General features: G+C 36.0%; 1 protein-coding gene across 1 annotated transcript; it reads left to right on the top strand.

The window, feature by feature from the left end:
- The first annotated feature begins 15,491 nt into the window (after positions 1-15,491).
- Positions 15,492-52,251, top strand: LOC140151156 (uncharacterized). Its single transcript, XM_072173380.1, has 17 exons — positions 15,492-15,607; positions 21,848-22,204; positions 22,820-22,933; positions 23,602-23,961; positions 28,313-28,429; positions 29,667-30,020; positions 30,735-30,857; positions 34,021-34,386; positions 36,292-36,405; positions 37,529-37,660; positions 38,034-38,157; positions 41,854-41,925; positions 46,256-46,327; positions 46,660-46,731; positions 47,308-47,379; positions 48,034-48,117; positions 50,149-52,251. The coding sequence occupies exons 2-17, from the start codon at positions 21,889-21,891 to the stop codon at positions 51,284-51,286; spliced, it is 3,630 nt and encodes a 1,209-aa protein (XP_072029481.1). The 5' UTR covers positions 15,492-15,607; positions 21,848-21,888; the 3' UTR covers positions 51,287-52,251.
- Positions 52,252-52,701: the final 450 nt, after the last annotated feature.

The raw sequence follows: 52,701 nt of genomic DNA, 5'->3' as shown, positions 1-52,701 counted from the left end.
AATACTTTTGCGATTTTTCAAAAGGTAAAATGAAAGTTACAAATGCTTCGGGAAAGTTGTGAGGGAGTAAAATCGAATGTAACAAATACTTGGGGCAAATCAAAGCCAAAAAGATGCCAGTCTGTGACGCCTTCAAATTATGAAGGCTATTCTTTTTAAAATGTACCATACCCGTGTGGAAGGTTTAAATGTCTTCTACAGACCCCTGATATGATCCCCTATATATATGGCTGCACATATATCTTACACAACTGGAGTGAGTATTTATTATTGAAGTTACGCAATTGCCTATTCTATTTAAACCCGTCCCATACTCCCGCCCATACTCCATCATCAGTGGAAGTTAGCTCAATCTTCCACAGGGGGACTGTGGAATTTAAATGGAATAGCCCGTTATATACTGGATGAAATGGGGGCAAAGTATAACCTGCACATTTGATATCTAAACGGCGACGTTTGCCTGGGGCGTCTGCAATAATTTGCAACATTGTAACATATAACTGAATAAAACGAATCACACAAAGCTTTCATGCACGTATAATATTGAGCGAATTGCTCTCAGAAACCAATACATGTATGTCTGCTCTCTAAGCAATCTTTATTGACCTAAGTTGTCCAATATTTGACTTCAATGTGATTGTGCATAGACCTGTTTATACAACTACAGATAATTGTCCAAGTTCAAGGCATATCTTGCAACGGTTGAAATCTAACATGTTTTTCAAATGCCAAACTCCAATCTTACTAAGAATTGAAGGTTAAACTTTAATAATTGAAGTAAACATGGTAAAGAAATAAACATGATTAAGGATATTCTGAAATATAATATTGTCGCGTAAAGGAATTAAGCCTAGATTATGATAAAAAATCATGGTCATCACGTTAGGTGAAAGAATAGCAATAATATCATGATATCTTGACATGGTTAAAACTCGCACAGACGCACCATATGCAACGGTGGCGCAGTTGATTAACGTGTCTGGATATATTGGTCATGGGTTCGAGTTCCATTCACAGCAAATTCTTTATTGTATTATCAATGCTACGCCCGATTTGTTATTTTTTTATTAAATTGCCAAAAACAAAACTAGATAAGGAATAGAGCCCGGAATGTAAGACAGATCTCTAATATCAGTAATATTAGGAAAATGCGTTACAGCCTTGTATTAACTAATAGGAATTAAAAATTACATCGGGATTGCTTAAATATTCATTCTTCCTCCTTTTTTCAAAATATGTTTGTTTAATTTTCAATGTTCAGATGTTGTGTCCCCTTTCATCTGAAGAAAAATCACATTTCTACACCGGCAATTTTGCCATTCCGCCTTGGCATAGAATTCTGCCATCCATTCCGTCTTGGCCTCAAAACCTTACATTCCAAAATATATATGTAGCGACTACTGATGATCATAATTATTATTATTATTATTATTATTATTATTATTATTATTATTATTATTATTATTATTATTATTATTATTATTATTATTATTATTGAATTAAACATAAAACTGATCAACTGGACTCACATTTATTTGAGAGGCTACAGTATCGCACCTAATCCAAGGTGCATCATCAGGCCGTCTGATGATCTGGCGGCAAAAGGTCGTTGACCTGTGACAAGGTGGTGTTGCCAGAGGTCGTGGATCTTGAGTCGAACTTCTTAGGAATGTTCTTGATGACAGAATTGTAAGCCCCCGTCAAGTTATGGCGAAGACCGCCTCCCCTGTTCAGTGAAGGTTGTTCTTTCTTGACGTAAATTGCTTCTTTGACGCCCCTTTAAAACCACCTGTGTTCTCTGTCTAAAATCACAACATCTTGGTTGTCAAAAGTGTGATGTGTACTGTCCAAATGCGTGAACACGGCTGAATCCCCGCAACCAGTACTAGCACGTCTATGCTGGTACATGCGTTTGGATAATGTCTGTTTGGTTTCCCCTATGTACAAGTCCTGGCAATCAGCGTCCTTGCATTGTATTGCATAAACTAAATTGCTTTGTTTGTCCTTGGGCGGCTTGTCTTTGGGGTGAACCAAATTCTGTCTCAGACGTGCTAGTACTGGTTTCGGGGATTCAGCCGTGATCAGTTTTATGTTTAATTCAATATTTATTAAACCTGGATGAATGACAACCTTCACAAACGTATTATTATTATTATTACTAACAGTTTCGGGCAAGGAAGACTACTACATGACTATTGGTGACAACCTGACCCTGTCGTCGCCTGGCTATCCCGCCTTCTACCCAGACAACTTAGATTACAGTTGGATCATCACTGCACCAGATAACGCCACATTCCTCCTAGAATTCCGTGAACTTCTTCTTGTGACAAAGCGACCGAATCTATACGTAGATAAATTAACTATTGGTATTGGAGAGGATGTTTCTGATGACGATTTTGTGTTGGAAGAAACGAACTTTTTCCCGGCTGGAACTACTATTATGATATATGCAAACAGCTTATGGCTGCGACTTCAATCGGATTATAAGAAGTATCGGCAGAGAGGATTTCTTGTGGAGATTCAACGACTTGATGTAACGAGTAAGTAAATCAGAAAGAAATAGTTGTTTGATGTGATTATTTATTATGTTTTAGCAATAAATAATATCACATAATTTGCAGTTCTAGACTTGGATAATACCAACAGCTAATATGCACACATTTTAAGCTAACTTTTAAAATTTTCCTTTCTTTTTCAAAATTAATTTTTTTCTCTTTTTTTTTTGTAATTTCTATTCTAAATTTATAAACTGTATAATTGTGTGCAAATTGAGGGCGCTGTTTATATATATAAAATACATGCATATTTTTGTTAAATAATATAAGCAATTAATTTTTCTGATATTTTAATGCCAGTATACAAATGTCTACCCCTTACAAATATACAAACAAAATTTAAGGTAAATACCTGATGACTGACGTCACCTATCAATCAGAATCGGTTTGTTCACGATTTGTCGTGATTTTTCTGAACGCAGCAGAAAGACCGCATGCCCTATGGTTAATTGTGCCCCTTCAGACTTACAAACCATCTGAAGAGTTAGGTCTTAATAGTAATAAAAAATTCAAAATGTCAACAATGCACAGAAAATTGTTTTTGCCTTTTAAAATACCTACATCGTCCTCCATTTTCTGCGATTCCGTTTTGTGCGATGAAGGAATCGATGAATCTGCCTCCCTTTTATGCGCTACTTACCAATCACGGGCCGTGGGAGTTTGATAGACAGGATCGTCAGACGCGAAATAGTTTCTTTATTTCTGACGTGTATTATAGTCATGATCGAAGCCGTTGCGGTAGAGTTTAGACAAATGGAGAGTTTGCGACATCAATGATTCATTGATTATATAAAAATTCTTAATATATTCTAGCTAGATAATCCAGAAATTTAATCTCGTAGTGCATGAGAGAATGTACAGTAGTTTGGTCTTAAAAATGCTCTTCAAGTGGGCTAAATTCTAGTGGTTGCGTATCATATGGCGTATTTTTAGAGGATTCAAAGCCCTGCAATTTCGCTATCACCGTTAAATCATCAGATCGCATCAACTATAGGCCGGTTGCAGCCGAACCCGGCGCAAACCTATCCGCACTACACTATGAGAACCACTTTACAACCTGAATTTGGATGGCCAATGGTTTTTTTTTGGGTTGTAGTGCAATTCTATTTTTAAACTCTGTGTATATTTACATTTTTATTTGCTTATTATGTGCTTATTGATATTATGAAATATGTTCTAAAGTCATTCTCCTCGTCGCTTCATATGTGCCTTTTGTCGCGCCTCCTTGCTTTTTTTTTTTTTTTTGGCTCATGGGAAGCGGCGTGGATTATGACTTTTCTTTTGTTTATATTGTTGTGTTTAAAATTTTGTTTATTATTTAAAATGAAAAAAAATTGTATTTGTTAGGCCCTTAAATTTTCTTTGTTTGTAGCTTAAGATATTTTAATATGTTTCTGGTTGTGTAAAGCGCCTAGAGGCATTTGCATTAGGCGCTATATTAAATCTGTCTTTATTATTATTATTATTATTATAAAATGGCTACAGAAAAGTAGACAATGGAATTGAATAATAAGTTTCTAGCATCGTGGGAATGAATTTTCGAAGTTTCAGTATCCAGAGAAAGGTTTATCGAGTGATTCTAGTAGTGTTGATACAACTTACGGATTACCGCGCAAGCATTTTGTATAGAAAATGAATGAAATTGACGTAATAGTCCAACTAAATGTCATTAACTCAACTTTCCAATTTCCATATAATGGTATCTTTCCACAACATTTCTATTTCATCAGCTATATGAGTTTTCTGCCTTATAAAGCAATAATTAGATGTTGAGTGCACTAACAGATCAACATTTATAGCAATTAGCTTCCGGTGAGATCACAAATCCTTTTACATTACAACCTTGATATTATTTGACTACCACTCAACAATTATTAATTTTGTTTATTCAAATCATTATAGTTCATTATACGAGGGGTATCAAAAAGTTTTAGAAATCGCCCAGAAGTAAAAGAGCTATATCAATGAAATTTTGTCAGTGCAATCACTGGTCCTTATGTACACTATGGTGCAAAAATGGTCTCATAAGTATGTTTACTTTTTTTTACAGGAGCTAGATGTCACTACCTGCCTATGTAACCGCATAACCAGCAAAATGGAGAAAATTGAGGCATGCAACATGATTAAGTTCCATTTTAAGGGTTACAGTGCCACGAAAATCTGTGATGAAATAAAAATTCCTTTTCCAAAAAGCGACAGTGACATATCACAATCGCCACCAAAGATAACTTTCATTTCATCATCAATTTTCTAGGCACTGCAACCCTTCAAAAGCAGGATCTTATTAATGCTGCTTGCCTCAATTTTCTCAATCTTGCAGTTTATGCGCAGTAACTGGGGCAGCAGGTTATTGGCACCTAGTGCCACCTGTAAAAAAAGTAAACATACCTATGAGACCATTTTTGAACCACAATGTACATAAGGACCAGTGATTGCACTGACAAAATTTCATTGATATAGCTCTTTCACTTCTGGGCGATTTCTAAAACTTTTTGATACCCCCTCGTATTTCTGAATATTCTCAGTCATCCAAGTATGCAGAATATCAAGTTGCAAATTGAAAGTTAAAATATATTCAACTGGATTTACTATTTTTGAACTGGAGATCCGGTCCTGAATGTTTTTTCAGGCCGTCTGATTTTTCGGCGGTACTTGGTTCGTGCCCCGTGACGGGGTCGAAGAACTAAATCGACGAGGAATCTTCTTATTAGTAGAACTATAGAATTTTTCTGCGCCACAACTTCGAGGGGCCTATAGTTCTGGTATTAAGAAGATTCTTTGCAGATTCAGTTCTTCGACCCCGTCACGGGCAGGGTTCGGTTTTTGTCGGCAAAAACCTGTTTTTGCCGACAAAGTGGCAATAATGGCAAAAACCTGTTTTTGCCAGTTTTTGCCTGGTTTAAACCGGTAAAAATGGCAAAAAATGGCAAAAACTCATTTATAGTCACTCAAATGTTAACAAGTGCACAGAAAGCTCATAAACAGTAAACATATATGTTTTAATGAATCATTCAACTTATTTTTTGTCTTATCAAGTCCTTATATGTCCTTAAACATATATGTTTTAATGAATCATTCAACTTATTTTTTGTCTTATCAAGTCCTTAAAATGAAAATGTTTTGAATTTGATATACCACATTTCAGTAAATGGAAATTAATTTTTTTTTAATGTTATAATTCGTTTTGAGATCAAAAATCGGAACTTTAAATCACTTTTTTAGTTTTTGCCATTTTTGCCGGCAAAAACTGTTTTTGCCAAGCGGTTAAAACCGCGGTTAAAACCATGGTTTTTTCCACCTGCGGCAAAAACCTGCGAACCCTGGTCACGGGTCACTAACCAATCACCGCCGAAAAATCAGACGGCCTGAGGAAACATCCAGTATAGAATGTGAACTTTCAATTTGATGTAATATTGATTATGTTCAAATTTGAACCTGCTGAAGAAATATTTCTTTTTCATTTCATCCATGTCAGATATAGATGTTGTGTTCGTCGACGATTTTGCTGCTGCTGTTGTTGTTAGAAAAAAAGGAAGGTTTTATTTCAAACTCTAATGGTGACCCGCAGGTCAAATTGCTAGAATTGTACATTAAACACACCTAAACAGACACAATGCAATTTGCAGGCAGCAGCTTAATCAGCGCCAATATTGCAATATTGAAACAAACAACTATACAAACATCTAATTCAACCCAACCCCATCCCCCAGTAGGCAATGAGGATAAAGTGCCTTGCCCAAGGACACAACACGTTGGCACGAGTGGGGCTCGAACTCGCAACCTATGGATTATGAGTCTGGCGCCTTATCCACTCGGCCACGTGCTTGTTGTTGTTATTGTCGTTGTTGTTGATGTTGTTGGTGATGGTGGTGGTTGTAGTTGTGGTGGTGGTGGTGGTGGGTGTGGTGGTGGTTTTGGTGGGTGGTGGTGGTGGGTGGTGGTGGTTTTCGAAAATGTTTTTAAACGTTTTATACCCTTTATATAACCCGACATTTAAACGTTTTATGTAAAACGTTTTGTGTTTGCTGGGATGGTGGTGGTGGTGGTGGTGATTGTAGTTTTTTCTTAAATTCTTAAATTGTTGTGGTTAACAAGGTCAGAAACCAAATCTCCAAAACGTAACATGAAGTTAAAAATCAAGATTGGGTTATATAAAGGTATAAAAAATAATAATAGAACTTTGAAGGCACAACAACCAAATTTGTTTGATCTTTGGATCAGGGGAGAGCGTGGCGCAATGGTTAGGGTACTTGCCTTTAGTGCATGAGGTCCCGGGTTCGATTCCCGGCGGTGGCGATTTGCTGGGATATTGACTTGGAAAAGAAAAAGTCTGAAATTAATTGGCAACTTCTGTAGATTAAATTCAGACTTCCGCTCTCCCCATGGTTCATTTAGAATTGAATACATGAATACAAAAGCCACCTAAGTCCATGGGAAGTGATTTTGAGAGAAAAACATGTGTATCATTTTAATTCCTTCAGTTAGATTTACCTGGTCAATATGGTAAGTTTTACGTGCAAATGAGTGGATTAACCTGTATTAGGTATGAAGATTAGCATTTCAGGGACTTCGTGGGGTTCATTTTAAATTTTGGACTTAGGTGGTTTTTTGAATCATATACAAAGACAACAATGTTAGAATGAGATTACCACTAGTAAGATAATACAAAATAAAGCGCACAGGTATGTATATGATAAGCATTCTGCCATGTAATATAAACCACACACTTTCCTTTATTAAACCCATTTTTTTTCAAAAGTCACTCTCTAGCAATGAATTTGTTACAAGTGGACTTTTATACATACTGGATTTTAATCAATGTGTTACAAGACTCAAATCATGGAATTGGGTGATTCTTTCATACATGCTATTTTTCACATGCCCAATAGACACAGAGGATGAATTTGAGTTGTTCTTTCATACATATGACAGGCCTATGTAAAGGAACACTTTCCCATGCTTAACTCAATTTGGTTTAAGTATGGACTTAGGTGGCTTTTGTATTCATATATTCAATTGGGTAAATGAATCATGAAAGTACTCCGTCCTTCGGAGGGGACGTTAAGCCGTCGGTCCCGTGTACAGAGAGTCATACCTGTACATGTATCTCGCAGCCAGTTTCGAAAAGAGTAGGGTGTTAACCCCTGACTGTTCCCAACCCGTCCCGGTGTTCAAATGGACCCCAATGGAAATAAGCTTCAATAGAGGCTTTCTTGGGTTATCCAGGGCTGTCAAAACCCGAACAATCAAATCAAAATCAAAAATATTAAAGCCACGAGTTTGCCGTGTCGGTATGATCAAGTATAAACCATTTCTTTTGGTCTTTTGGATAAGGTTCATTATACGGTATCAATCGCTTTTATTGTTTTATCTTTCCATACTACGTACCTTTAAGCCAACAGTTTTAATGATGATACATATGATAATGTAAATGCACTTTTCAATGGAGAGACCAATGTTGCGTCCTATTATAACTGACAACAAACGTGTTCTACTACCCCTACACATCGAATATTAAAAAGCAATTCTATAGATTTTATTTTAAATTGATACTTAAAAGCCAGACATTGTCTCAATTAATTATTTAACCAAACCATCATATTCCCTTTCGTCTTTCCGCGCGTGATTATTGTTTCATTTTGTCTCAATATTCTAGCATCACTTGTGTTGTAAAATGTTATGCGATCAAGCAAAATCAGTCGGAACTCGGAGATATTAAATTTTCAATTTCTTACAGGATAGTAAAAAACATTTAAATAGCTGCATTTTCCAGAAAACGGCATTGAAATTGAACAACCTGTTCCAAGGATATGATCAATTGAAGAGTTTCTAAAACAAGGGGAAACAAAAAAGAAATATTTCCTTTGTTTGGAGGCATTTTGGTGAGGCTGAGAGCAAATCTGACACACCAAATTGCATTCTGAATACGAGGAATGTCCGTCTGATATCAAATAATTTTAATTGGCTATATCTCAAAATCAATATTTCCGAGTTCCAGCTGATTTTGCTTGATCGCATCACAAACGTGTACCTCGGTTTATGATATGCTTCTTGTTATGATAATAGATATGAGATATGTAAGAATTGTAGTTCTGATGAAGGATATTATGAACTGCATTCTATCACCCGTGTAACACGTAGACAAAATAATGATGACTGTTTACAACATAAAAGAATCTAACATCGAATTTTAAGCGGGTTTAATCCACCCAATTGGGTACTCAGAACACCTGTTTGGTGCATGCGGGTACCCAAATATGGCCTACCAAATCCTGACCATGACTTGGCTCGTTGGATTCGTCTATATTCGCCGTAGAAGTGACGTAGTTAATCGGATTAATTACCATATCAATAGAGGAATACAATTTTGAATTATCGTCATGCACTACAAAGTTCACGCGGTACCAATGCATTGAACCAAGTCAAAGAAAATGCTAATCATTTGTACCTGTAAGATTAGTATCTTTGAAAAGAGCGGTATGGTATTCAATCAATGATTGCACACATACAGAGGTGATGAGTGCATCCTGCCTGTAGCGCAGGGCGATGTATTCAAAAATTGTATTCCTCTATTGCTATGGTAGTTAATCCGATTATGGCGTCACTTGTACAGCGAATAATATGCAAGCTTAAGTTTCATTCTTGTTCGACGACAAATTCATTTAAAACTATTTGAATCATCACGAATGTGCGGCGTAAAAACTGTTCGATTCTCATTCGTATCTGTTTAAAATACAAACACTGCTTGTTTATCTTTGTGACGGTCGAAGAAAACTCATAAGGAGATAATAGAATTGGCCCCAATTTAATCCATGTTCAATCAAATTAAAATGAAGTTAACACTAGAGCTTGATGCATGGTTTAAAGATAACAAAATACACACAGTATAGAAATAAAAAATGATTAGCGATGCACAATCATTGAGCAGGAAATTAAAATAAAGTTAACGCTAGAATTTGATGTATGGTTTAAAGATAAAAATACACACAGTATACCAACATAAAAATTATTAGCGATGCACAATCATTGTGCAGGTATGCTGAAGCTCTTCTTACATAACCACAGTCAAACAACCTTTTTCAACCTCCTGGTTAAGGGTTCGGATAGCGACGTTTGTACCGAGCATTTTGGTGAGGCTGAGAGCAAATCTGACACACCAAATTGCATTCTGAATACGAGGAATGTCCTTCTGATATCAAATAATTTTAATTGTTTAAAATAAGCGATACAATTCAAATTACAATACAATTATTATAAATTGATATTTTGTGATATCAGAAGGATATTCCTCGTATTCAGAATGCAATTTGGTGTATCTGATGTTCTCTCAGGTCCCACAAAAATACTTAACAAAGATGGGTGACCGACCCCTTAAGTCCAGATAATTAAGTTCAATATTTACGCCAGAGGGAATGTGATATTGGGGGGGGGGGTCCGAAAACTTAAATTTCAAATAGAGAAAATTGGAAAAACAAGGGGGACGGGCTCATATGTCATTAGAAAGCAGAAAACTACTCAAGACAATGGAATTTTCCCATCTACAATCCAAAGATGATGATCACGACAAATCGTGAACAAAGAAATTCTCGTTATCCTTTTTCGGCTGGTCGAATAAAATATTTTAAATTGTAACGTTTTTTGAGATGCACTCTGTATAAAGACATCAGTTTGAAAAGGAAAATGACGTGTTTATTCAAGCACACAACTCTCCTTGTTGCTAATTTATCGTTTTTGTGACACGAAAGAAGAATAAAGTCGCAAGTTGGTAGTTTCGAGACATCAGTGCTGCTGAGTTGATGTTTTTGGTTTGCCGCCCACCTGTACAACTCAGCAGTATGTCTTTCGTGAATGGCCTATTGTGCCTCATTCACCATGAACATACAGACATTATACTATTGACATGAACAGGTGCGTGTCAAACATAGAACACCAATGCAGCATCTCGAAACTACCAACTTGCGACTTTACGCTCATTTCGTTGCCACATTAAAAAACAAAAGCCCAGGTTAAACCAAGCTTGGCCAAATTAACTTAGAGATATTAAGTCTAGGATATTGACAGCTACTCGTTAATTCTGTCTTTCTTTTTCACAACCTTGATATATTTTTGATATATTTATATCTATGATAGATCCGTGCATTGGGACGGACAAGTTATGCAACACAGGTCAGTGGTGTCATGATGGAATCCTAATATGCAATAATAAGGAACAATGCCTGGCTTCAGTCGATGATAGTCTGTCAACCTGTGGCAAGTATAATGAAAATTACCATATGTTTTAATATATGTTGTAGGATATGCATGTATTCTTTATCGAGTTATTAAAACTAAAAGCCATAATATGTGAGTTGCTGCGACACCCTCAATTTTTCTCAAATTTTTATTTTTGCATGATTGTAATGGCCAATGGTATACTAAAATACCACTTGAAAAACTAAGCCTGAAGTGCTTTAAATTCAGTGAAATTTAAGTTTTTATATTAAATCCGGAGATCGCTGGTTATGTTCCGAGTTCACCGATCGAGTGATGATTAACATGTCTCGTGCATGTGAGCTCATGTGTATCATTGAATCAAAGACGTATAAATTGTGTGCATATCGCTATTCGTCTTACGTCTTATTTATGCGTCCCAGCTGCGTGAAGCTCCGCTCAATAATAATACCATCTTTGAGCTAATTCACGCATTGCAAGCGCTAGAATGAAATAGCAATTTTCTTTGTTTTTCTGATTTAAAATGATAAAAGGGGATAATGTGATCAATGAAAAGTAACATTTAAATAGCTATCCATTCTTTATGCAAATCGCATATTATTGCATCAGTGGAGAATACGGGGTCGGTTAATGATTCGGTTTTCAGATTCTTTTTTTCTCGTTGCAACTTTATTTCATAAAACGATACAAAGACGTTATAAAGAAATAAGCGAATGAATAGATTTCTTTCAAGCACAAGATTTATGATTCAAACTTAAAATTTAATCCGAGAAAAGAGAGTTTATTCCTATCTCTGAATTTTCAGATGGAAATTTATTCTTTATCTTCGATATACGCTGGCGAAATGACGTAATTCATCTAACATAGCAATAGGTGAATACAATCTTGGAATATTTCAAGCAGGTTGCACGCATCACCTGTGTATATTGTGTATATTTGCAATCATAGATTGAATATAATACCGGTCTTTTCAAAGATACTTATCTTACAGGTGCGAGTGATCACCATGATATGGTTCAATGCTTAGGTACCGCGTGAACGTACCAGTGCAGCGCGGTATATTCAAAAATCGTTTTCACCTATTGCTATGGTAACTAATCCGATTGTTACATCACTTCGCCAACGTATTGAGACTGTGAACTATATATCATCAGGTCATGACCTTTATGACCTTAGACTTATTGATTATAGTCTCGTAAATTCGTGGTACTTTAAATCGGTCGTCCATGTTGCACGATGTCTAATTATAATATAACCTAAATATTGATTTAAGAGTCTACGAGTCGAAACTGCGATCAACTCTAAGAGCAAAAAGGTCAATACCTCGTGATATACTTCACAGTCTTGCTCTCGATAATGAAGAATTCCATCTGAATATCCCAAGTAGGAATAAAATCTCTTTGTTCGGATCAATTGTTTTATGAAATGGACATTACAAAAAGAACAGAAAAAAAGATACCGAATCATGTTTGGAACAAAAGGTTTAAACCTCAGTCATTAATTATAGGTTAATACATAATTTCACTCCCAACACTTGTTGGGAGTGAAATTGTACAAAATAATGCACGCGTACTGAGATGTTGATGCGTCTATGCACGAGCCCCGAAGGGGGGGGGGAGATTGCATTAGACGCATCAACATCTCAGTACAAGTGCATTATTTTGTACAATTTCTCGAGCAACAAGTGATACGCATTTATTAACCTATTTCATACACGACTAAAAAATCCCGTGATTTTTGCATTTTTATAACAAAATTGTCACTAAAAATCTGGAAAATGCAGGCAAATATAAATGCAACAACCCACAAGTAAAATGAACGCGTCCGAAAGCACTGCGCGTACTACGCGGAGCGCGCGCCCGTGCAATTGTACAACATTTATGCACGGCTAGTAATTTACTAACGGAGGCTCTAATTGGTTCGCACTATCCAGGAGTGTATGAATGTATAACAGATTCATTTCCTACAATCACATGATTTGCTGTCTGATTTAGCTACCCCCCCTATTTTCCTCAATGCCAAAAACCCATTCCTCTTCATCCACAAATCGACGCCACTGATTACACACACAGTCAACCATGCAGCAATATAGAAATATACTCGTATTATAAGTAAACGCGAAAGTCCATTGAGCGCTGATTCCTCGACTGGTCCAATCTGTTTGAGATCTCCCTTCCAAATAATCGTTCAACGAAGCACGGTTGATTTTTAATGCTATGTAATCTACATTACCAGTCGTTCTCCATGGACCCGAGGGAGGGTCTAGTCAAGTAATGTAAAAAAAAGTGGATTTGAAGGGGAAGAATACCCTGTAATCTACATGGAGTAAAATGAACGAAATCCCTAGACTCTTGTGGATTAGATGATATCTAGCATGTATGGCAATTGGAGGGATGGGATGATGCCTATAGCATGTATGGCATACAAGTTAATTTTGTCTAATATCTTTCAATGTAATGATTTCATACATTTTCAAGGTTCAATGTTGTGTTCTCTTATTCATATTGTAAGTGCTTATAGTGAATGTTGAAATCTATTCTTTATTTATCACATAGTGCAGTGTCCAATATAGGTGAATATATAACAATAGTCTATTGTTGTTATACAGTGTGGGATTTCAAAATCAATGTTAATGTGATTAAATAGCTTCATCCTAATTAAAATGGTTTTTCAACCCATTTTCTGCACCCGAAAAGCATTATTCTATAGACAGAATTTGTAATCGTACAGTCATTTATATGCTTGATGGGAAAGGTGGCTCAATGTACTCATGTAAAAACGACACCCATAGTTCTCGGCCGTTTTATCTTTTTGGTATTGCATATACCTTCAGTTCCAATGTCCTAATCTCCTATTGTAACCTCCCATGTTTCGTCGGCTATATTATTGACTTTAATAGAAACCAATACAATGGCTCACCGACGCAAATAAACTCCTCAACAAAAGTTTGGAAAGTTTTTTCAAGCATCTGTATCTCCAATTATTTGTAACATATTCATATCGTGTTGCATATCACTGGATAGCTACAATACTCTCGCTTTACAGTGACACCCCATTTGAAACAATAACATTTTTCACGGCTGAGTACGCACCTTGTGAATGTAGTGGGGTCTCAAACAGAATTTGCCAAATCGACCATTATTCTGTGCTCAAACAACGCTAGCCACTAACCTCAATAGCGGGTGGAAAAACCACAGGCAGCCACAATAGTCAGCACCTTCTCCTCATGCTGCTCACCGACCTGGTTACACGTTACTGTTGGATGGAATTCCATTCTTCAACAAGGATTCGTCGCAGGTCATTCAATTTGGTTGCATATGGGCTTCTCACGACGCACAGCACGATGAAGCTGGTCCCACAAGTGTTCAATCGGATTGAGGTCTGGCCCTCGGGTCTGGCCTGATGGCAGGCCATTCTGACTCTACTCCCATATTCTGAAGGTTGTCGTTGACTAGTGTGGCTATGTGGGGCGAGCGGTGTCATCTTGGAGGATTGCATTAGGTCCCAGATTGTGAAGTTATGGGATTGCAGCTTGCTGCACAGAATAATGGTCAATTTGGCCAATTCTTTTTGAGACCCCACTACATTCACAAGGCGTGTACTCATCCGTGAAAAATGTCATTGTTTCAAATGGGGTGTCATTGTAAAGGGGAGTTTTGTTGAGGAGTTTAATAAAGGAGACAATCATAAAAAGTGGTCCCGCCCAGGAATTGAACCCATGACCTCAGGTTTACAAGACCCGTGCCTTAACCACTTGGCTAAGTGGTTAAGGCACCTGAACCACATGGCTAAGTGGTCCTGAACCATTTGGCTACGTGGTTAAGGCACAGGTCTTGTAAATCTGAGGTCCTGGCTTCGTTTCCCGGGCGGGATCACTTTTTCGACTTGTCTCCTTTATTATTTGCGACGGTGAACCTGGTAAAAAAATATGTTTATTTATATAATGTCCGTCGATCATGCCACTGTATTTCCATGCGGTGGCTCAGTTCAAATTAGTTGCAATTGCTGATCCGAAAATGGTCTTAAATGCCTATAATTGTCCAGCATTGATTGGCAGCGATTGTTAAGTTACCAGGTTTGATTTATTTTGGTTTTGTGTCGTATCTTTATATGTTTGAGTTACTAAAAGTAAGCAGATACTTATTAGATACATAAAAACCCAGAGGGATACAACAAAGAATTCCGATGCCTATTTCTCAACCTTATGTCCAAATTCATTCACCCGGTATTTTTGTCTGGGACACCCTGTACAATTGAGCTTGAGGACAAAAGATTTTAATGAGTGATTAGATACAAAAAGAGCAAACGAACCAATCTCTTGATGAAGGAAATTGAACAATTACTCAAAGCGGAATTTGCTCACCTAAGAGCTTGCAGAATGTAGCACTATTTCTTGTTCACTCGGTTGATAGACTGGTGAAAGATGCTTGTTACTAACCCAATCTCTTGTCTCGACTTCTCGATGCATGGTTAAAGGGTGCCATCGTCAATATCCCGGCCAGAAACACCCGTGGAAAGACACAAAGTATCAAAACTGCAGATCAAACATGTCAAAGGAAAATCACCTTAACATGTTTTAACATAGGGTCAATGTTAAAACTTTGACACTATGATTAAGGAGCGTGAAGGCATTACATGCTGTGTGTTTTGCAGTATTATTGGGAATCTTAAGTTTTCTTTTTCTTTGTTTTTTGTCCAATGTGATAAATGTCCATTTTGTTTTTCAGTTCAATGTCGCCATGAAGATTTCTGGTGTCATGCAGGCATAGGGTGTGTCAACCCAACATTTGTATGTGATCACACTATTCACTGCCTGGATGCATCCGATGAATTCAACTGTCGTGAGTTTGACTGCTTTATTGATTGGTGTATTATGTCCATTTAAGGGGGTACTACACCCTTGGTCAATTGTGTGCCTATTTTTGCATTTTTCTCAAAAATTATAGCTCATTGGTGACAGGTAAAATATGTATATTATAGGGGCAAAGTCTACAACTACTGCGCTGAAAATTCAGCAACTCAAGGCAAGTAGTTATTGATTTATTGATCAAATATTGGTTTTCCCTTATTTTTGATTGTAACTCCACAACTGTTGTCTGTGCTGAAATAATATTTCCAGTGCAGTAGTTGTAGTCCTTGCCCCTATAATATACATATCTTACTTGTCACCAATGCGCTATAATTTTGAGAAAAAAAAAATAGGCACAAAATTGGGCAGGGTGTAATACCCCTTAAAGAAGGTGACCTGATATATTTGGGAAATTATTTAATACTTATGTATAACATAAACTGTTGTCCCTTTCAAGCATTGATGCAAAAAGATCATGTTAATGTTCATTGTAACTGCGACTAATTCTTCATGGAATTACTGACATTTAATACAGCGTAAATCTGGAAGTCTACAGTATTTTTATTAATGATAATCATCATGATCATGTAATAAATTGATATCAAATGAAAGATCCTATTTTTCTCATTAACATACTGAAATTAGGAGTTCCAAATCGGTGTATTTCCGAAGATATCATCAAAAAACTGTTGAATTAGTCAAAAATGTGGTATACCACATTTGAGACTAATTTTGACTATTTCTTCGTTAATATACCGATTTGGAACGCCTAATTTCAATATGTTAATGAGCAAAATATGAGCTTTCTCCTGCATTTTGATAGGGTAGAGTTGGGGATGAGGCTGTCAATCAGGTCACCCACCTTTAAATGTTGTACTGCTGCATTTGTTTTTACATGGTAGGTGTGGTATAGTATTTGTTATATTGATTTGATAGAATATAGATAAAAACTTAAGAATCCCTATGCACAATTCATTATTTTCATCGAAAAGTGTATACCTATTATGGTCATAAAATATCAATGAGCATAATGTCGCAACGCCTAATCATTTTTTCATTGATTTTGGCCGTTATTGGGGGCATTTTTTGTTTTCCTGGAATTTTAAAAGGTCATAGGGTAACACCATAATGTCACAGAAATTAATGCAAACTTCACATGACTATACAAAATGCATTTTGTCAACAGATTATCAAAATTGCTCAAATTATAATATAGTCATGTTAATCTTTTCACGCCACTGGTAACAGCATTGTTTCTACAGTTATTATGCATCTGTGATATAATCTAGCTGTTTTTTATATCTTACATTAGCCTAGACTATGCCATAGTCGATTTTTGATTAATAAAAATGTTATTAATCATGATGAACGCATTCAGTTGAACTCGAAATTATACTGATATTTAGTACATCAAAATACTAGTATAAAATGGTTATGAAAAAGTTTAGGCTATATAATTATATTTGTGACAGTAAAAGTAAAGTATAGGCCCTACGTATGCTTATATTATTGAATGCAACATATCATAATGGCATAATTATAATGACACTTCAATACTGAACAATTCTAATTTTAGAATCTGCCAGTTTATTATCCGAAAAACCGACTATGGACTTTCACTTTTAAGCAGAACTTTACCCCAGGACTCACACACTGTCAATCATACTTGTTTATCAATAAAATCTAACCACAAGACTAAGCATGGTGGTACAATACGCGCTAGATGCATACGTTCATCCACCAGCACAAAAGCGCCGCATTCCCTAGATAGTTGTGTACCATGTATAGTTATAATGGTACCAGTACGCGTCGGGAGGATTTAAACAATAACGAGATCTGGGCGACCAATCACAAGCCAGATTCATTTTTAAAGATGCATTACATCATGCCCAATTTTAGTTAGGCCAGAAATTGGCCTAACTCTCAATCCAAAGTCAGTAGTCTACTTGGGAAGCTAACAAACAGAGGGCGTACGGTGACTGAAAAGATCAGTTGTGAAAATCTATCAATTGTGCGCTCATTAATTAAATCAGAGTTTTAAGCTTAAATGTAATAGCCAGAGTATGCACAATTGGCAAGTGGACTACGGAGAAGTCTAACATTAGCCCTATTCAACAATTCAAGTTTGCATGTTTGAATAAAAATTAGCAGCTACACTACTTTAATTAATTTGTTTAATTTCAGGCCTGTCCTTGTAAGGGTTGTGGGGAACAGAGTGTCCATGAAAGAACTGTGTCGTCGGGAACTGATTTTTGGGGTAATTTTAGGCATAAACAAAACATAACTAAATAACCGATGTGGTTGAGGAATATATCAGCTCTCACACATTTTTTTAATTTTGACAGTTGACAGCTCCGTTTTTAAAATAAAACGAAGTTTACGAAACTGCCTCACATTCAATCCGTTCCAGGGAGACAAATATCTAACAATGAAAATAGACGCCTCATGCGATGACGATGCGCAGTGATTAGCACTCCAAATACAGATCATTGATTGATATTTGAATCCGTGGAAAGGTTTGAAAATGAGAGAGTTTCGTAAAATTCTTATATTTCAGGAACTGTGTAGTCAATTGTCAAAATGCAAAAAGTATATGATAGCTGATTTGTTTCCTCAACCACGCCAGTTATTTAGTTATGATTAGCTGTGGCGTTAAAATGCCCAACGATACAGTTCTTTCAGGGTGTCTCTGTAATATGTGACCAGCTTCAACAAAACCCGGAGAGTTACAGGCATTTTAAGATGACATTCCCATTAAAAAAAATAGGAATTCTTAATTTCATGGTATTTGACAGTGGGACTAAGTGGACTTTCAAATCCTTGTACTTATTAAAAAGAGGTTTATTTGATCAATAATTAACAGTTGACAATTCCAATGCAATCCTGTGCAAAGCAGGAAACTAATTGGCCCATTACTCATTTACTGAAAAGTGTTGATGCTATTTATATAATTTTGGTATCATTTTAAAGCTTAATTTCTAGTTCTTACATTTTTATTGAAAATCATGAAATGTCAAAAATGCGACATGTTCCTGGTTTTGTCAGAACGGGTCACATATACAGCTTGGCATACAACATATGCAAATTCATCATCCTCAAGTTAACTAAAGTAAAGTAACTAAAGTAGTTGTCAGATTTGGCTCCGATCGGTATTTACTCAATAACGCTTAACGCCTCATAAATATCCGTTTTTAAACTAAGAGTAGTCTATTAAACACTTTTTCCACATGTTTTCATACATTTATTCCGCTACTTTTCAGCGCAAGAATAAATCAATTATAGCTTGAGTAGAATGCTACAAAATACTCCGGCTTCCTGATTTTTATCTTTAACTTGCTTTTAACTAATTACATTTCCTTCATGTTCAGGATGTAATAACATGTTTTAACATTTTCTGCTTTATTTGCTGAGATCTCTTTTCCTGTAGCGTAAAAACTATATATTGTTCGATACACTGCATTCGCTGACATTTATTAATGAAATATTTTACATTTCCGTCTGGCTCCCGTTAGTTATTATCAATATGGACAACAAATGTTTAAATCTTATCTCTTCCACATTTTATTGGATGCAAATATGAATGTAATTGTCAGTCACGTTCCGATCCGATATCTAAATGAATTATATGCGTTTGACAGGAAGAGAAACTAAGTGGCTTGTATTATTTATTCTTATCGTGTTTACAAAGTAACTTTCCATTCAAAGGCATATTAATAGCAAAATCATTGCATAATGGAAATATTTTCAACAAGAAACTCAGCGTCTTTACCTGTCTTTCCGTTTACTGTTCACTTAAAAAAATAGTTTGCTTTACCGTTTAATGATGTTGTTAATAGCTATGTGCATTTGATGGTTATATTGCATATTCGTAATGGCAGTGGTTTAATAAAAGTAGTACAGGGCGTCTAGAAGATAATGTAACATAAAAACTGTGAAACTCTCTCAGCTAGGAGAAAACAACACTCGCTTAGGTTCACACATACGCTTGCAAAATCAGAGCGTACCAAAATGTTGCTCCCTCCTAGTAAAAGTGAAGTCCATGGAAGACAGCTGAGAAATACAGCCCATATATCTAATTTACGTGCTCGCACAAGCAGATTTGCCGAAAGCCCCATTCTTTATTACGTTAATCTGCTGAATAAGCAGTAGTTGCTTGTGTGTTGGTGGCTTCCCTGTGTGCCCTTTTGCACCTCTCCGTTGTCTTCCATGCCAAGTTGTCTTGTTTCATATTTTCTTGCTGTTTTCATGTCTTCGAGCAGCCATCTCTAACACACAGACACTTTATGTGACCTGCTACCACGAAGTGAAAACAAAGTCGCAAGTTGATAGTTTCGAGACATACTGGCTGCTGAGTTGATGTTCTTTGTTTGCCGCGCACCTGTAGAAACCAGCAGTATGTCCTTCGTGAATGGCCTATTGTGCCCCCATTCACAAAGGACATACACACTACTGGCTTGAACAAGGGTGGTGGGGTGTTAAACAAAGAACACCAACGGAGCCAGGACGTCTGAAAACTACCAACTTGCGACTTTACGCTCATTTCGTGGTAGCAGGTCACATTATAAAGAGCCTGCATAGAGAGTATCCTCTTATATGGAAGTGAGACCTGGACAATGAAGAAAGATCTTCAGGACCGTCTTGATGGTACCTACACCCGGCTGTTGATGAGGGTTCGAAATATATCCTGGCGTGAACATAAAACCAAAGCAGAGATCTATGATGGTGTTCCACAGGTGTCCTCCATCGTTGCTCAACGGCGAGCCAGATTTGCAGGCCACTGCTACCGTGCAAAAGACCAAATAATTTCAGATGTCATCTGTATGAGGCTTCCACGAACATGTAGAGGAAGAAGACCATTCAACTACATCGACTGTGTGGCAAGGGACGTCAATCAAGAAATTAATGACCTCCCAAATCTGATGGCTGATAGAGATTCCTGGAAAAGAATTGTAAACTCTTTCTCGGATGCGTCCGCAAGATAGATAGATAGATAAAGAAGGCCGTATTACATGATTCGATTCAATTAATAATTTTAATAGATGTTAACAGAAATTAAATAGTAGTTTTTGATGGATTTTTTTTGTTAAATTTATGTTACTTTTTAGACAACCTGTAGTAGTAGTGGAAGGAGTAGTATTTATATGTAGTAGTTGTAACGAGTCGTGACATGAGACTCGACTTTTCAAAAAATGAAATGACTCAGATTTTCAAATTTTCCCTATTGAGATTGTATAGTGTCTCGAGTCATTTGACACGACTGGACTCAGGATATTGCTCGGAATGACTCAACTCAACCATGAAATGACTCGACTCTAAATACAACTCTGGGTACCATAGTTACGTCTTCGTTAATTGCTGTTTATGACTTTAAGTGACTTACAAAAGCGACTTTATTAATGTCAAATTTAGACAAGCAGACGATTGAGGTTTATGTACAAAACCAAATCCTACTCCCTATTCCAGAAAAATACAGAACTAATATTTTTGGATTAAAAAAATATTATCCTGTTTTGCCAAATGAAACATAGCTAAATCCTAATCCTTTAGTTAGTCCTAACTAGCAATAAAAGTCGAATCATAATATTTGGCCAATTTTTGGAAATAAGGGCCAAAAACATGCGTTTTTATGGTGTTTTTCGTATGCTATGACAATCAAGCCTAAGACTTGTACAAAGACTAATTTCAGTTTATGCATTTTAATTTTTGGAAAAGACATGTTTCATTCTTAAAACAAACAATTTAATTAAAGTAGCACAAAAAAGTGAAAATTAGAGCAAAATTGCGGCATATACTCAAGATTTTGAATGCTTAGACTTGTTCCAAGTCTTTGATTTTTGTGACTCGATTGTCAGAAAACATGCCGAAAATGCATGTTTTTGGCTCTAAAACAGCTCTAAAATAGTGAACTTTTTCTTTAATCTCCAGTTAGGACTAAATGAATGATTAGGATTGAGCTATGTTTCATTTGGCAGAACTTGATAATATTTGTTTACCCAAAAAATTAGTTCTGTATTTTTCTGGAATAGGGAGTAGTAACACACAACGTCATATAAAGTTGTAAAATGTTTTACAACTTTGTTGTGTTACCAGGAAAAACCAGGAGCGTTCTTCATTCATTCTCTTTACTGCCGTTTCTTTTTCTCTAATTAATAAAGAGAACAATTTTGTCTTTCATTGTCACAGCCCAATATTATATCGACAGTCATATCTTTAATTTGATTCCTTTTCTTAGATTCCTGTGAAAAAGAATGGATAGAAATTGCGAGAGATGATATGACTCATCTTCACTCGCCATTATACCCAGACTTTTACTCATCTAAAATTACGTGCACCTGGTTCATATCAGCCAATGAAAACGGGTATTTCATAGTGAGGATACTGGAAATTGACATTTGGACGCAGGATTATCTGGCAATTGGGTTTAGTCATAATATAACAGCTGCAACCACAACTAACATACTAGATTGGGTATATCCACCAAGTACCATATCTATTGATAATAGGAAAATGTGGATTCAATTTCGTGCGAACGAAGATACTTTCGCAAGATCCGGATTTTTCCTGGAAGTTGCAAGAACGTCAAATCCAGGTAATGCTTGCATAATTCAAGGAGTTTGATTGTTTTTGGGTGTTTTTTTGGGGGGGGTTGTTTGTTTTTGTTTTGTTTTTTGGTTTTTTGGTTTTTTTGGTTTTTTCCTCAACATGAAGCCCCAATTGAAGCCAATCATGTTCACCATTTGTACCAGGAAAATGTGGGTATTACCTTCATGTAAATACACGCAAAGTTAGTTATATGCAGCTCTATTCACTGTTGCAGCAATTGTATTCCCTGCGGTATTTTTATTGGTTTAAATAGGTAAACTATGTCCTTGAAGCCAATTCAATTTGTCTGTTAATCCAATGCATTCCGGTTTAAGATAGCTTCTTTGAAATGTTCGTGGCTTTTATGTTTCGCCTGTACTTATCTAATAATAATGTCCTACCGGTTCGGAACAAAATACGTATTTGCTGTGACGCCAGTCGTATTTTATATAAAAGCTTTCCCATGAATCAAAGATCCAAAGTCAACATAATCTGGCCATTCCTATCTGCGTCTCAGTGTTTTATGCTATATGTTGCCCGTATTTCAGTAATGAAGTATGGGATACATGAAAAAAGGTCATTTACTTCTCTAATATTTTAACCTTATCTGTTCTTTTTTCAGCAATTTGTGATGAGACAGAATTCCAATGTGCATCAGGGTATGGGTGTCTGGATCAGAGTCTGACATGTAATGCTTACACACAATGCGCTGATGAATCAGATGAGAACAATTGTGGTAAGAGATGAGATCAAAACTCGACCGACGGTTGACCGACGGTTAGTGGTGGTTGAACCGCGTTCCATTGTTTAAAATAATGGAAACCGGCTCCAACCATCCGGAACCACCCAGAACCGGCGGGCCACCGGTCGAGTTTTGATTTCATCCCTAAGTCAAAATAGTTAAATCGAGTCGGAGAGCTTTGCACTACAATATTGCTGAGACAAATAAAGTTTACACAAAAGAAGAATGGTATGGGTTCTATAAAGGATCTTATAAGAGGTGTTAGTGAAATATTGCGAAAACTCATATTGCTCCTCATATCCCACTCGTTTTAAAGGAATGTTAAAAGGTAGTGAAAATGTCGTAGTGTGTAGCAAGGTACAATGGTAATATTTTCGTTCTAAATGTTATATGAAATACCTTGCTCTCTCAATTTTTCAACTATTGTTGCTGCTGTTGATGATGATGATGTTCTTAGTTGTTGTTGTTAGTTGTTGTTGTTGTTGTTGTTGTTGGTGGTGGTGGTGGTGGTGGTGGTGGTGGTGGTGGTGGTGTTGTTATTGTGATGATGATAAATGGATTATATTATAATTTAATTATCATATTATGATAATGATATGGTATCATAAAATAAGCAAGAGATTTTCAAACAGAATAAAATGCGTGTCTCTTTTTATCACAAGATTTCTGTGGACCTTCTTCAATATCTCTTGAGACTACCAAGAATGCAACAATACGCTCTAAGCCAGATTACCCATATCACTACCCCAGCAATCTAGAGTGCGCTTGGTATGTCCAGGCAACCACCAATGGTTATATAGTTATAACATTCATCAGCTTCCATCTTGAAACCAATCGTGACTTTTTCTCCGTCGGATATGGGCACATTATATCGCATGACACAATGGTTTTGAAACTAAGCGGCGTTGCGGCTCCTAAAACAATAACTCTTAATACGACGGAAATATGGATGCAGTGGATTACTGATGAGATTCCTCTATGGCGAGGGTTTGTTATACAACTAAATCTGCGGGAACAATTTGGTAAGATATGCCACTAGCTTATTATTATAAATATAGTCCGGGAATATAGTGTAGGTACTTTTTCAGCTGCTTCTAGCTCAATGTCAGTGATTCACATAATTAGAAAATCCATGGAATCATGTAATTCTTAGCAGGTGTACTAACATAGTTTGAAAGTGATAAGACTACAAGCGACCAAAAAAGAAAAAAATGCATTGATATAGTGCGCTACGCAAAGGCACAACAGCTACACTGACATAGAACCTTGATCCACAAGCGTCACCACACTGTACAGGTTGTCATTGACCACTACGGCCCACATGATTTCATAAGCCATTAAACAACAATACATGCACTTGCAGCTAAGAAGCGCACACCCTAGACATTCCACAATATACCTTCGCAGCCAGGATCAGCTTCCCAAGTTTCGTACGAGTTACAACGAGACAATTAGTAGTGCGTTCCTTGTCCAGGGAAATTTCAAGCTAACTCAATTTTTTACACGAGAGCGTACTAACCACCGACGGGGTTCGAACCCGCAACCTCTCGCACCATAGTCGAACGCCTTATCGATTTGACCAATAAAGATATAATTAGATATTTCAGTCCATGTTGGAGACTTCTGTCCCTACAGACAAGAAAGCCATAATGTACAATTTCAAATTTTAATTTTGTTATTCTTTACTCACAATGTTGAAATAATGGTAGTAATAACTGCTATTAAAGTTCCCTGTCCACTTTAAGCCGAACTATTCAGATGAAGTGAAAAAAACTCAAGTGGCTGTTTTGTCTGTTTAACAACATTATGTCAAAATTGCTCTGTTGACCTGATAAACAAAATAAATTTTCATGATTCCATAATAATTGGGACATGTGTAATGATTACAAATTAGGCCAAAAGTCAAGTTAAAAAAATTAACCAATTTCAACACACAATATTGAATGAAGCTTTTCAATTTTACAGCACACTGTTTTCTTTCTATAAATGTGTTATATGACAAAAATAACTGATGTAATTTTACAGACGTGTTACCAGCACGTTTTCACAAATGAACTACATAATTCCTTGTCGTACGTGTTTGCTTGATGGTTGACGGCGGCTGGTTCGATTTTTTATGTTTTATACTTTATATGGAGTATTACAAAACAAGGTGATTGTTAGTTTTGAGGTCAATTGCTCCAGTGGATTGAACATTAGAAGCAACAAAAAAGTGTATAAAATGCCCATACAATAGTACATATATTATTCTGGTAATATTGTTTGGCGGTACACTATACGTGGGAAATAGAGGCTAATAGCCTTAATATATAATGTTAATGGTGACTATGATTAACATTATTCAGGGGAGCGAATGGAGATACGGCAGCATTGCACTAAGGCCTCGATAGCTACGTAATGGAGAAGATTAAAATTGACTGTACACCTTTGTTTCCAATGGACATTTTATTGTGAAATGTCAATGTACAAGGAATACATTTAAAAAAAATCCACATAGCCCCCGAATGAAAAGTATTTAATTATCTTTGTAATCACTCAAAAAGCATTTGGTGTGAATTTTACATCCGAACTAGAGGCTATTAAATTTTTACGAGCCTTTTTATTTTACATGTAAAGCCTATGGGGGTGACGATTAGAAATGGACGGCAATATTGAAAACCCTCATTTTGGGCCATTTTAGACACTAAAATGCCCATAAAAAATAATAGCCTCTAGTTCGGATGTAAAATTCACACACAATGCTACCTGAGTGAGTACAAACATAATTAAATACATTTCATTCGGGGGCTATATCAAAAACAAAAAATGTCCTGTACCCTAATGGTTATGAAACAAAGGTATCGATGTGTAAGGCTTTACTCCCCATTCCAGAAAAAACAGCACTAATTTTTTGGGATTAAAATAATGCGGAAATAATGCTATCTAGTTCTGCCAAATGAAACATAGCTCAATCCTAATCATCCATTTTGTTTTAACTGGAGATAAAAAAAAAAGTTCACTATTTTACTAATTTCTTGAAAAAAAAGCCAAAAACATGCATTTTCGGCATATTTTCTGACAATCCAGTCGCAAAAGTCAAAGACTTGGAACAAGTCTAAAGCATTCAAAATCGTGAGTATCGAGTATCTATAGACGGCACTTTTGCTGTAATTTTCACTTTTTCGTGTTACTATAATTACATGATTGGTTATAAGAATGAAACATGTCTTTTCCAAAAAAATAGAATGCATAAATTGAAATTAGACTTGTACAAGTCTTTAGACTTGATTGTTACAGCATGTGAAAAACACCCTAAAAATGCATGTTTTTGGCCCTTAATTCATACATTTGGTAAAAAAAGTGAGAATTAATTTTTACTGCCAGTTAGAATTAAACGAATAATTAGGATTGAGCTGTTTTTCATTTGGCATATTTATTTAATCTAAGAGAATTAGTGCTGTATTTTTCTGGAATGGGGAATACATTTTACTGGTTTATAAGAAATATATGTTTTCAAGTGCTAAATATAATTTTGATGGGGTAACGAGCTGGATAAGACGGTCAATCGGGTCGCCTTACTCGCGTACCTGTAAGTGCAGAATATAGAATAAGCCCAATCGCCATTCTAACTTCCGGTTTTTGAGAGCAGTTTTGGGACACTTGACCTCTGACATATCGGGAAAAATTGCTGTAATTAGTATTAATGAATTCATTATTGTCATAATGTTATCATTAAAGATATTTAAATAATTAAGTCATTCAATAATAATGTTTTTTGGGTTTGTTTTCATTCTTGTAAAACATTTTAGATTATATTTAGAACGCACAATTTTTCTGAATTTTCCCAATAGGTCAAAGGACAAAGTGTCCCAAAACTGCAAAAACTGTCCCACAATGCATTGCAAACATCCAATGCCGATTTGGCTTATTGATTTTTGCGTTCAGAATATTATATACCCGTGTTTTAAGATTCACTTATTTCATCTTGTGCTGTTCGAAGATGTCGGTAGCGAACTAGGGACGAACAACGTAAATAGAGTTTATATAAGCATCGGAATGAAAATGTTATCATATTCACAATTGGTATGTCGTAAAAGCTATTCTCTATCTGATAAATCATGAGTAAACATTCTGTGATGTTGAGATATTACATTATAAGATTCTAATTTAATAATTTTGTATCTATAAGATAATATTTGCTGAAGGCATATGGAGGAGAAGCGGCTGCACTTTTGAGATAATTTGCATTTGGAGATAATTTGTATTTTACGTAAAAGGTTCCAGTTTTCAGGGACATGGCTTTCATATATCTGTGCACCATAGCATCCGAAAATAAAATCAGTGACTTAAAGTGGTACTACACCCCCTGATAAATTCTGTGACTAATTTTACATTTTTCTCAAAAAAAATAACTACACACTGGTAACAAAAGTTATGTATATTATAGGGGCAAGGAATCCAATTACTTCACTAAAATTCCAGTGATTCAAGACAAGTGGTTCATTTCATATATGTTAAGAAATGAGGTACATTCTAGCGGTACCACTTTTCTTATCATAAATGTGACCGTACAGCACGAATGAGCCGTAAATGTCCTCAATTGTATTCTGAGTTACAGTGTAAAATGGGCATGAAGGTCATATTCATAGGTATTTCAATTTGGTGCTACGTGTATCTCATTAAATGAGGTACACGTAGCACCAAATTGAGGTACCTATGAATACGACCTTCATGCCCATTTTACACTGTAACTCAGAATACAATTGAGGACATTTACGGCTCATTCGTGCTGTACGGTCACAAATAACGTACCGCTTGTCTTGAGTCACTGAAATTCCAGTGTAGTAACTGGATTCCTTACCCCTATAATATACATAACTTTTGTTACCAGTGTGTTTTTGAGAAAAATGCAAGAAAAATAGTCACAAATTTATCAAGGGGTGTAGTACCACCTTAAAAACATTAGTTAACATTTAATTGAATTGAATATCATGCAATGAATTTTGTAACGATTGGTAACTTTTATATTTCAGCGCAGTAATGAAATGCATATCTCGTTACTTTATTGCCATTTATAGAATTGTCGGCACAGCAAAATATTTGATTGATGTGCGGTATTGTGTGGTGTTTTTTTTGGAAAATTATGTAACTGCTCAGTAAAATTCGCAGACGTTTAATTCAATGAAAAACATAAAAACAATACTTTCTTATTTATTATGTAAATATGTCTCTACTTAGTTAATTTATATTGATTACAATCAAATAGTTTCAACTTATTTTATTTATATTATACCAATATCACAAAGGCATTATGACTCTGTACATTTTAATATTTTCAATATTTGCTGACATTTCTTCAATTTCTATTTATGTCTATAATTATTTTCTTGCCAGTTCCGTGCATTACAGATGATGAATATCAGTGTCACTCGGGATATGGGTGCTTAGATAAGGCTTTAGTGTGTGACAATCATCCCCAGTGTCTCGATGAATCTGATGAATTTGGTTGTAGTAAGTTCTGTTTTTCAATTTCAATCAGAATAGCCTACTCTATAGATTATACTAGTCTGATTGATAGCCTTACTCTTGCCAATTATATTTTTAATGGTTGCTGATTCAAAGGAATTATAATGACTGATGTAATATAACGAATAAATAGTTACTATAAAAGAAGCAATTCTTGTTTCAAATAAATTGATTTTAACCCAAACACATTTTATTAGTGGCAGAGCATTTTGATCAACAATAACAACACTGATGACGTAATCCCGATGTATACCGAAACCTCCATGCGCTGCTATTCTTATATGTTTAAAAATAAATGTATCAATACCTCTATAAAATAATTAGAAAATTTTAAAAGTTCATAAGTAAATTAAATTGCATTGCAAGAAGGTAGGTTCTTTTGTTATTATGATTTTTCAGACAATTCGAAAATAGGAGAAAAAGGTTATTGTGATTTTGCAGGCAAAAAGGTAACCTAATATATCTTGCATTTAATAGTATGTGGCGGTAGCGGAGTGCATTTTTTTAAAGATCAAAACAACATCAATGTATATTGTAGGGCAATTAAAGATAGCCCCACAGCTGGGGCGCCTAAGAATAGCCACATTGCTGGGGCGCTTCAGAATAGCCACATAGCTGGGCGCCTCAAAATAGCCACACAGTTGGGGCTCCTAATGACAGTTACATAGCTGGGGCGCCTAATAATAGCCACAGAGCTGGGCAAAATCGATGTCTTGATTACAGTTTATTAACAGTCTCACATGTTTCTCTTTTTTCTCCCAAACGACATATTCCAGTTGAAATCCAAACCATTAGGAAATGAATTTGGAGAAAACCTTCTGTTAACACTCGTTGAGCAGCAAGACCTTCCCTTTAAGCTTTTAATCCGATAAGCTGATTATCTATTTGTTTTCATGAATTGGAAGACATTCTTTGATGTATTACTGAGCTCAATCATCTGAAATTACTGGAGCGTGAGTCACCCAGGCTGGTGGCTCAGCATAGTATTTTATTAACAGAAGGTTTTCTCCAAATTCATTTCCAAATGATCCCCAGTGGAAGACATGCCCTTATAATCCCACACAGGGAGTGTAGATTTCAATTTAAATCAAATGTAGTCACCCATTCAGGTAATCCCATTTGAAATGTATACTCCCTGTTTGGAAGATTAAGGTAATGTCTTCCATAGGAGGCGTGTGGGTTTTAACATGAATATCCCCGATATTTTAACTATATGAAATAGATATATGTGGCGATGAACGGTTTGCATTAACAAATGACGTCATAGACAATTTGACATCACCAAATTACCCGAAATCATTTCCGGTAAATACTGAATGTGTATGGACCGTGACTGCTGAATTCGGCATACCAACCATCACATTTGTGGATGTGAGTTTACAAGAACGCTACGACTTTGTCAAAGTTGGAAATCTCGATAAAACTATAATTGAAGTTACTGGTGATAACCTTTATAGCGGACCACATTCAATAACTGTTAATGGCACAACAGCTAAAATAACATTTCTGTCGTGGCAGTACACGTATGAAAGATATAGAGGCTTCTGGTTGTATCTGACATGGAGTCCACATAACTGTAAGTCTATTATCGGAGACTGAATTAAAAATACTAGTTTGCGTCTGACGTCACCTGTCAATCATACTCAGAAATGATATGTTTACGATTTATTGTGACGATTGAAATTTCTGAACGCAGCGCTAAAACAGCGTGTCCTGTGGTTAATTTTGCACCTTCAAACAAACAAATCGTCTCAAAAGTTGGGTCTTAGTAATTAATTTCTTTCCTGAAGGCACCATGTCAACGATGCCTAGAAAGGTTGTTTTTCACCTTGTAAAGGTACCGTCATATTTTGCCATTTTCTGGTATTCCTTTTCTCCGATGAAGGCACAAGATTAATCAACTTTCCCTTTACGCGCTACTAACCAATCACGGACTGTGGGGAGTTGATCGTCAGACGCTAACTAGTCTTTTTAGTTCAGTCTCCGATTATGGTTTATGTGTTTTCTTATCAATCCATCAGTTGTGAGCAATCATGAATAATCATATATAATATGCAATACAATAACCTGCAGGTAAACAAGTGCAACTAATAGTAAACCGAAGTTCTTGTCTACGAGATTTTTCCCCGCGGTTACAGAATAACTCAGGGAAGGCTACGTATAATTCACGCATTGGAGCCTAGCGTCTTACTGAGTGCATTGCGATATTAACTAACATAGTGCAGTTGGTTTTGTAGTTTTTCGCTTTGTTTAATCTTTTTAAAAGAAAATGAATATCTCTTGTCTCCAGATACATGCGATACGGATGATTTTCGTTGTGATCATAACGAGTTGGCGACTGTTTGCTTGCACAGTTATCAGCGATGTGATGGTGTAATTCTTTGCCCTGACAAATCTGACGAGGAAGCGTGTGGTACGTAACAGAAAATATATATAATTAATGCGATTTAACAATTGAATACATGAATACAAAACCCACCCAGGTCCATGGGAAGTGATTTTGAGAAAACTATAAAAAAATGTGTGTCATTTTAATTCCTTCAGTTAAATTTACCTGGTCAATATGGTAAGTTTTGCGTGCAAATGAGTGCGTTAAACTGTATTAGGTATGACGATTAGCATTTCAGGGACTTCGTGGGGGTTTATTTCAAATGCTGGACTTGGGTGGTTTTTTGAATCATATACAAAGACGATGTTGGAATGAGATTACCACTATTAAGATAATACAAAGTTAAGCACACAGGCATGTATGTTGAAAAGAACACTGCCATGGAATATAAACCGCACACTTTTCTTAATTAAACCCATTTTTTCCTAAAGTCACTCTCCAGCAATGAATGTGTTACAAATGGACTTGTGTTGTTCTTTTATACATACTGGATTTCAATCAATGTGTTACAAGTCTCAAATCCTGGACTTGGGTGGTTCTTCCATACATGCTATTTTGCACATGCTCAATAGACACAAGTAGAGGGTGAATTTGAGTTATTCTTTCATACATAATTATGACAGGCCTATTTATAAGCAACAATTTCCCATGCTTAACTCAATTTGGCCAAAGTATGGACTTGGGTGGGTTTTGTATTCATGTATTCAATTGCAATGTTTAAGCAGGTCAACATGTGCTTGGAAACTTATAAAAAGTCCAACTGTCCTCTAAGATGGATTGCAAAAATGCAAACAAGAAATCGGCGTTTTTATTTGGTAATGCATAAATAATGTACTACTGTTGCAACCTTGTGTTTTTTGAACAGCTGTCAGGCATTCAATGCGGTAAGCACACGGGGATAGTCTTGCAAAATCTTAAGTAAATTCCTTCATGTGGGGTTATTGTAGAAGTGACATTGAATAGAATAACAAAATACGAAATGAAAACTAAATAAAACACTTGAACCGACTCGATTTGATATATTCAAAAATTGTATTCATCTATTGCTATGGTAGTTAATCTTCTTATTACGTCACTTCTACGACGAATGCATTAGATATGATATTTTTAGTCATTCTGAAATGATAATATTGGATTTATTTCTTCTTTGACACACATGAAAACAATAAATGAATCAGCGCTTCTTTCACTCCAACCTATGATTTAAAATATATTTGAAATAGTTTTGCTTCGTCTTTGGTATGAAAAAATACATTCGGTCGTTTCAAATATTGAGTTTCAGTATTGGTTTTGGTCACGTGGTTTACTATTATCCTGCCTAAGCTCTTGACTGACGTCATTATCGATGTCTTTGGTTGTACCCTAGAAACTTAAAACTTGTAGCAAGCAGTTTTGGTTTTCATTTCAGTTTGTTACATATTCGCGTGAACGCATAATCGCTTGGTTTGAAGTTATCTGATCTAAGTATACAAAAGAAATTTTTTAATTTCGCAGTGCAATATTCACGAGCAGAGAAATCGAACGTGTGAATCTACATTTAAAACCGTGGTTCAGAAAATCCAATAAGCCTAGGCTAGTTTCTCTGTGAAAAAGTATAGACCATTGAAATATTTTGCTCTTGAGATTACAAAAGAATAGACACACAAGTAATATAAACAACATTATCGCATGTAGGAGGATCGATAGAAAGCTATATGACTTCCAATATAGGCTATTTGACTTTTATTCAAGTTATTTATTACTCGAAAGAAATGAGAAGAAAGAGGGGAAAGAGTGTGTGGGGGTAAGCATACGCGTATTTGGGAGGGGCTTTGGGGCGCCAGCCCCCCGGGGTAAAAGCAGGGGGCGGCCAAAATGAAGGGGCGGCAAGAACAGGGGCGGCCAAAATGAAGGGGGCGGCAAAAAGAATTAGTCAATAAAAAAGAGCGGAAAAATTTGATAAAGCATAAAAAAAATTTAAAAAATGGTACTATACAGCAAAAATTTGGGTCAACCTTTTCGGGCTGTTGAGGAAGGGGCGGCAAAATTGACTTTTCTTCAGCCCCCGGGGTTGGGACGGCCACGGTACGCCACTGGTAAGGGGAGGGAGAAAGAGAAACAGATGGGAGAGAGCATTGGAAGTGGAAACGGAAGGAGGGGAGAGGAGAGCTCGAGAGTGGAGTGGAATAGTGTGTAAGGGAGAGGAGATATTCATTCATTCATTCATTCATTCATATTTTATTTTGCCAATCACCAATCAGTAATACAATGTACAAATGTAATTCAATAATGATAAGCAGAAGCAATAATAGTGATAATGATAATAATATAAATCATGGTAATAAATAACTAATATAATAACAATAGTAACATTGAATCAACCTGAAAAAATAGGGTTAAATCAGGTGATTGACGAGGACCCTGCTAAACGCGGAGCGTGGGGGTGCAGGGCCCTCTTAAATAGTTACCAAACAGACAGACATACAGACAGACAGACAAACACAAAACAGATGATCCGATTTAACACGAGGATGATAGTTAAGATAGAAGGAATGAAGTTGAAGTAAAACTATGGCTCCTGAAGACTAAGGATGATTACTAAAAAAATGGGCTGAACTAAAGATATCGAGTGTAGGGTAGGCGATGGGGGAGAAGGAGACACTGGGGAGAATGAAGGGGAGGTTATATAGGTGGGGGAGGAGAGCCTAGGTAAGAGGTATTGGTTGTGCTTCCCGGGGACAATAAACTAATTCATAATCAAATCATCTCCATCATCATGCATCGTTTATATTTCATACAAACAAACAACAAATTTTTATGACGCTTATACTTCCAGCACCCATGCCACGCCAGTCCTGTTACCGTCCACGTGTGATTGATATCAGATCCATATTATAATTGTCTACATTCAGTATAAACACACCCGGATATGTATCTGATATTTGCTTAGCACAATAATGACAATAGTCTGAATAAGCTTTTATATACTTATTGTCTTCACTACACTAAAATTGAATTTATTACAACAAAAAGCGCTCTACCTCATCGGGTAAAAGCCAATCGCTGCCGCTCAGCTATGTATTATAGCTTTAGATGTTATGTTTTAATCCGCTGATTTTTGGTTTCTGAACAAAAGAGAAACGAAAACTTATAATTTGAAACGAGGGATTGTAACTGTTTCATACTTATGTTACTGTTCATTAAATAGGGGAGTGCGGTACAAGAAATATCTTCCTCGGCTCTGCAGACAATGAAATCATCATGTTACAGTCACCAGGATATCCATTAGATTATCGGGATGATCTAGTTTGTGAATGGCAAATAATAGCTACGGGTCAAAGAAAGATACTCATTGAAATTAAAGATTTCGAAATGGAATATGGCTATGATTTTCTCAAGATTGGCGAAGGAAGTAATTCCGCTAATGCAAGTTCTCTTCTGACGAAGATGACTGGATACAATAATAAAATCAGATCAGTTTCAAGTTCTGGCTCTGCTATGTGGATTATCATGGCAACAGATGCCACTGGATCATATGCAGGATTTGAACTCTGGATCTACTCTCAAGCGCAAGGTAAATGCGTGTTACCATTTATCAAAGGTACTGTACATATGACTGTTGCCGCTGAGATAAGATATCGCTTGTGTTTAAACGTGTTCTTGGGACAGGCCAATATTTTGTCATACTCTGTACGTTTGTTTCTATAGTCCATATATCTACCTCGAGTCACCGGCACTAGCTTTGAAGTTCAGCGTGTTCTGCGTTAGCTTAGCGTTTAATACCTGGTGCGTATCCATCCGTTTACGCGCGTGATGAACGTGCCGCATATGTACACGCAAGAAATCACACTAAGCCAACGCAGCACACGCTAGTGCCGTTGACGCGAGTTAGATATATAGGCTAGACTATAATATCCTTGCTGCGTTTGGTGATTTGCCCTTTTGATCCCATGTTTTGCTTGTTGTAGTTGTTACGAGTCGTACTTGACTCAAGGCCAAAATCACCTTTTACCCGAACTCACACGAATGCACAACACAAATACACTGTTTGATTAAGCTAACAAAATCTAAGCCTTTAATTGAAAGTAATGTATGATTGGTACAATATATGACAACAAAATGCACATATAAAATAATCACACAATCACAATAATATTTTAACTATTCAGTACTTAACCAGCAGTTTTCTTCTAGAGTTCTTGCAATGTTCTGGACGGATGTATATATCCTTATTTACTTGTCCTGCGAAAATCAGCGAAGTCCATTATACACTTGCATTTATAAATCCTTGGTATAAAATCCTCACACGAAAATGGTGCTGCTTTCTCCCAAATATTAAACTCCTTGCGTCGTTCTCCAAACACGTTTAAAACTCCTTGCGCAGTTCTCCAAATACTAAACTCCTTGCGCCGTTCTCCAATACTAAACTCCTAGCGCAGTTCTCCAAATCTCTTTACCCCTTGCGCAGTTCTCCTACTTGACAGAATTTAGAAGCTTTGAATCAGTTATCAGCATGACGGCGAAGATCACAATAAATCCCTATTTTTGGGATGTCTCCGATCTTCTCCGTTCAGCGGCTAAATATTCAAATATAGCACCTTCGCTATAATTTCAATGCTGATCCAATATTCAACTTTGTGAATATTTTGCTGCATTATACACACAGCTCACTGCTTCATAATAATCAAATGTCTGTGTAATAAATCTGTTGACATTTGCTTTTATAGCAACCAAAACCCACATCTATTAATAGACCATTCTATCATACCGTAAAACCCCGTCTACAAGCATATAGAGTGCTTCTGATAAAAGCTAAATTAATCCAGGCGCCATTATGGAATTAGAGCAAATAAATTACAGATCCAAGCACATACAAACAAGTATTATTGTAAGATCAATCTATTGAATTGGAATATTTGTGCATGTATCGTATTAATTTAACTTTCATCAAAAACACTATATATGCTTGTAGACGGGGTTTTACGGTATTACAACACTTCCTGTGGGTGATTCCCAAATCATATCCATTTTCACAATCCAAGGGTTTTTCCCAAAATTATAAATAAAGAGGATCTTCTAGAGATGAAGAGGGGTGTCCCCCCTAACAATCTAAAATTAGATATGATTCCATTTGTTTTGATCACTTGATGAATGAAAGGGAATTGCCCTAAACATGCCATAACACACACACTCTTTCATGATTACTTCCAAGGTTTTTCCCCTTGTCTCATATTTCTCATGACATATTTTCAACTTGTAAAGAAAGTTAAATAATTAAATTAAATTACTGAGGGCACATCACATAGTGAATTCTTCATGTTTGCCCCTTCGTCATATTTTAAAATTTCAAGTTATTCTGTTGTACCGTCAAGCATTGTGTACTTTGTGGTAAAAAATAATGGGACATTTTAATATGTAATATTCTTGTTCTCTCTGCACAAACCCAATGTGGGACACTATCTCTCACAACATTTTATAGCTTCTTGTAGCCACAACGAATTTGATTGTATGTCGTCTGGTCTATGTGTAGCAACAGAAGCTCAATGCGATGGCTTTAATGACTGTCAGAACTTCGCTGAAGAAATGGAATGTGGTAAGAACTTGGTTTCTAGTTTTCCGATTCATCCCATCTACATTTATATTTTAATAGTATCCATATGGGGGTGACAAGCCAAAATGTACGGAATAAACACGACTTTAAGGGTAGACGAGGTATTGTTGGTCGAAACAACCTAAAAATCGATTTTCATTATCTAGATCAGTATATTATTGAAAATTAACACCTTGATGTTTTGCAAAAGTTCATTCTACAAATCGTATACTTTGCAAACTTACTTAATTTATTATCGTTAATTAGTTATGTACGTTTTACTCTTTACAACGTAACTCAAGAACCGCAGCACCTATAAAAGTATATATGTGATATTTTAATTCTTCTACACGCTCGCTATGAATTGAGCAATGCAGTTTATGCCAAAGCTCGCTACCATTCGTAAGATGCTGTGAACTACCAAATCACAACAGTTTAAAATAAGTAATAACCTTAATGTAGTACCTGTGCTCAGTCTGATACAGGGTGTCCCTGAAAGAACTGTATCGTCGGAAACTGAAACTGAATGACATTTATGACACCTCAACTCTCGAGTTCTACAGCCAGTTCTACTACTATGTAGAAATGTTTTCTTTCATAGGAAAAAATTGTTCATAGGAACAAATTGAAACCCTATACCAGAATCTGAAAGGAAAGCCTTTTCAACCATGTTAAGTTGTTAACTGAATCAGCTAGGATGCGAGATACTATAGGCGATTCTACCTGTTCAATATTACTACGTCGCGCTCACTGGACTTTCCCGATTCGTCTTTCTTGCGCCATATGAGATAGTGATCATAATCTAAGTTGGTAAATAAGAAAAAAAAGTCCTACTGGTCGGACTAGACTTCACGTGAGGGGGAGATATATCGGTTGGAATGAATAAATAATAAATGAATGAAGAATTGTTGAAAAACAACTTAGGTATATGGTAACTTTTTAGCACGAATTTTTTTTTATATACGGACATCGGGTGACATGGGTATGGTGTAATTTCTATACACAGGCGCCGACGCTGTATATAGAAGGTTACCTGATACCCGTTTCACGACGGAAGTCTGATTTAAATTAAAACAGAGAATCGGTATATTATGTTTTAGAACATTACAAGTTATATTTTCCGCAGCCTCCATTACATGCCCTGGTGCTCATATGTGCGACGATTCAACGGAAGTAGAGGCAAAGATGTGCGTACCATCAAGTGTAGTATGTGATGGAAATATGGACTGTGACGCTGGGGACGATGAAACACGTTGTGGTAAGTAAATAAAACGGTTTATTTTCCACCTGTGATGATAAAAAGATATTAGTAAACAATACAGAAACAACATAAATATAATGAGATTTATAATTATATCTTTGCATGTGTATAATATATTAGCTGATATTATATTATGTAATTTAATTTGACGTATGTTGTATGCACACTTTAGATTCAAGGTTGTTTTAATATATTTCCAATTCAAGTTAGGTAAAACTAGAAGATACCAACAAATGATCTATATATCTAATATTTGATCACATTTATAATTGATTCGGTTAGAATTGATTTTTCACATCTTCAGTTGTGTAATATTCATTAACACTTTAGTATCAAAGTTATTTTAAGATTGATTTGGAATTTATTTCAGATATAAACCGTTGTCCACCAGAATGCTCTTGCGCGTATACGGCACTTCGTAATTTACAAATAACCTGTCAAGATTCATGGACTGTAGATGTTTTAAGAAACATTCCGCTTATTACATATTCACTGTAAGTTGAGTAATTAACGTTGATGACCCAAAATGCTATTATGGTCATGCGTTTTCAAATGACCACTTTTGCATCTGGCACAAGTTTATTGTTCGCCCTTCCATTATAAAATAGAATGAGGAATCCAAATATCCTAGTACTAGTAGTGTTGTCACGACTGAAAATATCAGCAGAAAGTTTTTTTCTTAAATCTTTCTTTCTTCCAATATTTTTTACCTCTAACCATAACTTTAATCTCTTATCACATGGGAGCTCTCCATGGAATTTCCCTTTAGAAAATGTATACTTGCTCATGATTAGAGCAAATGAATTTCACACACGATACTTAGTCTTTTATAGAAGAAAATCAAACTGGTATCTCTTCGTACCGTATAGTTATAGCCAAATGACTGAATTTATTTGCAGCTCCACAGCCTTCAAACCTACCCACTGCCGCCCCACCTAACCTAGTCACCTTACTACAATGATCCTATAAGCCGTTCTACAATTGGATTTAAAATGATCATATGGATCATTTTAGTGCAGGGATGTTGTTTTTAAGTTTATTTAGGTTACGCAAGATTTTATCAATTAAAAAACACATTTTGGGCTTTAAAACATAATGACTGCAAGCCCAGTAGTGCTAAGGCCGCCGACTTCGATAGTAAAGACTTGCAACTTATGGGGTTCCAATATATGATAGCTCTATAGAAAGCAAGGTAAATGAAATGGGTTACAGTCTCTAAATATGTAAGTAAGTCAATTTAGTTACAGATAGCCCGTCACCCATTCCATACTTCAATACATTCCATGACTTTTTTGTATTTACCCCTCAATTTGCCTTATTCTCGTTTCTTTGTAGCCATGCGGGGTAACCTTGATGGCTATTACGTTTTGTAGTTTCCCTTATTTTTTCCAATTTCCCCCTCCGCCACAACCCATGGATGCTTTAACTTAACAATACATTTATATATTTTATTGTGTCAAATACTAGTATAGCTTCAAAACCTTTAAATAGGGCATAAACTTAATAACAATAGATGGCGCTATCACTACACTAAAATGATTTATGGTCATTTTACGACCAGCTGCAAAATGTTTAATACATGTGTATCATTATTAGTAGTAGACTGGGTTGCACCACCTCTGCCGCCTCCACCACCCCGATCAATGTTCCAGATATAATTAGTAATATCTCAACCAAATAACAACATACATTAATGGCATTTGCCCAGCGACTAACAATAAGTTAAAGCTTTAAAATGAAATCATGTGCGTATAGATATAGCTTATGTTGTTCTCACGTTAATGAATCTTAATTACCGAATAACAAAAATGCGAACATCGCCCTATTTTTGGTTGGCGAGTTCAACACACATGACCATATGCCAAAGGCACAAGACAATATAGACATCAGGGTCGTTTTATCTGTTTCCTATTGCATTACAATATTTTTAGCTTCAGTTTCCTGATCTCCTATTGTTACTGTTTTCCTGAAGGAAAATTCTTGATTGATTGATATACAAAGAATACAATTGAGATTCAGGAGGACAAAACATAAATATTTTAATGAGAATAAATAAAATGACCCTTGGCCTACACTACACACTACACCAGATCGTTGCAATCAACTTTATACATGTTATATCAGCTATTCTGTGTATGTGCAAAGTTAGTCAAACCAGCGTCAAACTCACAATAAAATATTTACTGCCAGTACCAGTGGCGTACCGTGGCCGCCCCAACCCCGGGGGGCTGAAGAAGAAACAATTTTGCCGCCACTTCTTTAACAGCCCGAAAAGGTTGACCCAATTTTTTTCACGGTCGTTTGAAAAAGTGAAGAGCAAAAAAAAAAAAAAAAAAAAAGGATTTTAGGCGCTAGCTACCCAAAAGTAACCTATTTCCAAAAATTTTTATGCTTTTTCAATTTTTGCCGCCCTTTTTTCGTTGCTAATTCGTTTTGCCGCCCTCATCGTTTTTGCCGCCCCTGTTTTTGCCGCCCCTTCTTCTTCCGCCGCCCCTTCGTTTTTGCCGCCCCCTACTTTGACCCCGGGGGGTTGGCGCCCCCAAAGCCAAAAAAAAAAAAAAAAAAATACGCGCATGAGTACGATATTTCCCACGGTAACAAACAATAACACACAAACAGCAACATATATCTCGTATCGTGTAAAAACTAACTTCGGCCTATCTTGAAAAGGTGGAAATAGTAGTTGTAACACAATAGTTCTTAATTGGGCTTGGGAAATTTAAATGTATCTATTTAACATAATTTATAGTGCGTATACATAATGTATGATTTCAAAAAAATTTAATAACTACTGTCTGTTCAATTAGCTTAGATTCTTGAATTTTTAAGATATTTGAAAAAATAAAAACTTGTGGCTAAAGTCATCAAAGAAAAGTGTTAGCACAGCCTTAGACCTAACGTGATTTATACTTTTCAAATTCCAAAGTTCAATTTAAAACCCCATTTCTTTTCAATTTTGCCTCATTTTAGGCAGTTACTTGGGTTCACCGAAAGGGTTCGCGACCTTTTTACAAATCAAGTGGGACGGTCCATTCTCAACTTAGGGCATAGACCCTATCCAATTTAGCAAAACAATCTGTCCACCAATCTGTCCTGCCATTTCGTTCCGGTTATTGGATAGGTTCTATAGGTGATGATGGTCCATCGGTTTTTGTTACACGAAATTATATGGCGTGATTACGTTTTACGCATAACATTATTCTGAGCATTATTTTTTCCTAAACAATGACATTAAATTATGGATTTCGTTCTTGTTTCAACTGGTTTACAATGTAAATTGAGTTTTGTTTAATACCACAATTCCTTCCCAAGAATATCAGCATTCGCTTGACATTTTCAGATACAGTGACTTTACAAGAATTATTTTCTGTAACCTGATTGTTTAAAATCATATTTTCTTTAGTTTAAATTCAACAAACAAAACGTGAAATAACAAATTGAAAATAAATGTGAAGTTTTATAATACGTCTATAGGTCTACACCTTCTCAGACCCATTCTCAGACCCATTCGCACAATAAATAAATAAATAAATAAATAAATAAATAAATAAATAAATAAATAAATAAATAAATAAATAAATAAATATATAAATAAATAAATAAATAAATAAATAAATATATAAATAAATAAATAAATAAATAAATAATTGTGACTAACTTTGGAATTATAGAGGTCTATACTTTGAATTTGTAAATAAATAAATAAATAAATACGCAAAGAATGTATTTATATAAGCTGGGCCAATTTTAGAAAACCTTAGTTCATAAATAATAACGTAATGTTTCAACAGTAGTGTTTCAACACATCAATTAGGCATACTGGCAAATATTTTGCTGGACAATACTTCCTGCGTGATGATGCGGATGGTCAAATAAATACTATCTCTGCGCATTGTGATTTTCGTCCCCATTACTCTAAATGGATTGATTCAAAAAAGTTTACGGTACCCGACGTTCTACGGCTTTTTATAAAAATATCGCGGGAAAAGACCAAAATTGAAAAGAAATTGGGTTTTAAATTAAACTTTAGAATTTGAAAAGTATAAATCACGTTAGGTCTAAGGCTGTGCTAACACTTTTTTTTGATGACTTTGACCACATTTTTTTATTTTTTCAAATATCTTGAAAATTCAAGAATCTAAGCTAATTGAACAGACATTGTATTCATGTGAATTTATCTTCTCTTTTAGCGAATTAACAGGTGGAAACTTATCAATATTGTATCCTGGAGAATTCAAACAATTTATTTATCTGAAAACATTGTAAGTACATTGTTGGGAAAAGGTTAAACTATTTAAAGGGCATTGGACCTCTGCTATTAAAATACCAAAGGAATTACTTTTCCGACGATATAGTTCTTCTCAGGGACACCCTGTATCAGAGTGGAGTGTTGAGAAAGGTGAAAAGGCATTGGCTGTCGACCATTGCCCGAAATAGAGGCCCTGCATGAAATTATCGATTGGCTCCATACAAAGGATTTGAACCGGTGTCCTTCACCGTAGTTATGGCGGAGTGCAGTCCATTCAGTGAAAACCGTTAATGAGGACCCACAAAAATTCCTCGGGTCGCTGATAACGTTTCATGGAAAGGAACAAGAAATTTATGATTATGTCTATGCACAGCTCTATAGTAAATTAAATAATATTGACTCCACTTTAATTCGCAATGAGTACAAACTGGCAATATATATCCGTTACTGCCTCCCCTCCATGAGATTCTGTCTTACGGTGCATGACCTGACCCATTCTAATCTTGTGCTTTTAGACCGTATGTCCGGGCAGTATGTTAAGAAATGGTTTGGGATTCCAAAACATGGTGCAAATACTGCCCTGGTCCATATGTCCCGAGGGCTTAACATCCAGCGCATTTCTGATGTTTATCGCCAGGCTCATTCCGCATCATATAGTAGATCTAGGTGCAAAGCTGATGAAGTTACTAACCTGGCTCTTGACCTCAAGCTCAACAGAGAATCTACGTGGTCTCGTAAAATTTCCATAACCAACCAGTGTGAAAACGTTCATGCACTTGCTATTGGCGCCCGGGTCAACCCCCCTTGGAATAAGGTCCAACCTGATGTTAAAAAGATCCTGAAGGAAGAGACGGATAACCACTGGAAATCTGTAGTTGAGCCCCTCTTGAGCCAGGGGGAGTTTCCGAAACTGCTTGAAACATGTAATTCCGATCTGTCTTGGAAATCCATTATGTTTTCATTACCAAAGGGTGTGCTTAAATTTGCAATCAATGCCTCCATAGATTCCTTGCCATCATTCACCAATTTGAAAAGATGGGGAAAAAGGCTTATGGACAGCTGTCCCCTTTGTCAGGGAAAGGTACTCTCCTGCACATTTTAAATAATTGCCAAAATATGCTGGACAGGTATCTATGGAGACACAACAACCTCATCCGTATTTTTCTTTCCACATTTCAACAGTCGGAGGCATTTCGTAATTCTCATATTAAAATCTATGCCGATCTGGAAAATTATACCATAGGAGGGGGGACCATACCACCCAATATCATTTCCACGTCTCAAAAACCGGACATTGTGTTGAGTTGTCGGTACCATTTGAACCAAACATCAGTAAAGCTCATTACACCAAACTTGATCGCTATTCTTCCCTGGTTGCCGACATCACTAACGCCGGGTACTGTTGCTCACTTGTTGCTGTTGAAGTAGGCTCAAGAGGCTTCATTGACGCCGACAACAAGAATAGTCTGACTCGTCTGTCAAAAGATCTCAATCTTCCCACAAAGTATTCTGATCTCAAGACCCAGTTGATTAAATCGGCGCTAATGTCATCTTATTCCATTTTCATCGCCAGATATGAAACATCTTGGAATGTAAATGATATTCCTCAACTTATTCTTCCCGCCATGAGTATTTCCATTTTTGTTTATTTATTTAAATGTTTGTATTTTTGTCCTGCCTTGCCTGCAACCGGAATGGGTTGCAGTAGATCTGGGCTTTATATGTGTTTTTCTTTATGTTGAATAAAGATGATTTATATATATAATGTTATCAACCTATTTGATCGTAGTGCAGGGTTATGTGTGTGAGACGAACTGTCACGGTAGATTGCAATCATGCTTTTGTTGAATGCATTTGAGTAGTCCGCCATATTTACGGGATGATACGTCACATGCAAGGCCTCTATAGAAACATAAGTATTATTGATCACACCAAACCATACATAACTATTCGCCGTAGAAGTAGTGATGTTAAGTCGTGTTCACACGGTCGGACATAAGTGCCTTATTACCGATAATAAGTGACATATTACCGGTAATAGGGTTACCCCATATGAAATCAAGGAGGCGCCCCACCTGACCCCCTCAGATTTGCTTTATATTTTAGTCATATGTTGTACCTGTAAAAATATTAAAACCTGCAAATTTGAGGTCTGTAGCTCTTGCGGATTTTCTGTGGCAGCCATTTAAAGTTGGAGTAGGGGGGTCTAAATTTGGACCCAAAAGTTGCCCTTTAAATAAATTTCATCTTTGGGAGTCTGTGCCTTCTTTATAAAAAGAGAGAGAGGTCTGAGACTTTGTATACACACTAACTGCATGCCCAATTTGTCAAAAAATATAAAATAAAAAAATTCTGTAATTGCGCGTTGTGTCACGGGGTCATTAAATATGCAAGAAAAAATGCAAGGTTTTGTAAACTGGCAAGTTTAACCCCCTTAAATTCACATTTTTTGTCACATTAATTATTTTTTGTTATCACTGATGCTATATATAGGATAAATACAATGCATATCCAAAAATTTAAGGTCACAACTCATTTCGAACAGCGCCCTCACGAAGATGACATTTATTGTAAATTCAACATTTTCAGGGGGCCCAAAGTCGATGTGGTCCACTTTCAAAATTTATAAAACATCACTTTTATATAACTACTAGTCTTAAATTCCAACTTTGCTCAGTCCCAGTAATTGTATAGGTTGACTTCATATAAAACAACAAGCCCAAAGTTGACCATTTTCTTATGATTGCATGTAGTGCAAATGTGCCGAATTCGGAAGGCTTGAAAGTCAAATTGGCCCCAATATTGAAAATAAAATGAAATAAAAGTAAATAGGGCCAATAACTACGCATCTAGTCATTTATTTTCAATATTGTGGCCATTTTGACGTTTAAACCTTCCGAATTCGGCACATTTGCAGTACATGCAATCATAAGAAAATGGTCAACTTTTGGGCTTGTCGTTTTATATGAAGTCAACCTATAAAATTACTGGGATTGAGCAAAGTTGTAGTTTAAGAGTAGTAGTCATATAAAAGTGATGTTTTATAAATTTTGTAGGTTGACCACATCGACCTTGGGCCCCCTGAAAATGTTGAATTTGCATTAATTTTCATCTACACCAACTTTAAATGGCTACCATAGAAAATCTGTATATATTGAAAATGAAATGGAAATAAAAGTAAATAGGACCAATAACTACTCATCTAATCATTTATTTTTAATATTGTGGCCAATTTGACTTTCAAGCCTTCCGAATTCGGCACATTTGCACTACATGCAATCATAAGAAAATGGTCAACTTTGGGCTTGTTATTTTATATGAAGTCAACCTATACAATTACTGGGACTTACCAAAGTTGTAATTCAAGACTAGTAGTTATATAAAAGTGATGTTTTATAAATTTTGAAGGTGGACCACATCGACTTTGGGCCCCCTGAAAATGTTGAATTTGCAATAAATTTCTTCTTCGTGAGGGCGCTGTTCGAAATGTAAATGAGTTGTGACCTCAATTTTTTGGATATGCATTGTATTTATCCTATACATAGCATCAGTGATAACAAAAAATAATTAATCTGACAAAAAATGTGAATTTAAGGGGGCTAAACTTGCCAGTTTTCAAAAAATTACATTTTTTCTTTCATATTTAATGACCCCGTGACACAACGCGCAATTACAGATTTTTTTGATTTTTTATTTTTTGACAAATTGGGTATGCAATTAGTGTGTATACAAAGTTTCAGACCTCTCTTTCTTTTTATAAAGAAGGCACAGACTCCCAAAGATGAAATTTATTTAAAGGGCAACTTTTTGGTCCAAATTTAGACCCACCTACTCCAACTTTAAATGGCTGCCACAGAAAATCCGTAAGAGCTACAGACCTCAAATTTGCAGGTTTTAATATTTTTACAGGTACAACATTTGACTACAATATAAAGCAAATCTGAAGGGGTCAGGTGGGACGCCTCCTTGATTTCATATGGAGTGACCCAATAGTTACTTATTACCGGTAATAAGTGACTTATGTACGACCGTGTGAACAAGACTTTACAGGGTTAACTACCATAGCGATGGGTTTACACTGTTTTTAATGTATTGCTATGTACTAGACGTTACGCCGTTCCTCTGCATTCTGATTTTCAAGAACTTCAATAACAGGGACCTGGATCGTAATAGAATTATCACATCATGCTGATCACTCGCACCTGTAACTCGCAACTATAAATTAATAAAGCTTCTTGTAGCCACAACGAATATTTTCCTCAAAATAATAATTATAAAGATTCGAAGAATTTAACCGATTTTGCTGTTAATTTAACATACATTTCTCCTTCTGTTCCTTAAAGATCTTTGGAAGAAAACTCATTATTTGATATTGAAGCTCGGGCTTTTGATGGACTTGCCATGCTTGAATGGCTGTAAGTCAATTAAAATATCAAGTAAAAATAAACATTAAAGAATGAAAGTAAAATCAATTACATCAATTAAATCATAACTGGTAGAGTAAAATGTATTCAAGATTACAATAATTTCATCAACCATTATTCTATACGAGTGCAGTGGATTTTAATGAAATACCTTCATAAATTAGATTTTTATGATGATGATGATGATGATGATGATGATGATGATGATGATGATGATGATGATGATGATGATGATGATGACTATGATGATGAAGATCATGACGATAATAATGATGATGACGATAATGATGATTCCTAATCGTTATATTCAAATATCTATACAGAGATTTGTCACATAATCCAATTAAGGTGGTTCAATCAAACGTCTTTGAGCAACTCACTCACTTAAAGGAGCTGTAAGTATAATTCTGGAAATTGGATTGGGGCAAGCTGGGAATAGCCAAGACCTTTTCAGAAGGTGGAAGGGTGGGGTTGGGTATATTGAAAGGCAACTTTCAAGAGGGGGAAATTTGCCGAAAATTTTCAAAAAATGGCTAAAAAAGGACTAACAATCTTAAATATCAGGACTAGCAGCATGCCGTAGCGGAAGCAAGATTTCTTAAGGGGCCCCCTGGCTACGCCACTGATCAGCGCTGATACCAAGAATCCACATCGACACTCGAAGTAGTGTGTTCTCCATAAGACTGCCACAATTAAACAACGGGGAATGTGGCTCGAGAGTTGTAAATTTCACGGACCTATCGAAGTAATAGCAGAACTCGTGATGATCAACATACCTGTAAGAAAATAAATCATCTTAAGGGCTCGGTCACCTACCTTTGAACATACTAATAATCTAAAATATCAGGGCGACCAGAATCCCATTAAGTGAAGCAAGATTTCTTAAGGGGCCAGTGCCCCGCTGCCCCCTGGCTACGCTACTAATTAGAATAATAAAATCTTAATATTATGCGTTATTTTTCTCTTAATAGATTTTTAATGGACGTTCCACTGCGTACTATTAGTTCACGAGCTTTTATCGGGTTAAGTCATATGGAATTTCTGTAAGTATGCTGGTGACTAATTACAGGGTGATTTAAAATGAACTGTGCCCAAATTCAAAAATTAAAATAAAATACTTACCGACATTTAAATAATTTGTGTTTGTAAGCTGTAACAGGATAGTATGTTTCCTATTATTGGTAAAAAAATCATGTCTTTAACTCAAATGGTTTTGAAGAAAAGTACATTTTTATAAAACACACCAATTTTTTACTGCGGTAGAGAACACGGATAAACTTAATTCCATGTGTTGGTCTAAAAATGGGATGATAAATTGAAAATGCGATATCTTCTGACTAAAACCACTTATTATCAAAATTCAAAATTTCTACTACAGAACACTTATCACTGCTTTCTATAATAGTTTTTTGATATCATCAATCTCCGCAAATATATATTAAAAATGGGTAAAGTTGGGTACAGTTCATTTTAAATCACCCTGTACTGGATTATAAAGGGTGACATAGCATATATCTCAATAGACTCTCAATTAACCTTCTTGCCCAACTTTTTGAGAGAACAAACAAATGATTGAATTTTTGTTTTCGTAATGGAAATGCGAAAAATACACATCTTGATTTTTTTGGTCAAAGTACGAAGTACGATTATATATCTATAATATTAATTATACATACTTTGTTTTTTAATACTTGCAGTATACTAGTCACAGGCTTAGATACTGCGGACCAGTTGAATATAGAAAACGGTGCATTCGCCGGCCTTGATAGTCTCCAGAAATTGTAAGGAATCATGGTTATATTATTAGTTTTGTATTGTTTCTGTTTCGTGGTTGAACAGAACATGAACAGTGTACTTCGGTTTTATTTATAAATAGCGCTTTTATAAATACGCACGTGACCACCTCCGCGCTGCCATAATAGCTTGTAGGCAGTAAGTCTCGAAGTGACCTTCTACATTAGCGGATGGTATTCCTATACATTTGAATGCAAAGGCGGTACAACACGAGATTACTGTGCAGCAAAATTGTCTATTTTGTTCAACTTTGTGATAATATTGTCAACGTTTCCGTCGTTGAGTATTTTTTCCGTCGTCAAATACTTTCAAAACGTTGTATCTTGATAACATATTACAAATTCGGAATCCCCCCATGTGTAATAATTTTGTTATTCAATTAATACTTAAATTTGATGATATTTATCTACAGAGTTCCTATCCCTTTCTGTATAGTGGTCAATGCATGAGGATTTGGTCACGCTTGCTGGTCTTGGTATGTCGTGCCCATGAGTCACGTGCGTATTTATAAAAGCGCATTTGTAAAACAGGATCCATTTCAAGTGTCATAATGGAATGTTTTTTGTACTAATCTAGACACGGTCACCTTCAAAGAGAATGTGATTCTACTGGACATAGGCATGATAGGTGCAACCTGTTTTGGGGTGTTGTTTTTAATGATTGTGTTTTGCAAACTGAAATGCTACATTCATAACAGTTTGACATGTAAATTGACAACACATTAGTCTACCACTTCATATAATTTGTAAATATTTTAACATTTTTGTACAGTTGGGTACAGATAATTTTGACTCGCCCTGTATTTGAACAGGAATCGACCTATAGAAACTTTGGCACGTCACGAGGGTTGAGAACCAGATAGCCTTAACTCACTTTTTAGTCATTTTGAGAATTTGGTATAAAAATAATCACCAACACCCACAGATTCTTAAAACCATAAAGCTTTTAGGGATCTGCTATTAACGTTCACGTATTTTTCACGTATTGTTTGTGGGAGCTGAGAGTACACCAGACATATCGAATTGCATTCTGAATACGAGGAACATATCAATTTGTAAGCGCTCATTAGCAAAGTCATAGTTCATTGAATTTACAACCGTATAACAAAACAGGCGAAAATGGTAACTTTTTGCACAAGATTTGCAATTTAAAGAGAATTGGTCATTGCTCATTAAAATGAGGCTAGTATATGGACAATATAAGTTTGCTCTTTCATTTAATGACATAAAATTTGACAAATATTATAAGGAGCACTTGAGGTTTTGACTTTTAAAACCTACATTTTGGTCCAAAAAAATGTGCTTGGATAGGTAGTTTTCAACAGATTTAAAACATTCGCCTTGCTTTAACATTGAATCATCTGTGTTATCTGTTGACCTAATGGGGAAAAGAGTTTTTAAGGGGAAGTGTTAGCTTTCGTTAAATTTTTTTTTTTTTAATCTGATCGGATGAAGGGAACACTTGAGGTTTTGACAGAGGCATATTTTCCAGCTAGAAGCTCACACAGCTCTTACGATGCTATGCACTCAACCGTGTAGTGTAATCAAAGACTGTGTAGAGACAATTCACTGCTTGCTTGGAAGCTCTTAGACGAAGATGTGTGCTCAGGTGTATCGAGGTGGATACTGTGCATAGATTGTTTATAAGAGAATCATTTTTGTATACAAACCTTTCCATATTGTGTCCTTCTGATATCAAATCATTTTTGATTTTTTGAAATTCGCGATATAATACAAATTTTTATGATTAAAATTTGATATTTTTAAAATTTTTGATTTTAACAGTCCTCGAAGTAAACTTTATAAATCTAATATGTACTTAAAGTGTATGTAGCTGGGATGAAAAGTCGACCATCATATGAAAAGTTTGACCTTTCGTATTGAAGTTTCACAAAAGACCTGAAATATTGATTCCTCGTATTCAGAATACAATTGGTATGTCTGGTGTGCTCTCAGGTCCCACAAAAAATATTGTGCAAAGTTGGGGCCGAGCCATTGAGATCATTTATTTTCTTACAGGTATGTTGATCATCACGAGTTCTGCTGTTACTTCGATAGGTCCGTGAAATGTACAACTCTCGAGCCACATTCCCCGTTGTTTAATTGTGGCAGTCTTATGGAGAACACACTACTTCGAGTGTCGATGTGGATCCTTGGTATCAGCGCTGTTATCGGCAACTTCTTGGTGATTATTTTGCGAGGAAATCAACGAACTTCATCATTAAGTAATACTCAAAATAAGCAACGGTTATATATTACAAATTTGGCTATATCTGACTTTCAGATGGGTGTTTATATGTTGATTATAGCATCCGCTGATTTATATTATGGCGCGGATTATTTTGCTCATTCTGTGGAATGGCGAAATGGTTATCTGTGTAGATTAGCTGGATTTCTCGGTCTGTTGTCCAGCGAGACGTCGGTGATCTTCATTACAGTGATTAGCGTTGATAGATTTCTGTGTATAGTTTTCCCTTATAGCGATGGATTGAAATACACTGTCAAAACGGCGAAAATGATTGTGGTATTTATTTGGTTATTTACGTTAATTTTGGCCGCTATACCGATTTCAATTGCAGGGCCAGATTCAGACTTTTATGATTTATCTGATGTGTGCATCGGACTGCCACTCATTACAAGACCAGCAAGTTTCATATTTGAAGATAGCGGACTCGATAACCAGATGACATTTGACCTTCCTGTACCCCAAACATCCAAACCTGCGTGGTACTTTTCTATTGGAATATTTCTCGGCTTCAATCTTGTGTGTTTTGCAATTATCTTTGTTTGTTATCTAACAATATTCATTTATATCAGAAAAGCAAGTCAAAAGTTAAACTTAAAGAAAAAGCTTCATGATGACATAAAGGTTGCCACACGGATGGCGGTGGTAGTAGGTACCGATTTCATCTGTTGGTTTCCGGTGATAATAATGGGACTTTTATCACAAACAGGTGCCGTTGTAATCCCACTTGAGGCATACGTATGGTCAGTCGTCTTTATCCTACCAATAAACTCTTCACTCAATCCGTATTTGTACTCTATTGCGACCATTATATCGGATAGACGGAATAAAATGGTATCAGAAAGTCGCAATTCAGTGGTAGAGTTACGCGGAAGTAGAGATCTGATGCAGGATGGAAAAGAATCGAATTAAATCAATGTATATTTTAACAAGTTAACCAAAGAATATGATTAATGATCAGGATAAATATAAATATTTGACTGCACCTGCAAGTACAGGCTTGATATTAAGTATGGAATATTTTGTTGCTAAATTCCAAGACTGGTCTGGGAGGGATCTGCATAAACCGCAAGGTCTAAATATTATAGCCATAATGTGTGATTTGCTTCACAGCGACGCCCTAAATTTTACTAAGATTTCTACTTTTTGCATAATTATAATCCCCAGTGGTGTAAATACCACGTAAAAGACTAAGCCTGAAGTGCTTTAATAACAGTAAAATTTAAGTTTTTATATTAAAACCGGGGATGCCCGGTTTTATTCAGAGTTCACCGATCGAATGCTTGCTAACATGTCCCGCGGATGTCAGCTTATGTGTACACACGTCGCGCGCGATGCTCCGTGCAGTATTACATGCAATTCACACATTATGGGATGGCTTTAATTGGGGTGTGTCGGGAGATGGTGTAAAATAATTATTTGATAGAACATGTGCTTTCCAAGAGTTTACATTATGGTGGTCATAATGTAGTGAATTTGCCTAAAATGGCGGATTTAGGAAGATTGAATTTGAGCTTTGCGGGAGACACAATTTCGGAATTTATGCAACATTGTTCTGTTATTATCAAATTTATTGGGAACTGAATTGAAATTTCCTAAAACAATTGTTACTCGTCAGAGCCGAAGTACGCTTGCAATGTACCAATTTTTTTTTTGAAAATGGAAGAAGCTTAAAAATATGGTTCTTACAAGAGGTACCTACTCAGAAAGTTTGAATGGCCCCCTGGGGTGAAATGTTATAAACTTACGGTACAAAAACAACTGCGCGGATCCCTGGTTGTCCATTGTAGTCACGCTGTTTCTTTGTGTACAGTAAGTTTATAACATTTGGCCCCAGGGGACCATTCAAACTTTCTGGGTGTGTACCACTTTTAAGAATTTTTTTAAGCTCTTCCCACTTACAAAACTGATATATTACAAGTGCATTTCAGTTCTGACGAACACTTATTGGTATTTAGGTTCAGTAAATATCACCTCAAACCTCAATAAATAATATCAGAATAATGTTGCTCTCATTCAGAAATTTTACCCCCGAAAAAATCAAATTCAGTCTCCTTAAGTCTTAATTCGCTAGATTATGAGAGCCACACTGGAAAGCACATTCTCTATCAAACAATTATTTTACACCATTTTTATGCGGCTTATGCAGTTCCTTCCAGACCAGTCATAGTGCAGTTATGTCCACGGCAAATTCACCGTGACCTTTCCAGCCATAAACCCGCTTAGTGAAGATTAAACCGAGATATGCAGTACTAAACCATTATAGTAGTCGATTGTCCAATGCAAATTTATTACCACGTGATAATATTAATCCAATGAGCGATCGA

This window comes from Amphiura filiformis, chromosome 4 (assembly GCF_039555335.1).
Source record: "Amphiura filiformis chromosome 4, Afil_fr2py, whole genome shotgun sequence".
Classification (NCBI taxonomy): Eukaryota; Metazoa; Echinodermata; class Ophiuroidea; order Amphilepidida; family Amphiuridae; genus Amphiura; species Amphiura filiformis.
This window is presented reverse-complemented; position numbering and strand designations above follow the sequence as displayed.

What these genes read in the sequence shown, in the direction of transcription:
- LOC140151156 (XM_072173380.1), top strand. Translation starts at nt 21,889, where the DNA reads ATGACTCATCTTCACTCGCCATTATACCCAGACTTTTACTCATCTAAA. An exon ending in ATCTGACGAGGAAGCGTGTG is followed by an intron (nt 30,858 to 34,020) that starts GTACGTAACAGA and finishes TTCATTAAATAG; the next exon opens with GGGAGTGCGGTACAAGAAAT. An exon ending in GATCTACTCTCAAGCGCAAG is followed by an intron (nt 34,387 to 36,291) that starts GTAAATGCGTGT and finishes AACATTTTATAG; the next exon opens with CTTCTTGTAGCCACAACGAA.